The following is a 72,089-nucleotide window of genomic DNA, read 5'->3' on the forward strand; positions in this document are numbered from 1 at the left end:
TAAGTTGCCTCTTGAAACAACATGTTATTCCAAATTTTTTTTATGGAGCAAAGACCAGAGCTTCTCCTACTATCAAGTGATTTAACTGCCATTTTTTGGGTTTAAAAAAACAAAGCCAAAAAAACTGCCCTTTCCACCATGAAAACAACAAGTTCAGTTACTGCTACATCAAGAATGCTACTAACTGCCGTTTATTTTTTCTAATGCTGGTTTTTTCGCAGCTGCCATTTTTTTCCCCCCCAGCTGTCATTTTTCACAATGTTTTTCCGACTCGTTTTTTCCAACTGCTATTTTTTTTACATAGTTACATAGTAGGTGAGGTTGAATAAAGACAATAGTCCATCCAGTTCAACCTGTGTAGGTGTGTGTGGCTGTAATCATCTCACATACCCGTGAATGTTCTGATCCTTGAGATGTAAGTCTAAGAGTCTTTTGAAAGCCACCATACTACCCGCAGAAACCACCTCTTGTGGTAGAGAATTCCACAATCTTGTAGCCCTAACAGTAAAGAACCCCCCACGTTGCCTGAGGTTAAAACGCTTCTCCTCTAATCGCATTGTATGCCCTTGAGTCCTCATGCAATCCCTTCGAATGAACAGCTTTTTTTCTAAGCTGGGATCCCCATTAAGATATTTATAAATTGCTATCATGTCCCCCCTCAGACGTCTCTTCTCCAGGGAGAATAAATCGAGCGATTGTAGACGCTCTTCATAGTCAAGGTCCTCCAATCCCCTAATTAGTTTAGTTGCCCTTCTCTGGACTCTCTCCAGCTCCAACACATCCCTCCTGAGGACTGGCGACCAGAACTGGACAGAATACTCCAGATGCGGTCGGACCAGAGTTTTATAAAGTGGAAGGATTATAGTCTTATCTCTGGAATACATCCCTTTCTTTATGCATGCTAATATTCTGCTGGCTTTGGCAGCTGCCGCTTGACATTGCATGCTGTTGCCTAATCTATCATCAACCAAGACTCCCAGATCCTTCTCCATTTTTGATTCCCCCAAGGGTTCCCCTCCTAACGTGTATTGTGTTTTTATGTTTTTAGTCCCCAAGTGCAAAACCTTACACTTCTCCACGTTAAACCTCATTTGCCATGTCGTTGCCCACTCTGTAATTTTGTCCAGGTCATTCTGTAGGATATCTGCTTCATGCTGTGCAGTTATTGCCCTGGCCAATTTTGTGTCATCTGCAAAAACTGATATCGAACTACTGATCCTGTCTTCAATGCTGTTTATGAATAAATTGAACAAGGTTGGTCCCAGGACTGAGCCCTGGGGCACCCCGCTTACAACCTCAGACCAGTCTAAGTATGCGCTGTTTATTACCACCCTTTGGACACGCCCTTTAAGCCAATTCCGTATCCAAGAGCAAACCCTGCTGTCGATACCTGCAGACCTTATTTTATAAATTAAGCGCTTGCGGGGAACTGTATCAAACGCCTTAGCGAAAGCCAAGTACACCACATCCACTGGTCTCCCCCTATCTAGCTCACAGCTCACCTCCTCGTAGAATGTTAATAGATTGGTTAAACTGCCCTTTCCACCATGAAAACAACAAGTTCAGTTACTGCTACATCAAGAATGCTACTAACTGCCGTTTATTTTTTATAATGCTGGTTTTTTCGCAGCTGCCGTTTTTTTTTTTTTTCCCCCAGCTGTCGTTTTTCACAATGTTTTTCCGACTCGTTTTTTCCAACTGCTATTTTTCCAACTGCTATTTCCCCCCAGCTGCCTTTCTTTTCCGACTTTTTCCAAGTGCCGTTTTTCCCCCAACTGCCTTTTTTCGTCTGTTGTTTTTTTCCCTTACTCAGGGGATACCCCTGAGGAAGACAGGCAGTCAATGTGTCATTGCGTGTAGAGGAGGGGCCAAGTCTATGTCAGTAAACACTACACCCCGAGGTACGCTGACACAAGTGCGGCGGTGGGATTCCTTTATTGAACCAATTGTTTGTGTACCTACAGACTGCATTATCTGCTTGTAAAGACTGGTGCGCTAAAGCAACAGTTACATGTGAGTGTTGTTAAACAATTTTTTAATAAATTAGCTTTTTAAAAAAAAACTATTTGCTCTATGGGATGTTGTTTCTTCCCTATATGTGAGAAATGCTGAGCTCATAATCTCAGATTGGGAGCCCATTTCCTGGAAGAAAACCATCTTTCTCCTGTTGGGAGTACATGCTGTTTTTGACCAAGCTTAATTGCAAGGTCACACTCCATATGGTGAGCACCCACCTCATGGGGGGGTCACGAGTGGAGGTGATACACCAGACAAGCCGCTTCATGGTATTCTTTCAACTGATTGTCGAGTGATTTCCTCATTTGAGCACTGGTGATTGGGAATATTAATTTGTCATTACAGATTTGTTTACAATATTGCGATTATCTTGACTTTTAGAGTAACATTATATCACTTTTTACGGATGCACAGAATATTGTTCCCATTTGCATGTTTTTTATTTATTATACTTGTAAACCGCAAAATCGGATAACTTGGATTTTTTTAACATTGTTTTGATATTACACCATACTAGCATTTTAGACACGTTATCACACAGTTATAAACTAGATATTTGAACATCATCATCTATTTTGCATAGCACTTTTATATACATCAAAAGATAATAAAATATTTACAAAAATGTGAGGGGTGTACTCACTTTTGTGAGATACTGTACATTGGTCCAGCTTGGACCAATATAACTATGTATAATGACATACCAGTTTGATGCCAAGTGGAAGCCTCTGAAGTAGACACGGCTTCTGCAGTGATGTCCTCTTTCTTCCAGGACACATGCTGAGAGGCCAGTCTGATGCATTGTGAACACAGGAGGGTGACCGCTCAGCCTGGGTGCCATTTAAAGAATGCTTTGCATTTTCTGAATGAATGCAAAGCATTCTCTGATTGGATGAGGCGAAGAGCATGACATCCCTGCCCTGCCTTTCCACCTCATCCAATCGGAGAATGCTTTGCATACATTCAGAAAATGCAAAGCATTCTCTGAATGGCACCTATGCCTAGCAGCCAACCTCCTGTGTTCACAATGCAGAGGAGCAATGGCTCGGCATGTGACCCAAAAGCAAGAGTGTGTCTACTTAAAGTGTTACTAAACCCACAACAGTAAAATCAGTCTGTGTATGCAGTAAAGCATGCGTGTTCTAATCACTGTGGAACCTAAGGGGTTAATCTTCTGCATTGTGTATAAAGGCTGTTTGATCCTGTCTTCTCTGATCCTTTGTCGTCTTTCACTGTCTCCCAAAAAAACCTGATCTTTACAGAGCCAGGGGGCGGGCTGCACATGCTCAGGTTGGTGTGTATTGATAGAGTTTTTTTTTTTTTTTTCTTGGGAGAATGCATGTGATCAGCACTGTCCAGACTGAGGATCAGGGGAAAATGAAAACTCCTACAACCTTTACTAGGAACCGATACAAGTCACAAGGCTGCTTTATACTGCTGATAAAAAAAAAAGTATTTATCAGTTTATATTTACTAAAATGATTGGATTTCCATGTTCTGTGTACTGTGGGAGACCAGATATAGTGAATGCAGGCTCCTGGGTTTAGTAACACTTTGGCTAATGCCGGTGGAAGCTGGAAATCGCCTCGTTAGGACATATATGCATAGTTCTATTGGTCTAAGCAGGACCAATGTAACAATATCTATAACCTGCTGATGCCTGGAATTGTTCTTTAATATAGCTGACTGAAATTCAGATTTTGGTCCGCACATTCCATCTTTCTATATATAGGGGGTATGCGTGTCAGACCGCATCTGCCATGTCCTGGGGCTGATGCCAACTGGGTTTTCTTGTCTAGTATGTCTTCACTTCCTGAGGGATAACTTCCAGCAGTATTTGTAGTTTCAGTGTTAGTAAATCTAGGAGATAATTGGGGAAAAAAAAATAAATTAGTGAAAAAGATACTCCGGAGGTGAAAACTATTTCTAAGTTGCCTCTTGAAACTACACGTTATTCTTATCAAGTGATTTACTGCCATTCTTTGGGTTTAAAAGACATAAGCCAAAAAAAAATTGCCCTTTCCACCATGAAAATTATTTCAGTTACTGCTACATCAAGAACTCCACTAACTGCATCTAAACAGGGCATTTCTACAACTCCATTTCTGAAAAAGCTGGGTCTCGGTGTAAAATCTACATTAAGGCTAAAGCCCCGTACACAGGTACCGAATGACGGCCGAACGAACGGCCGTCTTTTGTCCTGTCCGCTGAAAACTGCAAAAGACTGCACACGAATTTTGTCGGCCAACAACAGCCGACTGCAGAAGTGATGTCATGTGATGGTTAACTTTCCGTGTGTTTTTTCTTTTCTGAGCATGCCCAGTCTTGCTAATCGGCTGTTTGTCGGCCGAATTCTGTACTGACGGAGGAACAATCGGCCGTTCTGGTGTTGGCCAACAAAAATTTTAATGCCTGCACACCAGATTCTGTTCGGCCGAAAAGTCAGTCGGTTGTTGGAAGCATCATACTAACAAGCCGACAATCGGCCGATCGTTCGGCGGCCGAATATTTACGGCCGACAATCGCTACGTGTGTACAGGGCTTTAGTTCACAACTATGCAGTTTGCTTTTAATCCATTTCTGCAGTGCTTTTTGCATCTTTTATTCTTTTTTTTTTTTTTTTTTTTCCTTAAGCCACGTTGTTGGATGGATTAAAAAATCGCAAATTGGGGGGGGGGGAAAAAAACACACTACATGCTTTTCTACAGCTTCTCCATTTATGTTTATTGAACCAAAAATGCACCGTTTTGCTTTTTAAAAAAAGTCCTGACCCTTTCCAAAAATCCAGAGGCTGAAAAAAGCATAAATGTGAACGCGTCCCGTAGGAAACCATGTTAAATTGACTGTAGTGCTTTACTGCAAAAAGTATTAAACACATACATGTGAACAGAGCCTAAAAACAATGCAATGATTTGCAAATCTCATATACACGTTATTCACAACAGAGAATAGAAAACGTATCAACCGAGAAGATGTACCATTTTAAGAAAAAAAAAATAAGGTGACATTGAAATTGATGGCAGCAACACATCCAAAAAGTTGGAACACTGCAACAAAAAGCTGCTAAAGTAAGTGAGACTAACAAGGAAGAGCTGGAAAAAGATTTTACAACTAATTAGGTTATTTGGCAACAGATCAGTAAAATGATTAGTTATAAAAAAGAGCATCTAAAGCTGGATACACACTATCCAACTTTTGTGGTTAGATTTCCTTCAGATTTACCTTTTCTATGTAGTGCAAGGGCCTGCCAGATTGCATACAAATTGAAAGTGTTTAGATTTACCAAAACCAGATAATATGAGGTCAAACCTAAAGGAAAAAGTCTTCAGAAAATCTTATAGTGTGTATGGCTCATTAGGCTGGGTTTACATTGTGCGGCTCGCGATTTCCAGCCTGGCGACTGGTGCGTTTCTGTTCACTGGTTCAGGTGCAATTCAGGTCTGAATTTGTGCCTGAATTTGATTCCTGAACTGGATCCAAAAATGCACAGGACCCTTTTGGAAACCGGACTGTGGCTGCCCCGCACATGTGACCTGGCTCCATTGACAGCGGGTCACACTCACATGTCATGCGAATTAAATGTAGAGATTGACCGATTATCGGCAAAGCTGATCTATCGAGGGCCGATATGTACTTTCCCCCGATATATCGGAATCGCCAACCAAGGTGACCTATATTGCTGATATTTCGGGAAAATGCTGTACCGGAGTGATGCCTGCAGCTAGAGGCATCACCCCGGTACCGGCGTCCATAGGTGATGTTCGGCTGTTTTGTAATGACAACCGATGCAGCTGAGAAGGAGGGGACGCAAAAATGCACAGGACCCCTTTATTTCTTAGACACTCTGACTCACAAAGATGCTCTAATATACCCAATCATGTTATTGAACCTGTTGCCAATTAACCTAATTAGTTGCAAAATGTTCTTCCAGCTTTTCCTTGTTAGTACCATTTACTTTGACAGCTTTTTGTTGCCCTGTCCCAACTTTTTAAGATGGGTTGCTGCCATCAATTTCAAAATTACCTTTTTTTTTTTTCCTAAAATTATAAATTTTCTCAGTTTAAATTGATGTTTTCTATTTTCTATTGTGAATAAAATATGGGTTTGTGAGATTTGCAAATCATTGCTTTCTATTTTATGGAGCTTTTAAACAGACAACCCCAATCCAAAAGAAGTTGGGACTAAGTCAATAAAGGGGATCCTATAGCTTCAACAGTTAGGGAGTTGGGCTTTAAAATGTACAATATCTATTTCAATAGCTACAGAACAGGAGCAGAAGAGAATCTGCAATGACGGTTTTGAAAATGCTTGAAAGGTGGGATAAACTTACTGAAGACATTTCTCCACCGTTGGGGAACTATTTGCTTTTTGACAGTTAAGTAATAAACCGGTAAACCACTTAGAGTAATAAGACAACCAATGCCTGTATTCAGTGGATCGGAGTACAGAGACATTGACACAATGAACAGGCTCATTGTAGTGAACACAACAGGAATGATCAAGGGAACCTGGAAAACAGAAGACACCGGGGTTACAGAAACAAGATCCTCTTTTCAGAAATCTAGTTTGTACTTTTATCATTCACAGTAGAAACACAAATGACAATGTGTTAATTATACTGTACAAGCAGTCAGCAAACATGGATTACCCTCAAGTACTTATGCTTATACAGAGTGTGTGTATGTATAATATATATATATATATATATAAATAAACACACACACACTGAATATTCAAGAGAAAATGGGTACTCAGGAAGTACATATAGTGTTGTGAGAAAGTATTTGCCCCCCTTCCTGTTTTTTGTTTTCATATTTGCCACGCTTAAATGATTCAGATCATCAAACAAGTTTAATATTATACAAAGATAATCGAAGTAAATCTGAAATGCAGTTTTTAAATCACTGCTGACAGAGACAATCTCCTACTGTGCTGCTTCTCCTTTCACCTTTCAACAACCCAGGAAAGCAAATAAACCAGGGGGAAAAAACAACCCCAACATCCAGGGACCCGCAAAACCAGGGTCCATTTAAGGCACTGCCGCACAGAGAACTTTGCGGCCAAAGGAGGCATCAGCTGATGCCAGAACATCAAGTTTGTAAAATTTGGAAAAGGTGTGCACTGACGACCAAGTCGCAGCCTTGCATACCTGGGCCACCGAAGCCTAATGCCGGAAGGCCCAGGACGCACTCACCACTCTGGTAGAGTGCGCCTTGACAGGGAAGGGCGGAGCCCGGTCCCTAATCGAATAGGCCTGTACAATCGTCTGTCTGATCCATTTTGAAATGGTTGCCACAGACGCAGCCATACCCTTCCGAGGTCCCTCAGGAAGGACAAAAAGAGAATCCGACTTCCTAAAGGATTGAGTGGATGACAGGTAGACCCTGATCGCCCGGACGACATCCAAGGAATGCAAAGCAAACTCCTTAGGATGCTTAGGGTTCACACAGAGCGAAGGCAAAACAATGTCCTCATTAAGGTGAAAATCAGAAACCACCTTAGGAAGGAAGAACTGGTTAGGTCGCAAGACCACCTTGTCCCTATGTACCTCCAGGTAAGGGGAGCGGCAGGACAAGGCCGCCAATTCCGACACCCTGTGTGAAGAGGTGATTGCCACTAGAAAGGCAACCTTTTGCGACAGCAGAGGCAAAGAAATCTCCCTGATGTTTTCAAAGGGAGGACGCTGCAAAACGGACAGAACCATGTTCAAGTCCCAAGGAGGTAAGGGCGCCCTCCGAGGAGGGGCCAGATGACGCACACCTTGAACAAAGGTGCGAATCAATGATTTTGACGCCAAGGGACGTTGGAAAAGGACAGCCAGTGCAGATATCTGGCCCTTAATCGTGGTCAGCGCCAGGCGCTGGTCCACACCAGTTTGCTGGAAGGCCAACACCCTCGCCACTGAGAAGGAGCGAGGAGAGACGTCCCTGGATTCACACCAGGCAAAATAAGCCTTCCAGGTATGGTAATAGATCTTACCAGACGAGGCCTTCCTAGCCTTGAGCAGAGTAGGGATGACCTCCGAAGAGAGACTCCTGTCTCTCAGGACCTGGCTTTCAACAGCCATGCCGTTAAAGCCAGCGACTTGTAAAGCAGGATGGAATATCGGTCCCTGAGACAGTAGATCATCTCGTACCGGTAGCCGCCATGGAGGCTCGATGGCCAGTTGAATGATGTCCGCGTACCAGGACCGGCGCGGCCAGTCCGGGGCCACCAGAATCACCAACTTTGGTTCCGAGACCAACTTGCGAAGGAACCTGGACAACAACTGAATCAGAGGAAAGGCATATATCAGACGATACTGGTGCCAAGGCACCACCAGCGCATCCGAGGCATCCGCCAGGGGATCGCGCGTTCTTGCCACGAACCTTCCCACCTTGTTGTTTAGCCGGGACGCGAACAGTTCCACATTGGGAGATCCCCATTTCGCACACAGCATTTGAAACACCTCCGGGTGCAAGAACCATTCCCCCTGGTCCAGGGTCTGGCGGCTCAGATAGTCGGCCTGCCAATTCTCCACATCTGGAATGTGAACTGCTGAAATCGCCAGGACATGCGTCTCGGCCCAAGACAAAATTCTTGTCACTTCCTGGGCCGCCCGGGCACTCCTGGTGCCCCATTGGTGATTGATGTAAGCCACCGCAGTGGCATTGTCCGTCTGCACCCGAACAGAGCGGCCCCGAAGACAATCCGACCAATGGAGCAGGCACAGCCTGATCGCTCTTAATTCCAAGATGTTTATCGGCAGGGAGGATTCCTCCACTGACCAAATGCCCTGGGCAGACAGGGTGCCCAGAACGCCACCCCAGCCCGACAGGCTAGCATCCGTGGTAATCACCATCCACAGCAACGGCCGGAAGGACTTCCCCTCCGCTACGGCCGGAGACTGGAGCCACCACAGAAGATCCACTCTGGTTTGGCGACTCAAAGACACCCTCAAGTCCAAGGCCTGAGGGAGCCTGTCCCATCTGGCCAGTATCTCCGCTTGGAGAGACCGCGTGTGAAACTGCGCAAACGGTATCGCCTCGAAGGCCGACACCATCAACCCCAGGGACCGCATACAGGTCCTGAGCGACGAGGACTGGTTGTCCCTGAGGGACCTGACCTCGTCCTGCAGGGTCCGGAGCTTTTCCTCCGTTATAAAAACCTTCGCTTGGGGCGGAGTCCAGGACCATCCCCAAATAGGGGAGCCGAACCGAAGGAGTCAAAGTCGACTTCTGAGCGTTGATGGTCCACCCGAACTTCTGGAACGTCTGAACCGTAGTGGACAGATCGCGCAGCAAGTTCTGACTGGCACTCGACCTTAACAGGAGATCGTCCAGATATCCCAGGTTTGCAATGCCCTGTGCCCGTAACAGGGCCAAAACAGGAGCCAACACTTTGGTAAACACCCTTGGAGCCTAAGCGAGACCGAAAGGTAACGCCACAAACTGATTGTTTGCGAATCGGAGGTACCTCTGATGATCCTTGAATATGGGGATGTGCAAATGCGCATCCTTGAGGTCGATAGAGGCCAGGAAATCTCCTGGGCTCAAGGAGGCCACCACCGAGCAGAGCGATTCCATGCAGAATTTTTGAACGCGCACAAAGCGGTTCAGAGCTTTCAAGTCCAGAATTAGACGCACCCTGCCCTCCTTTCTGGGCACAGTGAACAGATTTGAGTAGAACCCCCGAAATCTGTCCCGTTGTGGCACCGGGACGATCACCCCCTGGGCGAGAAGATCCTGAACCACCCGATGAAGATCTTGCAACTGATCTGGGGGTCAAATGAAGATTTGAGGGAAAGAATCTGTCCGCTGGTCGCGAAAAGGAATTCGATCTTGTATCCTGATTGAATGATTTCCTGAACCCACCTGTCTGGAATCCGGAAGCAAACGTTCCCCCACCCCTGGAATGGGTGAGGGTGCCCCTTCGGGCAGTGGCGGACTGGGCCGCCACTCCAGCCTGGGCGGTCTTCGGCTTGCCCGCACAGGGCTTCGTGTGGCCACCATGGCCCTTGAAGGGTCTTCCCTTTTCTTGCGTTTTGAAGGCACGAAAGGATCCCTGGTTCGGTTTAAAGGAAGGGCCCGCTTGCCGCGGAAGAATCTACCCTTAGGATTCTGGGGTAGCAGAGTGCTCTTGCACCCAGTGACTCCTTTAACCAATTCGTCCAGGGATTCCCCAAAAAGATGAATCCCCGCATAAGGTATGTCAGACACCATATAGGCATGGCGGGCAATGGATTCCAGCCTCCTATCCGTAGGGTCCTGAAAAACCGGAGAATCCTCTGTGGGTACCAGTGTGGCCTTGTTCAATCTGGAGACAGTGTGATCCACTTTAGGAGACACAGACCAGCGCGAATCCGTAGGAGACGCAAAGGGGTAACGGAGGTGAAACCGTTTTGGCACCACAAAATTGCACTTCAAATTGCGCCATTGTTCATTCACTGTCTCATGAAACTCAGCGGGGCAAGGAAACACCTGCACCGCCTTTCGGGATTTGCGGGTACCAAAAGAGGACTGCTTGCCCGGAGGATTGGGCTCATCCTCTAGAGGTAGTGTATCTTTTACCGCAGTAATCAGCGCAGACATAGCAGCGTGTTCCTCGGCCGCTCCAGGGGGAGAATCATCCCTTTCCTCGTCCTCCGCCTCCCCTTCAGACTGGGAGGAATGAGACCCTTCAAGGGGAACAATATCTACGGCAACCATATCAGACTCACAATCAGAAGAATAAGAAAACTTAGGCCTTTTCCTAGAATCCCGTTCAGCCATCAAAAGGTCCACTTTGGACGCTAAAATCGCAAGTGCAGAAGTCAGTGCAGAAGATTCAGAGGAGCCTGAATCATCCACCAAAGCTGGGGGATATTTGCTGTCCTGGGACTCCATAAAGAAAAAAGTTTTATGGTGCTGGCTTTAAATCGCACGGCGATCCCACCGCAGTACACCGCTATGAAGGACTATACTGATAGACCCCGCAGGCAGGAATAAAACTGATAGCCAGAGGTATTCCCCACAAAACAGCAAAGACAGACACCCACAGTGTTACCACGTTTGCCTGATGATCTTCTCTGCATAAAAAAGGAAGTGATGTCACCGCACTAGGCTGAACAGGACTAAGGCTAAGGGAAAATAGCTGCCCATAGAAAGTAATAGGAGGCTCCAGGAACATGGCCGCCGACATGTGCACAGCAGAACACATTGCCACACACAAGATGGCGCCCAAAGGCGCCAAAACACACTACATACATAGCTGCAGAAGTGTCCATAGTGAAGTCAAGCAGCCACCCGCACCTAAAATGGCGGACACGCGGTGTTTAACCCCGCAGCGGCCGCCGCACATGTCTGCATCCAAAACACCCCACAAACAGTGTCACACAGGGTAGGGACCCCCACAACCCCCCACATAGCGTCCTAGACGCGGTAGAGCCCCCGCAGGGATCGGGAGTGAAGGGAGCCCCAAACGCACAGACATGAGGGGATACCACAGACACGGCAGACTGCCATCCCCAGACAGAGGCCCCACACAGAATGTACTTACCGTACCCGATGGCGTGGGCGCCTCTCATCGACGGGAAGCCTCCCACACCAGGCGGTGCGGGTGCCGTCAGCCAAAAACGCAGGACACTAGCAACGCATGGAACCGCAGTTGAGACGTCCGAGCGAGGTGGCCACCTCGCGGGCTTTCATCCCTGAGGACAGGGATAGGTCGTTTGCGAGGCCAGGGCGTACGCATAGCCTGCTAAACGCTCGATGGCGGGCTGGGATTCCATAAGGCCCTCTGTCCTGGAGCACCAGGACGACCAGTGCGACTCCCAGCTCTGCAACGCCATCGTCATCCGAAAAGCCGACTAACTAAACGCTGACAAATAAACAGCTAGTAGTGCAAAGAAAAACACTTGCAGAAAAGAAAAATCATAAAACAGAAAAAAGGCTGAGACCGTAGCCCCAGCACAGGGAAGCCTATCTTACTCCTAACTAGGCAGAAGACAAACTGAGTTGGGATGGCTGATAGCAGGGGGGTATTGGACCAGTCGGACAGCCCCCATAGGTGTGTCTATGTAAATTACTTTGTTTTTAACAAGTCTTATGCCTAGCTTGCTCCTATGGATAAGAGGTCAATACCCATTGGTGAAGACTGAATGAGTGGGCGGCGACTGTCAGAGGACCTAAGAGAAATACCATCTATGGTTTGTTTTGTTTTTTTATGTACTGAAATGTGACATTTCCTTTATTTCTAAGCACTGGAGCTGGCAGTGAGGAAGCAAAGAAGCTTTCTTCTTTGGGCTGCGAAAGGGCGCTTACATTTGGTCCCAGTGGGAGGAGGGAGGTAGGAAAAATATACACTCGCAACATAGTGTAGATAGAATGTGTAGCCGCCACTATCTACAGTTTGCCCTTGGAGTGAGCATTTTGGTGGCTACACTACAAGCTCCATGGAGGCATGAAGCTTAAAGTGTAGTCACTAATGAGCAGCACCCTCCTAGATTGTAAGCTCGAATAAGCAGGGCCCTCTAATTCCTCCTGTATTGAATTGTAGTGTAACTGTACTGTCTGCCCTCCTGTTGTAGCAAGTGAGGATAATCCATTATATATATATATATATATATATATATTTTTTTTTTTTTTTCTTTTTTTTTTTTATATTGCGTACAGTGTAAGAGGAATCACTTAACCAATTACTTTCATGGTCAACTATAAAATGTAAAAAATTTATGTATTTTCAAGGTTTGGATACATTGTAGGTGCAGAGATTTCATCAGACTTAATCAAATACACAGCTCCCTCTAGTGGCTAATCTACAAATCTCTAGTTTAACCTCTTCAGCCCCGGAAGGTTTTACCCACCTTAAAGCGGTAGTATACTCCGCTTTTTAACTTTTACCTCAAATTAATATCTCGCCCTGCATGCAGCTGCTGACACCAGCGGCGCATGCACTCTGAAGGTCCAGCAGACCTTCAGAGCTCCTTGCCGGCTCAACGCCGGAAAGTAAACTCCCGCACGCATGTCCGGGAGTGACGTCATCACAGCTCTGGCCACTCACAGTTGCCTCAGCGGTGTCAGGGCTTCGTTATAAGGTAAATATTTCATAATGAGCTAGTATGCGATGCATACTAGCTCATTATGCCTTTGTCCTGCAGGCATGTTTTTTTTTTTGTTTTTTTTTGTTTTTTTGAGGATACAAGCGCTTTAATGACCAGGCCTTTTTTTTTTAGTGAAACAGCACTGCGTTATTTTAACTAACAATTGCGCAGTCATGCGACGCTGTACCCCAATAAAATGAATGTCTTTTTTTCCCCCCAGAAATAGAGCTTTCTTTTGTTGGTGGTATTTGATCACCTCTGTGGTTTTTATTTTTTGCACTATAAACAAAAAAAGCGACAGTTTTGGAAAAAAAAAAACTATATTTTTTACTTTCTGCTATAAAACAGAGGCCAACATTTATTCTGCTACATATTTTTGGTAAAAAAAAAAAATCTTAATAGGGGTATATTGATTGGTTTGTGCAAAAGTTATGGCGTCTAGAAATGATGGGAGATTTTTATGGAATTTTTATTTGTTTTACTAGTAATGGCAGCGATCGGTGACTTGTAACGGAACTGCGACATTGCGGCGTACAAATCAGACACCTCATTTTTGACACTTGTTTAGGGACCAGTGACACCAATAGTGATCAGTGCTAAAATAAAATGCACTGTTACTGTACTGGCAGGGAAGGGGGTACTGGCAGGGAAGGGGTTAACAGGGGCGATCAAACGGTTAAATGTGTTTCCTGGGAGTGCTTTCTAAGTGTGGGGGGTTGTTGTGAATGGGGGAAGACAGAGATCTGTGTTCTTGCTTAGCAGAAGCGCAAGACCTCCCATCTTCTCCCCATCAGAATGGCGATCTGCCTTGTTTACATAGGCAGACCCCCGTCCTTCTTCTCTCTTTGGGAACTATCGCAGGTGATCAGCAAACACAGGGTCCGCCAAATTCACTGATTGGTTCCCCCTCTGTCCATACGTCTCCAACGGCGTGCGTATAACCCCTAGGGGCTACTACACAAAATAATGTACAGGTATGTGATTTTGCCAAAAAGAGCCACTTTGCAGCAGTAATTTTTTTTTTTTTTTATATATATATTTTAACAGCACAATACCAAAACTTTGGAAGAGCAAGCTAAACCAACTGAGTACAGCAATAATTACACCAAAAATACAGCAATAATTACACCAAAAATATGCCTTATCTATGAGAGATGAGACCAAAAATCACCCTCTAAAATATTCATAACTTCAATTGTTTTTATCCAAGTTACAACTGCATTAGAAAGCTACATTTATAACATTCTCTAGACTACATCTTATCACCTTAAATGGTCGGGGTAGGTCAGGATGCTTTCGCCGATGGATAATTAGACCGAGAGTTACCAATCCCATGAAAAGCCATCGAGAAAAACTATAAAAGTTCAACAGTCCATAAAGGTCACCAATTCCAATCATTAGGAAGACCAAAGGTATCTAGAAGAGATAAACACATGGTCTAGTGAAGAATTAGAATTTGTCCCTTGCCTCTGTCAACCAAACAGATTTTACCTTTCACTCCACAATGTAGGCAGGTGCAGTCTAGATTCTCCAATGCAGGTGGCGCTTGACTGCAGCCGCATTGCAGAGGGAGAAGAAGTCAAGAGTAACCTAGTTTCTCTATGGTTTCCTGGGTCACAGGAGGCAGCCATCTGATCGGATCCTGATGCGCCATGTGACTTTGGCCATCTTGTGTAAGGTAGAGTTTACTTAAGACCCTGGCTTGGCATGCATTTTGTGGGTGGCTAGAGTAGGGACAGGTTTCCTGTCAGTCAGGGACAGTGCTTAGCATCAGAGAAATGTTTCAGGATAGTAGGGTATGTGCAGGGACACCTCATCCTACCTGGAAGCCTCCCTACTTGGATATGGACTGGCCAGGCCGTATTCTGCTCCTCAAGACAGATGCTGTCGACACACCTGAGACCTTCTTGCTACTGCCATATCACTGTTCTATGTCACATCCTGTGAATGCTCATGGTCAGGTTGCCTTCCCATCGGGCTTGTTGTATATTGCCGAACTTCAATTACAATATATTTGTGTTACTCTGCACCTGTAGACAAATATGTATACAGCGCTATATAAAATCAAATAAAGTGACAATGTGCATCATACACTTTATTTCACTTTATTTGATTTTATATAGCGCTGTATACATATTTGTCTATAGTTCATTTCTCCCATTAGTGAAGGAGGTTCTATATAGCTGCTGTATTTTCTTTATGCGTCCCAAATTATTGGGTCTTAACACTATACCACTTTATATTTAATTGCGCTGATTTACCTTTTTGCACAATTACTGAGTGTTTTCTGCCGCTGCATCTACCCACACACATACTGAACTAGAAATTATAAAGGAAGAAACATACTTGAAAGGAAGTACAAACAAAATTACCATTAATATCAAGGCAGGAAGTGGTGTGTGTCTTCTAATATGGATCATGGAGAACAGAGGGGGCCACTGACCTTCTCTGGAAGCAGCAAACAGCATCCTAGATAAGATGGACAGATCACATTGGTAAGCTGCATTCCATCTACACCAGACTAAAGTCTGTGAAGATAATTTACCTAGAAGCGGCAAAGATTCCCCCATTCAAAGCTCCAAAGCATGACATCGCCACCAGTATGGAGATCAACCAGGAGACTTGATTCAGGGTGTGGTCAGTAAAGGTCTTGCATAGAAAAGGTAACAGAGACAGAAGAGTTTAATGCTGAACTTTTTGCACAAAAACTTTCAATTAAATGTATTCCGTAATAACTACAAAGTATATAAATCCACTTTGTCTACACTAAATGACTGAAAACCCAGATACTACCTTGTAAGAATTGCGATGACATCACTAAGCTGTTCATAGTGTATGCAGAGAGCAGACCTAGCAAGCTCCACCCACTCCAGGCTGCCTACAGAAAACTACAGGAGAGGGCAGAAACAAGACCAGTCACCCTCCACAAGGAGAGAGAGCAGCAGTGACTGGTCTTTATTACAGGAAGCTCTGGCACAGTGGTAAAGTTTCACACTGGATTACTGAACAGATCTGGAAGAGATACACATAGCACACCAAAATTCATGTAAGAATACACAGGCCTCTTGAATTTAGACAATACAATCCCACTTCCCCAAAAAATCGGGATGTTGTGTAAAATCTACATAAAAAAGAATGCCATGATTTACAAATCTCATAAACCCATATTTTATATACAATAGAAAACATATCACCTGTTTTAACTGAGAAAACGTACCATTTAAAAAAAAAATTTACTTTTTAAATTGATGGCAGAACACATCTCAAAGTTGGGAAAGGGCCATGTTTACCATGTTGTAGCATCCCCTCTTCTTTTAACAACACTTTGTAAAGGTCTGGGAACTGAGAAGACCAGTTGCTGGAGTTGTGGAAGAGAAATGTTGTCCAATTCTTGCCGGATATAGGATTCTAACTGCTTAACAGTCCTGGGTCTTTTTTCGTATTTTTTATTTCAAGATACACCAAATATTTTCAGTTATGAAAGGTCTGGACTGCAGGCAGGCTAGTTAAGCACCTGGACTCTTCTACTACGAAGGCCATGCTTTTGTAATAGATGCAATATGTGGTTTAGCATTGTCCTGCTGAAATATGCAAGGCTTTACTTTAAAAATACTTTTTCTGGATGGGAGCATGTGCTCATCTAAAACCTGGATATATCTTTCAGCGTTTATGGTGCCTTTCCAGATGTGCAAGCTGCCCATTACATATACACTAATACACCCCCATACCATCAGAGATGCAGGCTTTTGAACTAAGCTCTGATAACAAGCTGAAAAGGTCCCTCTTCTCTTTGGTCCAGAGAAGCTGGGCCCATATTAGCCAAAAAGAATGTCAAATTTTGATTTGTCTGACCACAGATCAGTTTTCCACTTTGCAACAGACCATTTAAAATGAGAAGACAGCAGCATTTCTGGATCATGTTCAGATATGGTTTCTTTGCATGATAGAGCTTTACCTTGCATTTTTGGATGGCATGGCAAACTGCGCTGACAGACAATGACTTTTGGAAGTATTCCTGAGCCCATGCAGTGATGTCCATTGCAGAATCATGCCTGACTTTAATGAAGTGCCATCTGAGGGCTCGAAGATCACAGGCATCCAATATTATGTTTCTGCCTTGTCCCTTTTTCACAGAGATTTCTCCAGATTCTTTTGTGATATGTTTTGTAGATTAAGATATATTTAGTAGATTAAGATATATTTAAAGTCTTTGTAATTTTATGTTGAGGAACATTATTCTGAAATTGTTTACCAATTTTTAGATGCAGCTTTTCACAGATTGGTGGACCTCTGCCCATCTTTATTTCTTTGACTCTCTGAGATGCTCTTTTTATACCCAATCATGTTAACTGACTTGTTGCTAATTAAGCTAATTAGTTGCAAAATGTGTTTCAACTTTTCCTTGTTAGTACAACTTTGCCAGCTTTTTTTTTTTTGCCATGTCCTAACTTTTTTGAGTTGTGTTGCTGCCATCAATCTCAAATTAACCTTTTTTGTGTTAAATTGGTACATTTTCTCAGTTTAAACATTTGATAAGTTTTCTATTTTCAATTGTGAATAGAATATGAGTTTATGAGATTGGCAAATCATTGCCTTCTGTTTTAGATGTAGATTTTACTTGCCTTCTGTTTTTATGTAGATTTTACATAGCGTCCCAGAGTTCCGCATTATGTGGGCTTTTCAGCAGTAACTTTACAAATGTGTATGAATAAATCTGTGACAGGCCACAATAGACACATATGCGAAGAATTTGGAGCACTGTTTCAAGAACTACAAGCCTTCCCCTGCAGTCCAAAGCACAAAAGAGGTGCTGATGTTCAAAGAAGGTTATCCAGGCTCGCAGAAGCAAATCCAAAGACAGAAGGTGAAAATGCTGCAAACAGTAGCCCAGCCACTATACAAATAGGTAAAGATCTCTAGGATTTCTTTATGATTCTAGATATCTATGATTAAGCCCCATGGGTGGGGCGAAATGTGTCGGAGAAGTGTAGTCGGGAGAAGTTTAGGCTGAAGCTGTTTTTTTACCTGTCTGTTTAGTGGCTGGGCACAGGCGTGTGGCAATTCCACCTTCTGTATCTTAGGTCACAATAAACAGCAATCAGTATAATTTTTCCAAAATGTTTCACCTTTTGTTGTTACTAAGCAGCCCTGGATCTCTAGTCCAGTGTCTTTGCCAATGCTAAAATTATGTCATCAGTCTACTCCAGGTAGCAGAAATCATTCACTACAATCTCAAAAAATTACCTTTCATTTACAGCTAAAGACCATTAGAGATGGACTTTCTTTGCCTGACCACCCTGTATATGTTTTCCTGATGACCACTGATGATGATACTGGGCCAAAATTGCCAAATATACTCAGCCAAAGAAAGTCAGTGGAGGAAGTATACAGGTTTCAGGACCGGTAATTGACTGTTATCACTTCTGCAAAGGGTGCCAAGGCCTCCCAGAGAAGGAATGAGGAAAACAATTACATCATTAAGGCAAAAAACTGTATTAATAAAGTCACCATACCACTATAAGAAATGTGCCATTTTAGGTTTGCTAACCTACCTCTGCAAAGGTAAAGTCAGTACTCACCATGGCGACAGCTTCAGAAGCCAGCACTTCATTCGTCGTGAGGACAGTGTAGTACGCCACATTGGTGAGCAGGTAGCAGATGGTGACTATGATCAGTGACACAATCACAGTTATGGGGATATTCCTGGAAAAATCAAACTGGTGCCATTTAGGCATTAATGCCTTTTGTTACCAACCCAGATAAACTAATACTGCAATATGCAAGTCACCCTGGTGAATCATGATGTATATGATTCATATGAAGAGACAAATTTATATATATATATATATATATATATATATATATATATATATATATATATATATATGTAGAATCATTAAAAGCTCAATATGTATCTACAGGATTTTCATGTATTCACTTTTACCAAAGACAAAAGCTTGGTATAGTTCAGAACAGAGTATAATCCAATAGATACCACTGCACATACAGGTACATCTCAAAAAACTAAGAATGTCATCAAAAAATTGATTTATTTAACTAACTCAAAAAGTGAAACTCATATATTATATAGATTCATTACACACATAGTGATATAATTTAAGCATTTCTTTCTTTTAATTTTGATAATTATGGCTTACAGCTAGTGAAAACCCAAAATTCAGTATTTCAAAAAATTAGAATATTGTGAAAAAGTTCAATTTTGTAGACTCATGGTGTCACACTCTAATCAACTAATTAACTCAAAAACACCTGTAAAGGTTTCCTGAGCCTTAAAATGGTCTCTCAGTCTGGTTTATGTAAGAGCGAGAGCAACAATTCTAGCCAAAAACCTCCTCTGTAACTCTAAACAGCTAACCTGTAAAAACTTTTAAAGTGTTGCCTATGGGGATTTTTTAAGTACCGAAGTTTGGCGCCATTCCACAAGTGTGCGCCATTTTAAAGCGTGACATGTTGGGTATTTATTTACTTGGCATATCATCATCTTTCACATTATAAAAAAAGTTGGGCTAGCTTTAGTGTTTTGTTTTAAACACTATATAGGAATAGTGCATGACAGGTCCTCTTTATGGAGAGATCTGGGGTCAAAAAGACTTCAGATCTCTCCTACAGGCTGGAAAACCTGGGATCAAAAAAAAAAAACCCAGAGATCATGGCAGTATTTAGAACTGCCAGGGCCTCCGAGAGTCATAGACTGCCGTGGACTATCTGGTCCTTGGTATTTTCTATGGTGTACTTCCGCCGCCGGATGGATTCCTTCTCCAGCTCGCACGGACGAGCCGGTAGAAGCATGGGAGGGGGACGTCTCCTCCCACCACCTGTAAGAACAAACAAGAAATTGAACAGCTGCTATGATTGTTCTTATGGTGAAGGGAATCGCTGGCTAAAAAAAAAAAAAAATATCTGAAGGATGCCTGTAGCTGCAGGCATCATTCAGATATCCCCACTCAAAGTCCAGGACATCATATGACATACTGTGGTATGGAAGTGGTTAAGCCCCGTGAGTACGATTAAACAGCATGTTCTATACAGCATTTGTAGAACTGTCCTTCTCAGTCCCTATCATAGAGGAGCTGAAACTCCAATGACCACAGAGAAGATACATAGAAACACACACTAGGGCCAGTTTGGGTGGCAGCCAATTAATTAATTAGATGAACAAGAGTTAGTATGATGGTGTAAGGCAGTGCTGGCCAGACCACTGATGACGTCAGATGAAACGCGCTAGACAGGACTTCCGGGACACGCCACCTTCGCTGTCTGAAGGGCAGGTGGATAGCAAACCAGCACTTTCAGTTTCTATTTATTGCCTGTCTATGCCTGAACATTTTTTAACTTGATGTGTGTTTTTTTTTTTTTACTCTATTAGTCAAAAAATTTAACTTACTACACTGTTACAGGCCTCTTTATGTTCCCCCTAAGTACATGAGTTATACAGTGTCTGCTAAAGGTGAAGGCGCAGTCAAGTCCTTAGTCTTTGGTAGGATTTTTCCCAGTGCTGGCCCTTGTATGGAGAGACTCTCCCTGGCTGCTCTACTCATGTAGGGAACCTGGACCTAGTGTGATAGTGGCAGCAATGGCTGAGGAGCGCCATATCTGAAAGTTCCTAGAAACTTATGATCCTTCTAAAAAAAGTTTTTATTAGGAATTGTGTATACAAACATTTATCCATCACATTTCAAAGGTTAAATTCAGGGGTTCTAAGCTTGCAACTGTCACTCTGTGGTTTTTAGAGTCAGGTTGGGGTACCTTGGACAAAGCTGAGCTACCATTATTGGAGTGCCCAGATGCATTCCAAAACAAAGTTCCTTAATAAAGAATTTCATATAAGTCTGAAGTTTCAAAGTTATTTTTTATTTATGGCACTTCTACAACTTGGAACAAAGTCTAGAATTGCTGGGAGTTGTCCCAAGATAGTGGGAGACAACCAAGTTACCCAGAGGAAATACACAGAAAAATTCAGATAGTAGTGCTGGGAGGAAGTGAACGTAGGACGGCAGTACTGCAGGGCAAGTGAAAGGGGTATATGTGCTGTTGTCTATGGAATGCTCACACAGACACAACATCCTCTACCGTTCTCTAATAGCAACAAGAAAAATATAACAAAAGAGTCCATACAGGAAACATGGTAAATACTTACAAAAGGCTTGATTATACTGTGCTATGGACCTAGATTTGCCAGAAAGTTTTATTTTGCATCAAATAAAAAAGTTGACTTACCTTTCTGGGTTTACTATCTCTTCAGTAACAAAAGTAACATAAAACCTGGAATTTAAATAAAAAAGGAATAACTAGACACAGGATAATGAATGGATTCTGTTTCCGCAGACCATAATATTCATAACTTTAAAGATGAATTCCAGGCATGGTATATTTTTACATAGTGGCATTGGTTCAGCTTGGACCAATGTAACTATGCAATTACCATACCTGATCTGCCCCTGGAAGGTGAAAATCACTGAGGTAGACATCACTTGGACCAATGCAACTATGTATATATCATACCTGGTGGGTAGGAAAGTGCGCTGATTCAATATAGGGTGTGCTGCTACCTTAGAGTGTATGTTGTAGAATATGTAAAGAAATCAGGTGCGCTGCCCTAGTGCATATGTGCAACATACAAAATGATGCAAACAAATGAACCAAAAATGCAATATTAATGCAAAAAAATGAAAACGTATGCAATTCGTGTAAAACAAAAAATGTCCAGAATGTGACTAGTGATACACCAATGTGCAATAAACGTCCATGTTATAAGTCCATAAATAAAGTGCAAAAAATGGTGACATAAACTTCCAGCTTGGGGAAAGGTGAACTGTGATTGGAAGGTGCAAAGTCCCACCACCAGCTTGGCCTCTTACCAGAAGTTAAACGTTAAGGGCATATATGAATATGACCGCTCCAAAGGTCATGCAGCCAGGTAGAAAAGTTCCCAGAAATACAGAAGGCACTCTGACACACTCGTGCTCCCTAGACTCTTACCGGACAAAAGCCAAACAAGAAGCCTGGTTCTATGGTGATGAGTGGTCCTGCCGGGGGTTACGGGACTCTAGGATGGCTGATGTAGTTGCTTGTGTCCAAGAGGAACAGACCCAGTCAGAAAGCCTGACGAAAGAAGATCCTGCCAAAGGTGACTAGACTCTGATTGGCTGCTGTAACTCCTTAGTCTGGTTGACCTCAATAATAGGGGACACAACAGAGGGGACCGCAATAGTGCATTACCAACAGTGGATATTTATTAAAAACAAATGGTTGCACTTACAGTTGTGAAGACAATAATTGCGAGTTCCCTCACGGAGGAGCTGTATGGCGGGGTCCGCCTGCAGTGCGGACCGCTGCCTGGTCTAGATGTGATGACGCGGCGCCTCCTCTCTCAGAGAGGAGGCGCCGCGTCATCACATCTAGACCAGGCAGCGGTCCGCACTGCAGGCGGACCCCGCCATACAGCTCCTCCGTGAGGGAACTCGCTATTATTGTCTTCACAACTGTAAGTGCAACCATTTGTTTTTAATAAATATCCACTGTTGGTAATGCACTATTGCGGTCCCCTCTGTTGTGTCCCCTATTATTGAGGTCAACCAGACTAAGGAGTTACAGCAGCCAATCAGAGTCTAGTCACCTTTGGCAGGATCTTCTTTCGTCAGGCTTTCTGACTGGGTCTGTTCCTCTTGGACACAAGCAACTACATCAGCCATCCTAGAGTCCAGTAACCCCCGGCAGGACCACTCATCACCATAGAACCAGGCTTCTTGTTTGGCTTTTGTCCGGTAAGAGTCTAGGGAGCACGAGTGTGTCAGAGTGCCTTCTGTATTTCTGGGAACTTTTCTACCTGGCTGCATGACCTTTGGAGCGGTCATATTCATATATGCCCTTAACGTTTAACTTCTGGTAAGAGGCCAAGCTGGTGGTGGGACTTTGCACCTTCCAATCACAGTTCACCTTTCCCCAAGCTGGAAGTTTATGTCACCATTTTTTGCACTTTATTTATGGACTTATAACATGGACGTTTATTGCACATTGGTGTATCACTAGTCACATTCTGGACATTTTTTGTTTTACACGAATTGCATACGTTTTCATTTTTTTGCATTAATATTGCATTTTTGGTTAATTTGTTTGCATCATTTTGTATGTTGCACATATGCACTAGGGCAGCGCACCTGATTTCTTTACATATATCATACCTGACCTGCCTCTTGAAGGTGAAAATCACTGAGGTAGACATCACTTGGACCAATGCAACTATGTATATGTCATACCTGACCTGCCCCTGGAAACAGGAAATCTGTAAGTAGAGATAGATTCTTCAGTGATCTCCACTCGGCACCGGCGCCATTCAGAGGATGCTTTGCATTTTCTGAATTAATGCAAAGTGTTCTCTGATTGGATGAGGTGGAGAGCATGGCATCACTGCCCCACCTCTCCTCCTTGTTCAATCAGAGAATGCTTTGTAGTGTACCACAATTGCATGCTCACCAATATTGTGGTCCTGGATCCTGGGACACTTTTAACCCCGCACACTGTCTACATTTCTACTGCCCAGTTTCTAGGTGGGCACACTTTATGGTTTGGTCCTGCTGTACCCTGCATGTGCAGTAGCTCAAATGAGGTTGATTTTGTGATTCTGAGACATGGCCTGGCATACATCAGTTTGTTGCAGCAAATCCAGGACTTTTGGCATTAGTAGCAAGTAGGCTGTGCTCCTTTGCTTCCAAATGCTGGCCTGGACCGTATCTTAAATAGACCCAGTCATTATTTTTAAATCTCAAACCAAATCTATTTCAGAAAGGGTTTAATATTATTGCGGCACCTTGCGTGCTTCTTTGCTTCCATTTTATGCACTAATATAATAGGTTCAGATGTACATTCTATAGTGGTGACATAGGAAGCAGGAGTGCATTGGGTTTGTCTTGTTTTTCCTGGTCCACTGTTTAGCTAATATAAATGAAGAGGACCAGCAGTAAAAAAGCATGTCAGCCCACTAAATACAACATTTTACACCTCCCTCTGACTAACTAACTGTATATGAATGACAGAATCCAGCGGAAGCATCCATTGAGAGGGTGATAACACTGCTCCTCTTTACGAATGTGTTTAAAAAGTGATGTCACCTTAAGGGAAGTGGAAAGAAAAGCTGTACTTAGCAGGATCAACAGGTTGAAATAAAAGAAAGCGATAAAGCAATGCACAGCAAAACACATGCATGGTAGTGACACCCCAACACATTAACCCAGAGAACATCAAACACACCAGCTTTGCAAAGCATTATAATGCACAATAAGGCACTGCAACAGAACAGCCAAGGGTGAATGGGGCCTAAAGGGAAGATTTTTAAAAGGCAACATGGAACAAGTTCAAGGTAAGGAGCCCTCAAAAACCTATCCACACCAGTGGGTATGCTTTATGCCAGAGGTGTCAAACTCCATTTCATCGCGGGCCGCATCGCAATTATGGTTTCCCTCAGGGGCCGGTTGTATCTGTAAGACTATGTATGCAGAGTTCAGGAGTGTGCTACATACAAAGTTCAGGGTTCAGGAGTGCGCTACATGCACAGTGCAGAATTCAGGTATGTGCTACGTGCAGAGTTCAGGAGTGCGTTATGTACAGAGTGCAAAGTTAAGAAGTGTACTGTGTACAGAGTGCAGAGTTAAGGAGTGTACTGTGTACATGCAGGGAGATCCTTGGTCGTCATCTGTTCCCGCCATAAGTGTATGCAGGGCAGGCACATATATGTGAGAGCCGCGAGTAGCCAAGAGGAAAGCTGTCCTTGTAAACACAGAAGGCTTCTGTGTTTACAAGTGATAGTAGTGAGCAAGGAGCAGAGGATGAGAGCTAGAGGTGGCGGAATAAAGTTCCGCTATGCTCTGGCTGAAAAAAAGCCCTGGCTGCAAGGTCCAAATTAAATGGCCTGGAGGGCCGGATTCGCCCCCCGGACCTTGTGTTTGACACATGTGCTTTTTGCTATGTATAACGCATGCCCACTGGTGTGCACAGTGAAGTTGAGGAGCGATGAGTTGTTACAATGCATCACATTGTTCCCCCCTTTTTTTTTTATTTATTAACTTTTTTTAACTTTATAATTTTATCCATTTCTATCCACCACAGCGCATTGCAATTTAACACTCTGTGCTGCTTCAAAATACAGCATTTCCAACTTTTTCTAAGCACATACCAATGTGTGTAAACTGAATTAGTACTATATAAGGCAAATTGCATTGAGACTGTGTTGGGAAAAGCTGCTTTGGGGTATGGAGTGAATGGGCCCTTAATAGCGCTTTCACTTTTTTTTAACGAACAAGAAGTGCTTTATTGAAAATAAGTTAAAGCAAACAATGATTCATAACACTGTGAGAAATAAAACATGAGCAGGCAATGGCATATAAAAACGACAAGTTACATCCAGATCAGCAATGAGATGTCCCAGAAAGTAAAAACAATACAGAGGTCAAGCAACAGTAGTGCAAGGGGGGAGGAGGAGCAGAAAGGGAATAGAAGAAGGGAAGAAGGGAGGAAGGGGGGGTGGGGAGAACCACGAACCTCCGGGATCAATCAGCAGTCCAAGGTGTCCACACCTTGTCATATTTCCAAGGGCAGTCCCTACTCATATAAGTCAGTTTATACATGGGCAGATCTAAACCTATCAACTTCAGCCAGGACAATACTGTTGGAGGGGAAGTGGAGGACCATCTAAGCAGGATATCCTTTTTGGCATAATACAGCAAGTAGGAGATCAACAACTTAGAATGGTGCGCCCGCTGGTCGTCAGCTTTTTCACTTTTAATAGATTTTTATTGAAAATGTAAGTACAAAACATAGCGTAAAAGGACTTTTTGTAATTACCAAAAAAGATATTAGACAGCTAGAACGCAGCTGCCGAGAATGTAAAAAACTTTAATGACTTTTTAAAAAGAACTTACCAGCCTCCATATGCAAACATCCCTGAATAAAAGGCCAGGGGTATTTTATCCAGAGCTAGGTTGGTGGTATCAAACGCATCCAGGAAGTTTTCTGTGCGTCCTGGAAGCAGAAAAACACAGAGGTCTCAATCCATCATGAAAAATTGTCTAACTATCTTTTACCAAACATATAGAGATCTAAATGTCAGAGGTGACCCAGGCCATATACAGCCTAACTGCAGGCAAATATAGGAACCACAAAATATCATTTTTAATAACAATGTCAGCGTTCTACCATTTTGGGTCAAAAGTGGAAATATACATTAAGTGTGGCTGTAGCTCATAGCAACCAAAGACTGATTTAACTAATCCCTGAAATCACACTGACATTGTACATAACAGGGAACAACCCACAAAGACAGGTCAGCAAATCCTACCTACCAGCGGCTAATGCCATCATTCCAGGCACTATGATCAGTCCAATAGCCACAAATTTCAGTACGGTGAATGTGGTCTGAAGATTTGCTGACCAGCTCACGCTCCAGCAGTTCAGTGCGATGATGAACACTATATAAACACAAGGTTAAATAAAGAGTTACATAGTTTGTATAATGGCACCTGAACCTGCATCTTGCGATTGTAGTGTGCTATCAGATAGCAGGCAAAATCCCAGCGATTCTGCCGCAATCCCACAACGCCAAGTGTGAATGGAGCCTGAAAAAAAAAAAAAAAAAAAACAGGGCCATCCTGTTCAACCCAGGTGTGTGTGATTTCTTTTCTCTAACAATTTCCAATAATTCAAACTGGTTCTCATGTATTTTTAAATAGTCATTCTATAGTGTCCCCTTGTCCTCTGTTATGACCTGCAAGTGAATAACTCTGTACCAAGTTCACTATTTGACCACCTGTGTATTTTATATGATGACCATAGTCCACCTTAAAGTGTAACTTTAGTCAGAAAATTAAGTCCTGTTAAATCACTTCAGGCTGGCCCCTTTTGCAGGTACAGCTGTGTAAAACATTAAAAATAAGTATCTATACTGTTTAAACTCCAGTAATACAGTCTCACCCTGCTCTGCACATGCTCAGTTGCTCTCTAATTTTGGAATTTTTAGGCACTGGCGAATTTAGAGGCCGATCTGCTAACAGCCTTAAAGCCGAATGAAACCCTCCTAACCTTTACAGCCAGGAAGCTTCTTCTGTTTGATCTGCAACTTCCATGATGCTGCACGTGATCAGTTATGATGCAAGCCATTTGATAGTTTGGCAGTTTGGTTGAGGACACAAACAAATGTGGAAGTTTGCAAACCCGGCATTTAATGAATGTAACATTTTTTTAAACTGTTAAATCAATGGGTTTAGTACCACTTTATGATTTACTGCTGTTCAGGGGCTCTGGGCTTCAGCAAAATGGCAGCCTCCAGCAAGAAATAGGAGCAATGCTGGAGGCAATTTTACAGCACACACTCATTTTGGTGGCCTAATTATTAATGTGGAATTTATGTCCCTTGCTAAGACAGAGTATTTTTATCAAATTGTTATGGGTAACGTAAAGTTTCACTTTAATCACCTTTACTCAAGAAAGAATAATGGAATAGGTAATTAATTGTGCCAGCATCAGCAGAAAAACAATGGAGCCTTACTGACTGTTGTTCCAATCATCTCCTGCCATAGATCGGTTTGGCCAGGAGCTCTGTCTTTTGAGTCTACCAAACATTTTGATACATTGTGTTAAGCCCAGATGAAAAGAGATATGTGACCCCTCCAAATGCCTTGGCTGTCTTTTATTTTCTTGTTGCCAGTTGTGGAATTTTAAGACATTGGTGGTCATTTTTGTTCAGTACAACTGGAGCTGGTATTTTGTATCTTTTGTATTTTTCTTCATCTCTATTTTTTTTTTGTGTGTTTTATAATGTGAAAAAGGTTATTTTGCAGTTCTGTTGCAGTTTTGCAGTTCTGATATCTTCATATTGTTTTGCAATAAGATTGTGAAGATTTGTACCACGTCTATTTGTGATTTGAAGTTGTATGTACAGTTGCTATAAGCTTTGTAAAAAAAAAAAAAAATGTACAAAAAACACTACACACAGCTTACTAATGCCAATGGCGCTGATGAGTTTCACAACCATGGTTGGGGCATGACATGGGGCAAACAGCGGTTCTATTATGTACCGTCCAAACGCCAGAGAGACCACAGCGATATTTGCGGGCCTGGAAAACACACAGTAAAATAATTCATATATGGAATCATAAGACATTGATCTAATGGGCAGAAATTATTTAAGCATTTGAAAGAAGAACTTACCATAGTAACCCTTTTTCCAACTGTCATTTTTCCTTTGCAGGTTAAGAAGTGGAAAAATCTGATTGGCAGCAATGAGCAGGTATCAGCATCCTAGCACAGCCAGAACTTGTGATGGCGACAGAATCCTCCCTTTCAATCATCCGTGCTTTACTTTAGGGCCCATTCACACCACTGCTTTGCAGTAATGCAAAGAATTGGCTGCCTTTGCACAACTCATGTTATTGGGCCCTAAAAGAAAAGGAGCAGCGGATTCTGAATTTTAACACCTTAAAGAGGTATTAAACCCCAAAGCAATCATTTAATTTTATTGCAGCTTACCAATTCTTAGATGTGATGGCTGCATTCGTTTTCTTTTTTAGGCTTTCTTTCAATAGCCTTTTAATAGCCTCTAGTATTGGTGCCAGTTTATGCAGTAATAGCCCCTAGTATTGGTGCCAGTTTACGTAGTAATAGCCTCTAGTATTGGTGCCAGTTTACGCTGTAATACCCCCTAGTATTGGTGCTTGTTTATGCAGTAACAGCCCCTAGTATTGGTGCCAGTTTACACTGTAATAACTCCTAGTATTAGTGCTAGTTTATGCAGTAAAACCCCCAAGTATTGGTGCCAGTTTATGCAGTAATAGCCCCTATTATTGGTGCTAGTTTATGCAGTAATAGCCCCTAGTATTGGTACCAGTTTACGCAGTAATAAAGCCTAGCATTGGTGCCAGTTTATGCTGTAATAACCCCTAGTATTGGTGCCCAGTTTACGGAGTAAAAAAGCGTAGTATTAGTGCTAGTTTACGCAGTAATAGCCCCTAGTAATGGGTCCAGTTTACGCAGTAATAAATCCTAGTATTAGTGCCAGTTTATGCAGTAATAAAGCCTAGCATTGGCGCCTGTTTACGCAGTAATAAAGCCTAGTATTGGTTTCAGTTTACACAGTAATAAAGCCTAGTATTGGTGCCAGTTTACGCAGTAATAAAGCCTAGTATTGGTTTCAGTTTACACAGTAATAAAGCCTAGTATTGGTGCCAGTTTACGCAGTAATAAAGTCTAGTATTGGTGCCAGCTTACGCAGTAATAAAGCCTAGTATTGCTGCCAGTTTACGCAGTAATAGCCCCTAGTATTGGTGCCAGTTTACGCAGTAATAAAGCCTAGTATTAGTGAAAGTTTATGCAGTAATAGCCCCTAGTAATGGGTCCAGTTTACGCAGTAATAAATCCTAGTATTAGTGCTAGTTTATGCAGTAATAAAGCCTAGCATTGGCGCCTGTTTACGTAGTAATAAAGCCTAGTATTGGTTTCAGTTTACACAGTAATAAAGCCTAGTATTGGTGCCAGTTTACGCAGTAATAAAGTCTAGTATTGGTGCCAGCTTACTCAGTAATAAAGCCTAGTATTGATGCCAGTTTATGCTGTAATAACCCCTAGTATTGGTGCCCAGTTTACGCAGTAAAAAAACCTAGTATTAGTGCTAGTTTACGCAGTAATAGCCCCTAGTATTGGTGCCAGTTTACGCAGTAATAAAGCCTAGTATTAGTGAAAGTTTATGCAGTAATAGCCCCTAGTAATAGGTCCAGATTACGCAGTAATAAATCCTAGTATTAGTGCCAGTTTATGCAGTAATAAAGCCTAGCATTGGTGCCTGTTTACGCAGTAATAAAGCCTAGTATTGGTGCCAGTTTACGCAGTAATAAAGCCTAGTATTGGTTTCAGTTTACGCAGTAATAAAGCCTAGTATTGGTGCCAGTTTACTCCGTAATAGCACCTAGTATTGGTGTCAGTTTACACAGTAATAAAGCCTAGTATTAGTGCTAGTTTACGCAATAATAAAGCCTAGTATTGGTGCCAGTTTAGACAGTAATAAAGCCTAGTATTAGTGCTAGTTTATGCAGTAATAAAGCCTAGTATTGGCGCCTGTTTACGCAGTAATAAAGCCTAGTATTGGTGCCACTTTACACAGTAAAAAAGCCTAGTATTAATGTCATGCTCCCAGCGTGGAGGAGGTAGGGAAGAATAGGGAGACCTGCCAACCACAGTGATGAAAGTGTTAAGGCCAGCCACGACAGTGGCGGCAGTGTTAACACTATTATCAATTTCATGGGAGGTCTCCTGTACATGTGCTACAGTACAGCGCACCTCTCCATCCGGGACTCCTTTCCCTCCGCCACACGCTGTGGCGAAAATAAGAGGGAAGGATGCTACAACGCACCTCTCCTGAGACTCATGCACCTACAGCAGGGGTGCCCAACCTTTTGAGGAGCGAGGGCCACTTTAGTGACTTGGTAACCGGTCACGGGCCACAATGAGCAGAGCCGGCAGATGACAGGTCCGTGTCCACTCAGCATATGCAGAGCAGACACGGACACAGCCAGCTCTACTCTATGGGCCTTCCGATTCGATCCGCCTAGACAGAAGGGGACGGATCCCCCCTTTTTTTTTTAAGTTGATCGAATTGGAGATAGGTGGGTGTAAATGGACACAGGTCCGTTTATTTCTGCTGCTCTACAGAGGTGAATGGAGGGTCCGATTGGGTCCACCTGAAAAACAGACATGTTTACGCAGAGCGGACCCGATCGGAGTAATAGTGTGAAAGGGGGCCCTAAGGCTGCTTTCACACGGATGCACTGCGGTTTACCTGCACCTCAACTGACCTCAATCTTCACTTCTTCCTCAGGATTCCTGCAGGTACTGCTGGCTGGTACTGCTGACTGGTACTGCTGGAGGGTACTAAGACACCAACGTAGAGTGTCAGGACCGTCGCTGGAGGAAGCATGCAGCTGCAGTAGAGAGCAGAGGCGATGCTTCCTGTATCGCTACTCTCACAGACGGAGGCGAAGTGCATTTGCTATTACTCCACCTGTGACAGAAGCCTGAACTTAACAGGAAGCATCGGCTCCACTTCCTCTAGTGCGGGCTCCATTTGCCACACTATTGCTCGGTGATGGCGAGTCAGGAACCTGCAATCTGGGCTTGTCGACCCACCATCCCAGATCAGGAGGTATATGTCGGTCGCGCGCCTGCAGCTAGGGGGCGAGCGGGCACTGCCGGCGGGGCAATACCGCCCCCACTCGGCAGCAGGCACTCGGGCCGTAGGGCACCCACGATCGTTCCCCGCTGAGAGAGAAGGAGGGGCAGCTGTTGTAAACACAGCTGAACGTTCATCTCTCTGGAATGATCACAGAGCGCCTGTGATCCTTCTATATAGGAACACAGGTCTCTATGGTCATTTCACAAGCCCACCCCCCATACAGTTAGAATCACTCCCCTAGGCTCACATTTAACCCCTTGATCACCCACAGTGTTAACCCCTTCCCTGTCAGTGTCATTATTACAGTAACAGTGCATATTTTTAGCACTGATTACTGTAGTAATGTCACTGGTCCCCCCAAAAGTGTTAAAAATGTCAGTTAGGGGTCCAATCTGTCCGCTGCAATGTCGCAGTCCCGCTAAAAATCGCAGATCGCCGCCATTAATAGTGAAAAAACAATAAAAATTACAAATCTTTCCCTTAGGTTGTAAACACAATAACGTTTGCGCAAACCAATCAAAATACGCTTATTGCAATTTTTTTTTATCAAAAATTTGTAGCAGAAAACAAATTGGTGTAAAATGTTATATAGCAGAAAGTGAAAAAAGTGAAAAGTGAAAAATATTGTTTTTTTTTTTCAGAATTGTTGCACTTTTTTGGTTAAAGCGCAAAAATAAAAAATTGCACAGGTGATCAAAAACCACTAAAAGAAAGCTCTATCTATGGGGGGAAAAAAGACATCAATTTTATTTGGGTACAGCGTCGCACAACCGCACAATTGTCCGTTAAAGTAACGCCGTGCTGAATCGCAAAAAATGGCCTGGTCATAAAGGGGGGCAAATCCTTCGGGTCCAGAAGTGGTTAATTACACAGGTTCTGTGGCTGATTAAGGTGGTAATTAAACTCAATTAGTGTCTTATGTGCATTATATTAGCCTCAGAACCTGTGTGATTCATATGTGTCCTGGATTAAAGGGATGAGGTGGCAACCCTAGTCACGCGCTCTGACGATCGATGGGTCCTGGCCATAATTCATTGACCGGGAACTGCTGATCGGCATGTGCTGTAGCCATTCACAGCACAGGCAAGCGGGCGGCTGCACATGTGCACCCCCTAACTGAAAATGCAGAATCACGTTTATATATATATATATATATATATATATATATATATATACACACACACACACACACACACACACACACACACACATATTTACATATATATATATATATACACACACACACACATACACACACACATTATATATATATATATATATATATATATATATATATATATACACACATACATATACACACATACACACACACACATACATGATTCTGTGCAGCAGGCCTGCGCTGTAGCAGTAAAACGACAGTGTTACAACCTCTGTCAGGTATTTGCTGTGTCCCTTCTGGGGTAATTCCCCCTCTCTATCAGCCCTGGAGACATGACGGGAGAGGAAGGCTCCCCCACAGAACAGGTAACCCTACCTCAGACATTGCCCTTTGGAACATTCCCCCTTCCTTCTTTCTTTGGTGACAAATGGTATAACCCTAACTTTTTAGCACAGAAGGATCCAGTTATTTACAGTCAGACATTCTTGCTTTACAAATGCATGTTGCCTGGTTGTCATGCTGATCCTCACTCTTCCACAAGCCCAATGCCAGCATGTAAAGGATTTGCATACTGACTTTACTCAGAATATCCTAACCCACATACTTCTTTCAGGTCAGGGACTCAAGGATGAGGAGTGGCATGACAGTCAGGCATCCAACATTTTCACATTTAGAGGTGTGACAGTGACAGGTTACCTTATCATAACAAATTCAGCCCACAGCCTCAGGAAGGCAGGGATGGGTCCCAGCGTCTCCAGCAAGTAGATGTAGTGCCCACCGGATTTCTTTATAGATGTGCCAAGGTCAGCATAAGACAGGGCGCCTGGATCACACAAGAGACATTCCCGTTATACATTGGAGGAGATTTACAAAGATTTCACACATCAGCAGTTTACAAGTTCATTACACTCACTGGCCACTTTATTAGGTACACCTTGCTAGTACTGGGTTGGACCCCCTTTTGCCTTCAGAAATGCCTTCATTCTTTGTGGCATCGATTCAACAAGGTGTTGGAAACATTCCTCAGAGATTTTGGTCCATATCGATATGATCGCATCACGCAGTTGCTGCAGATTTGTCAACTGCACATCCATGATGCAAATCTCCCATTCCACCGCATCCCAAAGGTGCTCCATAGGATTGAGATCTGGTGACTGTGGAGGCCATTGGGGTACAGTGACCTCATTGTCATGTTCAAGACACCAGTGGTGAGATGATTTGGCTTTGTGACATGGTGCATTATCCTGCTGGAAGAAGCCATCTGAAGATGGGAACACTGTGGTCATAAAGCAGGCATGTCCAACCTGCGGCCCGGAACCGCAGGCAATGCGGCCCACTGCACCCTGACAATTTTTTTTTTTTGCTGGGGAGGAAGGAAGTCGGGTCGGGGGCACGGCCACAGCGGCTTCCAACTAACTGTAGGCAGAGGCTGCCTCGGAAAGGGATAATCCTCTAGTTGTGTTAAATTTGTGCTGAGGGGGGGGGGGGGGGGGGGAGGAGGAGGCGCAGCAGTGCTGGAAGGGTGCGGCGGCGTTTTATTACTTATATACCTTAACTATAGTATATATTTTATATGCGGCCCGAGAAATTTCTCTACACTCAATGTGGCCCAGAGAAGCCAAAAGGTTGGACACCCATGTCATAAAGGGATGGACATGATCAGCAGCGATACTCAGATAGGGAGTAGTGTTTTGTTTGATTGGCACTAAGGGGCCCAAAGTGTACCAAGAATATATCCATCACACCATTACACCACCACCAGCCAGAACCATTGATACAAGGCAGGATGGATCCATGCTTTCATGTTGTTTATGCCAAATTCTGACCCTACCATCTGAATGTTGCAGCTGAAATCGAGACTCAGACCAGACAACATTTTTCCAATTATGGTGAGCCTGTGCCAATTGTATCCTCAGTTTCCCATACTTAGCTGACAGGAGTGGCACCCGGTGTGGTCTTCTGCTACTGTAGCTCATCTGCTTCAAGGTTGGATGTGTTGTGCATTCAGAGATGGTATTCTGCGTACCATGGTTGTAACGAGTGGTTATTTGAGTTACTGTTGCCTTTCTATCATCTCAAAGCAGTCTGCCCATTCTCCTCTGACCATAGACATTAACAAGGCATTTTCCTCCACACAACTGCCACTCACGGTATATTTTCTCTTTTTCGGACCATTCTCTTAATACCCTAGAGATGGTTGTGTGTAAAAAACTCCCAGTAGATGAGGAGTTTTTTAAACACTCAGACCAGCCTGTCTGGCACCCACAACCATGCTGCGTTCAAAGTCAATTAAATCCCCTTTCTTCCCCATTCGGAGGCTCGGTTGAACAGCAAGTCATCTTCACCACCTCTAGATGCCTAAATGCATTGAGTTGCTGCCATGTGATTGGCTGATTAGTATTTTGTGTTACCTAGCAATTGAACAGGTGTACCTAATAAAAGTGTGCGGTGAGTGTATACACACAGCTGTGACTGACTCTCTGTGGAATAGTCTAAGGGCTCTTTCAGACAGTCCGCCCCGGAAGATTTTACCCCCTTCCTGACCAGGGCCTATTTTGCGATTCGGCACTGTGTTGCTTTAATGGACAATTGCGAGGTCGTGCGACGCTGTACCTAAACGAATTTGACGTCCTTTTTTTCCCACAAACAGAGCTTCCTTTTGGTGGTATTTGATCACCTGTGCGATTTTTTGATCATGCGCTATAAACAAAAAAATAGCGGCAATTTTGCAAAAATAACAATATTTTTCAAATTTTTTTATATGAAATTCCCAAAAAAATTTAAAAATCTAATTTTTTTAACATTTTAGGCCAATTTGTTTTATGCTACATTTTTGGTTAAAAAAAAAAAAAAAAAATTGGAAAAAGCGTATTTTGATTGGTTTGGGCAAAAATTATTGCGTTTACTAACTAAGGGAAAGATTTTTGTCATTTTTGTCGTTTTTTTTTAACGAGTAATGGCGGCGATCTGCGTTTTTTTTTTTTTGCGGGACTGCGACATTGCGGCGGACAGATCAGACCCTTGACGGACATTTTTGGGGTTACCAGTGACATTACTACAGTAATCAGTGCTATACATATGCACTGTTACTGTAAAAATGACACTGGGAGCGAAGGGGTTAACTTTATTGGAGAGGGAGGGGTTAAGTGTGTCCCTAGAGGCGTGTTTCTAACTGTGATTGGATGTGGCTACTTGTGTAAGAACAGTGATCAACGGTCCTACATAGTAGAACCGTGTGATCTTCATTCTTACACGGGAGAATGACAGGCGGCTGTGTTTACAGGCGGCTGAATTTCCCTTCCGAATTTCTTATCGTGTGTACGGGCCTTTACTTACCAGTAGGAATTTTCCTCAAATAATGAGTATGCCGGGGTTTGTAAAAATGTAATGGATCAAAGGGTTATGTTCTCAAATGTACGTGACTTACATGTAGAGAAATCAGATGAAATAAATATTGAATAAAATGCTAAGTCTGATTTATTGATGATGTTGCTTTCAGTTATGAGATCATTCACTGAATACAGGTCAGACAACCTGATAGGAAACCAGTCAATATCATAACATTGGCATTGCATGAAGATCAGGGGGTTCAAATTTAAAACATTTTTTTTTTTCAGCTAGGTCATAGATTTAGATGTAATTTGATTTAGTTATGGTGGCTGGCTGAGCTCACAGCTGCAGCTTTACACCCAATAATTTTTGATATGGTGTAATTAACGATAACAATTACGATGGGTTGTAGTTATAAAAAAAAAAAATACAGAGCTATTAATCGTACAACTGTATATTTGTTGTGTGAATGCTGGAAAAATCTAATTTTACTGGGCTATTTTTTTCCAGAGTGGATGTTCTTTATTCATAAGAATAGTGTGAGTCAAGAAAATACTTCATTATGGCCACTAGATGGAGCTGATGAATAACTTACTTACTATGATTGTTATCTCCATCTATTGGTCATAATGCAGTCACAACAAAAAGGAAAACCCCTTCCAAAAAAGGGACATTAACCACTTGGGAAGATTTTTCTCTTTAACCTCCCTGGCGGTATGATTGTTTCCGATTTTAGGTGCTGAAAGCGGTACCATTATTTTGCATGTAATTCTTAACCACGTAAGCCCCAGGCCTATTTCGGACACTTTTTGTTTACAAGTCAAAATCAGTATATTTTCCTAGAAAACTACTTAGAACCCCCAAACATTACATATATATATATATATATATATATATATATATATATATATATATATATATAATTTTTTTTAGCAAAGACTCTGGAGAATAAAATGGCGGTCATTGCAATATTATTTGTTACGCGGTATTGCGCAGCGGTCTTTAAAACGCCATTTTTTTGGAAAAATTATGAAACATCACATTTCACTGCATTTAAAAAAACAAAACAGTGAAGTTAGCCAATTTTTTTTGTATATTGTGAAAGATGATGTCACGGCGAGTAAATAGATACCCAACATGTTACAGTTTAAAATTGCACACACCCGTGGGATGGCGACAAACTACGGTCAATAGAAAATCTCAATAGGTGACGCTTTAAACATTTTTAACGGTTACCAGTTTAGAGTTAGAGTGTAGCTCTTTTTTTTTTTAATTATTGCTCTCTGGCGATTGCGGCGATACCTCACATGTGTGGTTTGAACAGCGATTTCATTCGCGGCTCGACTTCCATATGCGTTTTCCTTTCTTTCGCTAACGGCGACGGGGGCAGCTAAAATTTATTTTTTTCCTATTTATTTTATTTTTTTTAACTTTATCACAGGTTTTTTAAAAAAAAAAAATCTGATCACTTTTATTGCTGTCACAAGCAATGTAAGCATCCCTTGTGACAGTAATATGCAGTGACAGGTACTCTTTATGGAGGGATCGGGGGTCTAAAAGACCATAGACCCCTCCTCTACACTTCCATGTATTCAAAACACCAAAAACAGCATTTTTGAATACACTCATTTTTTAAATCTGCCGCCTTTAGCAGCAGAGTAACCCGGACGTGACGTCATGGACGCCACTTCCGGGTTACGTCATCGGAGACCCGATCTAAGCCGCTTCCGGCTTTGATCGGGACTCCATCCAGCCGGCGGACGTGCCGGCTGGGTGCTCGGGTCTCCCGGTGGGACGGGAGACCTGCGCAAAGCCGCGGAAGGCGGCGGGAGGGGGGGGGAGACGTCCCCTCCCGCTCGCCGGGGGAACGACCGAGCGGCTCCTGAGCCGCATCGGTCGTTACCGCCGGAAAGCCGACCGCAGGCTCTAAACAACGGTACCGGGGTGATGCCTCCAGCTGTATAAAACCGCGAAGTCAGCCGACGTAGCCCTACGTCACTTTGCAGTAAGTGGTTAAGGACGAGCAGCCCAAACTAACTATTTACATATGATTTTTTTTTTCTGTGCGTTCTTCTTTATAACCTCTCGGGTATGATAAAGTTTGAAACACAAAATCATAAATTAGAATATAATAAATAACTATAAAAAAGTTAAAGTATATATATCTCTATATATACACACACACACACACACACACACACACACATACACACACACACACACACGTGCGTGTATATATAGTACAGTAAAACTGCAGGAAAGGGCACCGGGGGGGCAAACTAATGTCAATTTATTTTATTTAGTAATGTAATCCAATAGGATTACGATATATCAGTGTGTTTTAGTTTTCAAATTTGCCGCCGGTTCCACCCCCCTGCGACGTGACGCTCACAGGAGACGGAAGCCAGGGCACAGAGCATCAGGCGGAAGATCCGGCTGACGCATGCTGCAGTGACACATCACAGGATCCTGGGGACAAGGTAAGTAACCTCTTCCAGGATCCAGCGATGCTCCCTGGTGGTACCCCGAGTGTGGCTTTGGGTTACCGCTTATGGCACTGAAATTCCACCCCGAGCCACACTCTGGAATACCACTAAGGAGGTTAATATCCAGGCCATTTTGTGCGAGTCGGCACTGCGTTACTTTAACGAAAAATTGCGCGGTCGTGCAACGCTGTACCCAAATACAGATGATGTCCTTTTTTTCCCCACAAAGAGAGCTTTCTTTTGGTGGTTATTGATCACCTCTGTGGTTTTCAGATTTTGCGCTATAAAACAAAAAAAGAGCGCCATTTTTGAAAAAAAAAAAAAAAAAAAAACGCCATATTTTTTACATTCTGCTATAAAATATTCCCAAAAAAATCAAAATTTTTTTATCAGTCTAGGCCAATTTGTATTCTGCTACATATTTTTGGTAAAAAAAATCCAAAAAGCGTATTTTAATTGGTTTGGGCAAAAGTTATAGCGTTTACAAACTACGGTATAGATTTTTTACATTTTTGTTTATTTTTTTGTTTTTATTAGTAATGGCAATGATCAGCAATTTTTAGTGGGACTGCGACATTGCGGAAGGCAGATCGAATCCCCTAACTGACATTTTTGACACTTTTTGGGGACCAGTGACAATACAGTGATCAGTGCTAAAAATATGCACTTTTACTGTATAAATGACACTGGCAGGAAAGGGGTTAACACTGGGGGTGATCAAAGGGGTTAATGTGTACTTAAGTATGCTTACTGTGTGGGGGGGGGGGGGGGGGTTCTGTGACAGGCACAGAGAGATCGGGGTTGCAGCTTAGCTGAAACTTCTGATCTCTCCCTGCCTTTGTTTACATAAGCAGGCGGGTCTTCTGTCAGTTTCTCCTCCCGCGGCCCGTCTCCCGCTGTGTTTAAACACAGTGGGAGCGCGGCTCTGGCGGGTCGCACGTGCCCCTGAGGCATCGTGCGCATAATCACGTAATACTACGTGATTTTGCCCAGCTGAGCTGCCATGCTGCAGTAATACTACGGTGGCAAGAGGTTAAGGGCTCGGTTCACACCACAATTTCTGCATTCTGGATGCATTTCTTATGTATTTTTAATGCATTTTTAATAGCCATATTCCACATGTGTTCCATGTACATACAGAAAAAAAATCAACATGTTCTACTTTCACAACATCCGGGTAATTGGAATTCCAATTATCCAGTGAATAGCCAATGGACCACGGTACCCCAAAGAGGTAGACCCACTAGAGGGTCTGGTAATGGGAGAAGGGGGAGAGGTAGAACAGGTGGATCTACCTATCCGCCAGGTAGCGGATACCCCAACCCCAACTTTGTACATAACAATTATTACCAACCTCTGGTGGATTATGGAACATCTACTGGCCAATACCCAAGAGGAGGTCCTTTTTTAGGGAGAGGAAGGGGGCGGGGGAAACGTCGCCCCCACCAAAATACCCATCAAGAGAGAATGGGAAGGCCAGAAGAGGAGTACGTACGAGAAGAGGTGTCAGAGCAGGACGAAGGGTCCAATACAAAAAAAAGGAGAAGGGAACGGTGAATCAAGGGATTTTTAATTTGAGCCAGGTAGAACTGACCCAGAAAGAACTACATATTTTGGACCAAGGGCTAAAGTGTGCACCTAAACGTGCCCTAAATAAATTCGATGTTTATATCGATACCCATAAGTTTATTAGGAAATTAAACCTTAAAAAGCATTTCCTGAATAACCCAATTACCTCGATTAGTAACATAAATGGAGGGGGCATGTTGAATAGTGGTCTAAAAAACAAATCAACTATGAACCCCAAACCAAATAATAACCATTACGTTGAGGTGTTCAAGAATGCGGTATTGGAGGATTTACAAGAGCTGACTCCAAATAGAAAGGCTCAAAATAATTGTAGGCATATTATCGAAGGGTTAGACTCCTTGGAGAAAAGGAAAGAAATTATAATCAGGCCAGCCGATAAAGGGGGTGGAGTAGTTATAATGGATAAGAGTTTTTATCATCAACAACTTTCCAGTATGCTAAATGACACAAACACGTATATGAAGCTACCATCGGACCCAACGTCGAAGTTCGACCAAGAACTTAGAAGTCTGGTGGATCAGGGCTATCATACTTATGCCCTGACTAAGAAAGAAAAAAGGTATCTGACTCCAAGTGCTTGTAGAATCCCTACAATATACACGCTTCCTAAGATACATAAGGATGAGAATTGCCCCCCAGCACGTCCTATAGTGAATGGGATTGGTTCTGTAACTGCAAGGTTAGGCCAATACCTGGATAAATTTTTACAGCCGAGTGTCATTACCACTAAAGCTTTTTTGAAGGATACCAAAGATCTGTTGGTATTGTTGGGTGATGTGTCGTTGAGTGAGGACTCGTCGGCCTTCTTGGTGACGGCTGACGTGTCCTCACTTTACACCATCATCCAACATGATGATGCACTTTTAGCCCTGAATTGGGCACTGAGTAAGAGAGAAGAAATTCCTTTTGCCCAGAAAAGATTTATTCAACAGTCTCTCGATTTTTGTCTATCTCACAACTACTTTTGGTTTAATAGTTGTTTTTATAGCCAAAAGACCGGCGTCGCCATGGGGGCCAAATTTGCCCCCAGTTTGGCGAATATTTTTATGGCCGAGTGGGAAGACAAATTTGTTTTTAATCAGTCTAGACCTGAGTTACGTTTTTATAAAAGGTTTATAGACGATATTTTATTTATTTGGGACGGGACAGAAGAATCCCTCCTTTCATTTATGAGCCATTTGAATAGGAACCCCAATAATATTAAGCTTGAATTTCATTGGGATACTACTAGCATCCAGTTTTTGGATGTCACCATTTTCAGACATTCAAATGGGTTTGCCACGAAAGTGTATTTTAAAAAGACTGATCGCAACAGTTACCTGTCCATCATGAGTGGCCACCATCCTACATGGTTAAAAAATATACCTAGAGGCCAATTCATGAGGGTCAGACGTAATTGTACGTTTGACCATGACTTTATGTCACAATCTAAAATAATTAAGGACCGTTTTCTTCAGAAAGGCTACAAAGAGGAGTTTTTGGACCAGGAGATAAAGAAAATTGGAGATATACCTAGGGCAGACTGTTTACAAAATAAAAGTAAAATCACGGACAATACGAAGGAGTGGAGCTTCCTATCGGATTTCTCCAATGACTACAAAAATGTAGAAGCTATTTTTAAAAAACATTGGCCTTTACTGTTGAAGGATAGAGTTCTGGGCCCTGTAATACCGGCCAACCCATCTTTTATATATCGAAAGGCTCCCAATTTTGGGGACAGGGTTGTTAAGAAAGTTCAAAACCCCCCAAAAGTAACTTTCTTTCCTGAAAGAAAGGGTTTCCATACCTGTGGTCGCTGTCGGGCCTGTTTCTTTGCAAGAACTAATTTAAGAAAGAGAATTGAATTCTCTGTTCCAGCAATAGGCAAGCAATTTAAGGTCCAAAATTTGATCACCTGCGACACGACCCATGTGGTCTACGCCCTTATGTGTCCATGTAACAAGATCTACATCGGTCGAACAAAACGGACTGTAAAGAAAAGGGTGGGAGAACATATTTCAAACATTTTGACCGGTTTTAAGGACCATAGTGTCTCGGAACATTTTAGGAGACACCATAATTGTGATCCCCGTGGTCTGCATTTTTGGGGAATAGAAAGGGTTACCCCCCCTTGGAGGGGGGCAAACTGGGTGAGAGAATTATCCAAATGCGAGACTAAATGGATTTTCCTCACCCAGGCCCTTGACCCCAAAGGTTTAAACATTGAGCTGGATCTCAATTGTTTTATCAGTGATTTTTGATCATTTTAATCGTTTTATATGAATTAACTTAAACTTAAATTTGATTCAATTTTTGATTGATTTTAAATTTACTTTTTCTGAATATCGTCTGAGGTATTTTAATCTAAACCCATTCAAATTTACTCTATGTTATTTATGTTATTTATGAATTATATCCTTGATTTTATCTTTTTCTCTAGTGAACTCAGTGTTTACTGAGTCTATATATATAACATTAGGATATGAGCTTTGAATCTTTAATTTTTAAATTTAAAATGCTCTGATATATTTAGATATACCACATGCAACCTTTTAAAACTCTTTACATTAACTGGGAGGGTTTATCCCGCTTGGCAGCTTTCTTTTAGCATTGTATAGTTATGACTTTTAAGCATTGTATTGCCATGATTTACATGTATGTATTTATCACTCGCTGGGATTGCTTGTAATTGAGGAATGTTGACATAGAAAAGAGTATTAGCCATAAAGGGTGTTTCTCCTTTTCTGTATACATACAAGAGATTAAGTCACCGATTGGCTGTACATCGTGAATACGATGTGTGGGCGGAAGTATCGTGAACCGCGGAGTGATAGAGTAAGGGCGGAAGTGTTCCCGCCTATCGGTAAGCCGGGATATTTGCATAGATGGGCGCGCCTACTATGTGACGTCAGAATTGTCAGCATTCCTCTGTGTATATCTTGACGCCGCGCCGTGAGGTCCACGCCCTTCGAAGAAGTCGGAAATGACGAAACGCGTCAGGGCGTGAACCTCGCGGCGACCGGAAGTTCTCGGGTGACACATTCGGAGGCACTGGAGGCTAGGAACATCAGCGTGGAGAGGGTGAGCCGGCCAACACCGCCTACCGATGCATCCCTGTGACTTCCCTATATGATTTATTAGAAGGCTTACTATTTGATTGCGTTTGTGAGTGCATTTATTGGGGGATTGGTTAATAAACTATGGAGTGATGTTTTACAATATCACACTAGTGCGGTCCTTTCTTTTATGTTTTCCTCAACCGGTTGGTGAGTGACTCGTGAGCAAAGGGAACGCAGTTTTCTGTGGAGAGAGGTGTGTTTCTAACAGCTGCAGCCGATCGAGTAAAGACCACAGAGTTCATGCTTGTTTGCCTTCTCTATGAGAATAGGAAGGCCTGTTTGTCTGGTGAGTTGCCATCTTGTACCTTATCACAACGGTGGAGGATTGAATGTCGGGTGACCCCATAAAAACTCACTGGTGACCCCAAATTGGTGAAAAAGACTGATATAAAGATGGACATTTAATGAGAAAGGACTAGTGTACTGTAGCAATTCCTTGCATGCTTTGATTGATACTTAATATCAGCGCTGCTATTGCTTTGTGTATGACTCCATTTATGGACTTTTATTCAGAGTGATTGTTTACAATGTTCTACTTTAGCCAGCTACACTGGAATGCACTGCACTGGTGTGAACTGGGGCTATTGAAATCCATATTAAACTCTGCATGTGTTTTTAATGCAGAATGAATACCCACTGGACTCATCTGCTGTGTACCAGCCCGAATTCTACTTTAATCTCTTGGCCCTTTAAGAGGTTTAGGGTGCCGGGAGGTGGTATTCAGTGATATTCACTGTAACAGAAAAGTGTGTAAGAAATAAATCCCTGATCACCCCTAAGCACTCAATGGCTTAGTGTGAACTCAGGCTTATGATGGCTGCAGTGACACACAATCAGTGCTCCATAAAACTGGTAGTTTATTGAATTAACCACTTGCCCGACCACCAGCGGTCCATATTGCAGCAGCTCGGCTCTGTCCCACGAAATGACGTAACTGGGCGTGCGCCCATTCGCCACAGGGGAAGATGATCTGCGGGTCCATCAGCCGCGATTGGCGCCGGCACCCGGGATCGCTCCACATGGAGACAGGGCGGTCTGCTGATGTAAACACGGCAGACCACTGTTCTGTCAGCAATTAACACAGGGATCCTCTGTTCCTCCTATTTAGGAACACAGGTCTCTGTGATCATTCCTTAAGTACATCCCCCACACACAGTTAGAAAGCACCCCCTAGGGACACATTTAACCCTTTGATCGTCCATGGTGTTAACCCCCTTGCCATTGTCATTCAGTAACAGTGCATATTTTTAGCACTGATTACTGTAAGAATGTCACTGGTCCCCCCAAATATAGTAAAAAATGTCAGTTAGGTGTCCGATCTGTCTGCTGCAATGTCGCAGTCCCGCTAAAAATGTCAGTTAGGTGTCCGATCTGTCTGCTGCAATGTCGCAGTCCCGCTAAAAATTGCTAATCGCTGCCATTACTAGTAAAAAAATAAATAAATAAAAATGACATAAAATTTTTCCCCTAGTTTGTAGACGCGATAACTTTTGCACAAACCAATAAATATACTCTTATTGGGATTTTTTTTTACCAAAAATATGTAGCAGAATACAAATTGGCCTAAAATGATGAAATAATTAGATTTTTAATTTTTTTTGGGGAATGTTATATAGCAGAAAGTGAAAAAAAGAAAAAAAAATTTTTTTATATCACAAAAAATAAAAATATCGCAGAGGTGATCAAATAACACCAAAAGAAAGCTCTATTTGTGGAGAAAAAAGGACATTAATTTTGGGTACAGCATTGCACGGCCACGCAATTGTCAGTTTGTAAAAATCAGTGATTATCAGAGGCGGATAAAAAGTCAACCCAGAATGACAAATTAAGTGTAAAGCAGGCAAATTGCTTGTTATGTGTAAGATCAGTGCTTCCATATTGTGTTTATACTGTATAAATATCAGTTGTCTTCTTTATTATCTTTTTTTTTTAATGTAATTTATATTATTTTCCAAGACAGTAATGTAGCGCCCCCCCCCCAACCTCCAGAGGCCTGGTGGTGACCCCCAGAGATAGGGAGGGCCGACATTCCTCCTCGGGGTGCAGGTTACTAGGCATGGTGGGTGGTGTACAAGGTAGAAAGATGGGCGCCAATCACTTTTATACTTAAACAGAGAGAAGTTTATTTCTCACAACAGGAATAAACATGGGAGAGAGGGGTAGGGCACAGGACACCCTTAGTGAAAATCTGTCTGACTCCTTAGACAAAATGAAGAATAGGCAGACAGTAGTACAGAAAAAGGACCTTTAAACTTGGACTGACCTGGGAGGCAACTCCTCTCCCCTGGGTCCAGTCTCCTGTAGCAATCTGTACTCTGTAGCATCAGCTGTCTCCTATAGCAACAGCAGGTAAGTCACTGAAGGTGCAGGAACTCTGAGGGTGATTCTCTCTGGATGATTTTCCAAGGCTCTCCATGGTTCCCCGCTCCATGGCAGAGTCACCTCTGGTACTCCATCTCAGGTCTTCCTCCCTTCCTTTACTCTTCCAAGCAGTGTGCAGGCTCTCCCTCCCAGAGCCCTGAGCACATAGTTAGCCTCAGACTTCAGACCTACCCAGACAGCAGCTATTCCTCACAGGGTGGCCAGAGCCAGATCACCTGACTTCCTCCAAATAAACAGCCTCTCCCAGCATGCTCCACTACCAGTGTGATTGGCTGAACCATATCATAACCTGACTCACTGTAATTCATCACACTAATGCCAAAGGTAACGGTGCCACCTACTGACAGAAGGGAGAAATACAGCCAAACCAGGATTAGGAGGGAAATCCAATGACCACAAGACTATAAATCAGCCAGGCTAGCTACTACCTAGCACAACTGAAATGACTAGCAACCCTGCTTAGGACAAGGATGCTACAGTAATATAAGCAAACAGAAAATATAATAAAATTACAAAATAACTTAAAACAAGCAATCTGATTGTACACGTACCAATATATGTTCCTTTTACAGTTTCAAAAGGTTTGGGTACCAAAATAATATCTGATTTTGGACATTGTCTTCGTTTAATAGGAGTTCTGTCATTTTTCAGGTTGTCAGTAAAAAAATGTGCTCAGTCAGTAAAAGTTAAAAGTTTTGTCAGTAAAAATTGCTGCAGGAGGCTGGCAACACTGATGCTAGACTCATTTTATGAGGTACCCACTGGAGGAAGTAGGGTTCCAGTGTAGTCGACTGCGTGCAAACCTGGTAGGGCTAGGCTAAGGGATGGCTGGGAAAGGGGAAGGGAGAGCCTCTACTGGAACCACATTCAGGTCATCAAGCCTAAGGCAATGAGTGTCCCCCAGTTAGAGGAATTATGTGACAGAAGTGACCAGGTGGTGAGTGTGTGCAAAGAGCGCCCCTGGTTCTGACACACTGTACGCACAAGTGTGAAGGTGGAGAAGAGTACTTGGAGGACTGTGAGTACAGGCAGAGTGTGGGCTCAGTACATGTGGGCGATTCAGTCATCTTCTGGGACCCACCTACATTGATCTGTTTTTGTACACCTTCCTTCCTTCCTTGGTTTCATCTATTCATACAACTTTGTTATCTTTTTTTTTTAACTAATACTAAAACGTATTAAGTGCCGGTTCACACTGATGCGGCTGCGGCGATCGCATGTAATGTCGGAGCGCACTGCTCCTTCATTACATGCGATCGGCTGTGCGGTGCGAGTTTAGCCATACACTTTGTATGGCTAAATTCGCACCGCACCCGCAGCAAAGACGCACAGGACCCTTTTTTGCAGCCGCATTAGGATCGGATCGCACAGCGGTTCACATTTGTGCGATCCGATCCTGTGCGAACTGCAAGATCGCACTGCGATATGCGATCAAACTGGGGGTGTCGTTAAGATTACATTGACAACCCCAGCGTATCGCATATGGCAGTGTGAACTGCCAGGGGTGCGTTTGCGATGCGAACAGGCTGCAAATTCGCAGCCTTCCCGCATCGCATAAGTGTGAACCAGGGCTAATAGTTTTGTTCAGAATCGTGTGACATTTTACATATACTAATAAATAAGCCCAACAGCTGCTATAATGTGCAGCTTCCAAGTCTGAGGGAAACGTTTTGGCTGGAGAAAAAAATCTTGGAAGCAAATGTCTCGACCTGCTAGAGAAAAACAAGAATTCCTAAGAGGGGTTACTAAGAATACTCTCACAATTTATCCAGGTTTCCTGCAGCTGGGTTTGCTTTACAAACTCTACTATATGTGGGGACCCTTACGAATGTGTACAAACTGTTCACTGGGAAAAAAAATAAATCTATCACGGTTTACAAACGTACACACCTACAGTTTCTTTTTAGATGGAGTGAAAGTGGTTTGTGGTGGGAGCTACTGGACTTAGGCAGCTGTTTATGTGTGGAACCCATCAAAAGAAGTGCCCTCTCAGGTAAGTAACTACTAACACCGGTGATCTGATTATCTGTTTGACTCCACTGACCAAAAACTTAAGGGGCACTTGACTCCAACCTCCAATGTATGGGAATACATTACCACTGACCACCAATGTAAGGGGCACTTCAACCTAACCAGCAATGTACGCAGGCACTTCACCAATGTATGGAAACACTATATCACCACTGACCAACAATGTAAGGGGCACTTCAACCTAACTACCAATGTGCGAAGACATTTCACCAATGTATGGAGACACTTCCACCAATGTAACGGGGCACATTACCACTGACCACCAGCCAATGTATGGAGACACTTCACTACTGACCACCAATGTAAGGGGGCACATTACCACTGACCACCAATGTGCAGGGGCATTTTACCCTGACCATCAATGTACGGGGCACTTCACTGACTACCAATGTAAAGGGTGCTTTAACCTTCACCACCAATGTAAGGGGACTTCACCCTGACCACCAATGTAAGGAGGCACTTCACCTCTGACCACCAATGTATCGGGGTAGTCTACCCTGACCACCAATGTAAGGGGCACTTCACCACTAATCACTAATATAAAGAGTCACTTCACTGACTACCAATGTAAAAGGGACTTTACCCTGACCACCGATGTAAGAGGGCATTTCTCCCACGCCACCAATGTAAGGGGGCACTATACCTCTGACCACCAATATATATATGTAAGGGGACACTTCACCCCTGACCACCAATGTAAGGGGCACTTTACCACTGATCACCAATGTAAAGAGGCACTTCACTGACTACCAATGTAAAGGGTGCTTCAACCTTCACCACAAATGTAAAGGGACTTCCCCCTGACCACCAATGTAAGGAGGCACTTCACCTCTGACCATCAATGTACAGGGGCATTCTACCCTGACCACCAATGTAAGGGGCACTTCACCACTAATTACTAATGTAAAGAGGCACTTCACTGACTACCAATGTAAAGGGACTTTACCCTGACCACCGATGTAAGAGGGCATTTCTCCCATGCCACCAATGTAAGGGGGTACTATACCTCTGACCACCAATATATGCAAGGGGACACTTCACCCCTGACCACCAATGTATTGGGCTTGTCACCGTAACAATTAATGTTTGGGAGAACTTCACCCTAGCCCCTAATGTAGGGGGGCACTTCACCCCAACCACTAATAAATGTGGGCATTACACCACTGACCACCAATGTAAGTTGCACATCACTACTGACTACCAATCTAAGGGGGCACTTCATCACTTATCACCATTGCATGGGGACACTTCACACTGGCCACCAATATATGGAGGAACTTCAATAAACCAGTGCAGCTAGACCACTTTGTAATGGTTGCAGCAATTGGGTGGAGTTGGGATCTCAGGTACAGAGAACTCATGTATGAAAGTCCATCTGAGCCATTTTGGATGAAGCAACAATTTGAAGCACAGCACTCACCACACATGGAGAGAATCCCACAAGCCAACCAGATGATCAGCGACAGCCCAACATTGCCAGAGTTCTTCAGGACCCCTTTAGGAGATATAAAAATACCACTTCCAATAATGGTACCAATAGTTAAGGTAATGGCTCGCATCAGAGTTATCTTCTTCCTCAAGTAGACTTTTCCAGAATCCCCTGGCATGTCTTGGGAAGCCCCCATGTCTGTATAGCTGCAGCTTGCGATTCCTCACCCCTTGCAGAAGAAAAATTCACAGAGATTGTGGAATGGTCAGGAACAAGGCTGTCTCTCTCTCTTCGGCTGCTGATCACAGCCCCTGTGCTGTGGGAGGTCCAGGAGCTTGTTTGTCACTGCTTCATGGGGCTCTCATAAACACACTGAAAGCACTTTACATCTGGGGGGACACAGGGGGTACCCAAATATGCCCTGCAGCGCATCAGCAAAATTCCTGCCACTGCATGCTGTTTTCTGTCTAAAACACACAAGAGCTGCAAAACTCAATCAAAAGTTCAGATCGTTTTTGAAAACTGAAGCCTGGAACAACCAATCAGGTTCCACCTTTGATTCAATGGATCATAAAATGCAGATTGCTAAGTTTTACCAGTGGAGCTATATGGGCGTTTTTTTTAGTAGCAAAATCACTTGCAATCACTAAGGGCAAGAGCATACTAGGGTTCCTTGCCAACAACAGAATCACTATACAAGGCAGAGGAATACTCCTCTGTTTTTACCCGTTGCTGCTTCACTGGTTAGATAAGTGAGATGATGCTCTGTCATAGGCAAGTGATATTCCGAAATGTTCCTATCAGCGAGGAAGTGACATGCAGAAACAGATATATTCTCTGCACTAGTTACCTTTCAGCTAGCAAGTTGTCACCAGAGACAGAATTGCTAGTGTGCTATGGCGCTATCAGTAACTATTAATCATTATGGTGGGGAGCAAGAGGAGCTGTGCTAATGAGTCACTGCTGGAATGGGGAGCTGCACTGCTGAGTCACTGCTGGAAGGGGGAGTTGAGCTGCTGAGTCACTGCTGAAAGGTGGAGTTGAGATGCTGAGTCATTGCTGGAAGGGGGAGCAGATAGCAATACCGCAACAGCTAAACTCTAAGTGGGGGGGGGAGAATGGTGAGCTGAGCTGCTAAGTCACTGCTAAGAGAGGGCAGCGGGGGGGGGGGGGAGTGGTGTTGAACCACTGCCGAGAAGCAGAAGGGTGAACTGAGCTGGTAAATCACTGCTTGGGGGGGGGGGGCAAGGTGAGATAAACTGCTGAGTGAGGGGAGCAGAGTGAGGTGAGCTGCTGAGTTACTACTGGGAGCTGGAACAGTGTGAGCTGAGCTGCTCAGAGAATTTTAGAGCTTCTGCTGGGAATTTGTGAATTAATTTCTGCACAGTTTCTGAAGCTGCAAAGGTCAGTAAGAGCTTGTTCTAACCTGCTTAGCGGTATCCCCGAGCGTGACTCGGGGTGGCTTTTCCATGCTATTATCGGTATCCCCGAGTCATGCTCGGGGTAGATGAGCAGAGCCTGCAGCGCTGTCTCTTACCTTCTCCTGGTGATCCAGCGATGATCTCCCATTGCTGTGATCGCCAGCCGAGATCCCCGCCGCTCCCCCGTCGGTCTGATGACTTCCTGGTTCCGTTCCCTGCAGCAGCATGGGAGCGGAACTAGGGAGGGAAATTCAAACGTTGCACAAAACACAAACACATAACATTTATATTATATTATATGTGTATATATATATATATATATATATATATATATATATATGTATATATGTGTGTATATATATTGTGAGGGATTAGCTCGGTGGCGGGTGTGGATGACCCCTTGGGGGGGGGAGGGGGTTCGTTACACAGGGAGCTAGCCGAGAAGTGGTTGCAAACAACAGTGTATGGTTTTATTCTTGCAATTTTCTTCACACAAGTGCAAGCATCAAAACATCAAACATAAAATAAAACAAAATAAATCCTTGCCACTGTGGGCGGCTACCTTCTCACGCCCAGGAACCTACCAAAGGAGTCTGTCCCCAACCTACTACGACCTATCAATAGTCCATTTATTTTCTCTTCACACAGAAAATGTCCCTTTTCTCTTCACATAGAAAACATCTGTTTGTTTTTCTCTTCACATAGAAAACAATCCAAGACCTCACCTTGAGTAGTCTTCAGTCTTTTTACCCTCCTTAGCGCACATCGCTTCAGGAGGCATTCCTCTCCTATGCTCACACAGCTTCAGGAGGCATACATCTGACTGTCCTCCTCTACTCACACAGCGTCAGGAGGCAGCCATCAATAGACTTCCTCTGGACAAATTATAGAGGCCTTAATTTCCTCATTCTGAATAGCTGAAGGTTTTTCAACTTCCTTAACCTCCCTGGCGGTAGGATTCTTTTGGATTTTAGGTGCTGAAAGCGGTACCATTATTTTGCATGTAATTCTTGTGAATGAGCAGCCCAAACCAATTGTATACATTTATTATATATATGTGTATGTATACATATATTATGTATACATATATAATATGTATACAGTTGGTTTGGGCTGCTCATTCACAAGAATTATGTATATATATATATATATATATATACACACACACACACACACACACACACACACACACACACACGTGTGTATATATACAGTGGGTATGGAAAGTATTCAGACCCCCTTAAATTTTTCACTCTTTGTTATATTGCAGCCATTTGCTAAAATCATTTAAGTTCATTCTTCTTCCTCATGAATGTACACATAGCACCCCATACTGACAGAAAAACACAGAATTGTTGACATTGTTGCAGATTTATTAAAAAAGAAAAACTGAAATATCACATGGTCCTAAGTATTCAGACCCTTTGCTGTGACACTCATATTTAACTCAGGTGCTTTCCAAAATTTAAGGGGGTCTGAATACTTTCCGTACCCACTGTATATATATATATATATATATATATATATATATATATATATATAAATATATAAATATATATATATATATATATATATATACACATATATTTACATAAAAAGTACAGTAAAACTGCAGGAAAGGGCACTGGGGGGCAATGTAATGTGATTTTTTTTTATTTTGAACGGTATCAGTGTGTTTGGTGTGTTTTACATTCGAATTTACGGCGGTTCCGACCCCCGGCGGACGTCACGTCGCCGGAGATGGAAGCCGGGGCTCGCAGACGATCGGGAGAGAGCTCCGCCGCCGCATACCGCTCGCAGTCTTCGCTGGATCCCAGAGAAAAGGTAAGTAAAACCTCTTCCAGCATCCAGCGATCTTCCTAGCGCTACCCCGAGTGTGACTCGGGGTTACCGCTTTTGGCTCTAAAATCTTACCCCGAGTCACACTCGGGAATACCGCTAGGAAGGTTAAACACTCACAGATTTACCTGACTTCCTGTCACAATATATACACACACACACACACACACACACACATATATACATACATATAATAACATAATCATACTGCCAGGGAGGTTAAACCCTGATTACTGCATGTTTATGAATGTATAAACAATTCAATGTTCAAAGCCTGTCCATAGGTTGTTATTGATGTCTATAGCCAACTCCCACCATAACCTTTTTTTTTTATACAGTAGTGTTGGCGTAAATCCATTCGGGTTTGCTGCAGTATACTTGGTAGCCTAAGTTCTATGGTTCTAGTGGTAAAACACAGGTAATGAAAATAAATATATAAGTGAGCAATGCATCATCCTCCATGGTCTATGAGCATAATCATGCAGAGCAATCCAGCAGCTGCTGATGTCACAATGTATTAAACACTGCACTTGATCTCAAGAAGATTTACCCACCTTCATGACCAGGCCATTGTTTTTGCAATACTGCACTGTTACATTACCTGACAATTGTGTGGTCGTGCGACACTTTACTCATAAAAATTTGATGCCATTTTTTTCCCACAAATAGAGGTTTCTTTTGGTGGTATTTGATCACCTCTGCATTTTTTTTATCTTTTGTGTTATAAACAAAAAAGGCAGACAATTAAAAAAACATTTTTTACTTTCTGCTAAAAAACGTATCCAATAAAAAGATTTAAAAAATCAAATTACTTCATCAATTCTGCTACATATTTTTGGTAAAAAAAAAATCCCAGTAAGCGTAAATTGATTGGTTTGCACAAAAGATATAGCGTCTATAAACTATGGGAAATTTTTATGTATTTTAATTTATTTTTTTACTAGTAATGGTGGCGATCAGCGACTTATAGAGGGACTGTGATATTGCGGCAGACATTCTGACACTGACAGACACTTTTGACACTTTTTGGGGACCAGGGACACTAATACAATGTGCTAAAAAAATATGCACTGTTACTGTACTAAGGATACTGGCTCGGAAGGGGTTAACTTTAGTGTCAAAGGGTTAACTGTGTGTCTAGCCTGGTTTTCTGTGTACTGTGGGCGGTGCTTTTACTTGGGGAAGGCATGGATCCTAGTCCCTGCTTTTCAGAGACTCAGGATCCATGCCTTCGCTTCTGACAGAATGGCAATCTGCCTTGTTTACATAGGCAAATCGCCGTTCTGCCTCTGTACGGAACAATCGGAGGGTGCTGGCGGACAAAGAGCTAATCAGCTCCCACTCTGTATAAATCACGCATTCGCGCCCGCTATGTGGAAGACTGGAGGGGACCTTAAGTGGTAAACCAAAGCACAGATGAACTGTGGGATGTCAGTGGGCAAGCTGGATCTCTGATTTGGACCCCAGAATCTGGGTGAGTCATGTTATAAGTACATTTTGTTTAGACATGCGTGGTTCATTTCAGACAATTTTTCATTATTCGGATATATCCAAATCCCCGAATTGCAGTATAAACGACGTTTACCAAATGCTCCGAACAACTAAACTAAATTTGTCCAAACTTCAGAAATTCTAATTAAAATTTGAATCTAATTTTACATCGAATTCCAGTCTAATTTGAACTGTAAACATATTTCTGAATTCCAAGACTGTGCGTGTTATTAGAGTACCATTTTGAAAAATGCTGTTTTTGTTAAGCCAAAGATGATTTAAAGAGTCATTGTAATCATTTGATGAAGATTTTTTCTTTTGTTTGTTCACTTTGCCACATTCAAATGGAAAAAAAAAATCTAAAGTTTTCCATTCGACCGACTTAAAATTTATTGATTCAAATGTTTCGTATCGAAAAAAAAAAAAAGTAAATTCCAAGAAAATTAAAAAAAAAACGACATAAAACGAATCCCAAATACGAATTCCGAATTTGAATTGAACAAAATCAACCAAATTTAACTTAACAGATTAATTAGAATAACGAATCTAAACGAAACATAACTAATTTTTCCGTCATGCTCAGGTCTAATTTTGTTAGGTTTGATTTGTTTCAGAAGGAACAAGTTCCCTTTAATTCATGATTGTTTAGTAAAGTTTGGCAAATACAGTATGTTTGCCTTATGTACATATAAATATGAACAGCACACAGTGTTCTTTCAGTGCAGGCAATCAGGCCATCCCAAAGGCCATATATAGAAAAACGAATCCAAGGATTGCTGCACTTAAAAATGTATTGAAGAAAATTCCCATACAAAGTTGATTATCGTTCCATGAACTACAGTTTCAGGCTATAAAGCTTGCACCCTTTTTCAGGTAGGAACAAACATGAAATGACAATATCATTACATCCTTTCTTTTATAAAAAACATTTCTTTTTCAAGTCCATCCTAAATCACAGAAAAACAAATAAAACGAGATGTAGTCACCCTCCAACATCCCATAGAAACTATTCCGGTGACAACCTATTACCAAAAGATAGACATATAGTTAATGTGCAATAATACCAAAGGTACCGTATATACTCGAGTATAAGCCGACCCAAATATAAGCCGAGGCACCTAATTTTACCACAAAAAAGTGGGAAAACTTATTCACCTGAGTATAAGCCTAGGGTGGGAAATGCAGCAGCCACTGGACCCAACTGGACCACCACAAGACCCAAAACAGGGGCTGTGGGCATGGTGCAGGGGCTGCAGACATGGTACAGGAGATGGCAAAGGAGATAGTACAGGCATGGCACAGGAGATGGTATAGGCATGGCACAGGATATGCAGTGCTGTGGGCATGGTAAAGGAGAATGCCCGTAGCACTGCATGAGGAAATACAGGGGCTACGGAAGAGTCTCACTTACCTGTCGGTGAGGCGCCTTATATTTAAAAATGGCGCCAACACGTCACCGCGCATGCCCTGCCAATGCTCGGGAAAACCCGTACTTGTTCAGCTATTCCCGGGCAGATGTCGCATGCGCGGTGACGTGTCGGCACCATTTTGAAAAGGTAAGTGAGACCGTGACTCGAGTATAAGCCAAGGGGGGCTTTTTCAGCATAAAAAAACATGCTAAAAAAGTTGGCTTATACTCCAGTATATACGGTATATATTTATATATAATACCCCTAAAAAAAATATAGAGGGAGGGAAGAAAGAAAAAAAGATTTTCACCCTATTTATACATATTTCCAATCAAACTGTATGTCCATCAATACCAAAATATATATATATATATATATATATATATATATATATATATATATCTCTCAATCACATATGATGACTGACATGTATAATATCCTTTAATTTCTATATTATTCCCTCAGTGTGGGTGTGTAAAAGATTTGCCTTTTATCATTCAACTGCTTTTTTTTTAGTATGTAAAAATGTTTTTTAATATTATGCACTCGAAATGAGGGTACATGATATTGTGATACAAATAGTAACCTTTTATCCATTTTTATATTAATATATAAGTGTATATATATATATATATATATATATATATATATATATATATATATATATATATATATATATATATATATATATATATATATATATATATATATATATATATATATATATATATATATAAAAACTGCTTCCTCTTTATAGGATCTGATCTATTGAAAGTTTTGTATAGAGACAGTAGAGAAAAGTTTGTTATTCTCGGGATGGAAGAGCTGGTTGAAGTCTTGGCATTGTTACTCCTTCATATCCAGTTAGTGTATCTTGCTGCAATCATCCATGTAGAGGGGCCCAACACTGTACTCTCGCTTTGGGGTCAGCACTCTGCCAATTACTGACATCCCAGAGGCACGACCGCCCTGCAGGACATACAGTAACAACAGGGTACTTGTCCCGGCCAACCCCAAAATCTGCAGCCAACCGGACTGAAATTAGAGGTAGAGAAACAACATTCAAATCTCAACATATGTTCACATATATGCAGGTGTGGAAATGTAATTTGCACACATCCCCACACAAATCGCAGTGCTACACAGAAAACTCATAAAGCGGAGTTCCACCTATATTTGCAAGTTGCTTTTACCAACATGCCCACCTGCAGTGCAGCCCTAAATGGATATTCATTTTTTTTAAATTATGTCTGAATACCTTTATTTTAAATGTGTCAGAGGCACTTCCGGTCCCGGCCGCCTAGGTGATGTCGTCATCAAGCGATTCCCTTGGACTCTTGGGATTTCAGCGTCATTGATCCCAGAAGTCCAAGGAAATCACCTGATTCTCTTTTGGATTGACGGTTGCCATAACAGCAGGGCGGGAACTTCAGCTGCCTCCATCGCTATGGCAACCTGCAATCAGAAAACTGCGCCACGCAGTGTCGTCACCGCGCAAGCGCGAGATCAGGAGGTGCATGCTGGGGAGCCAGCTGCACCTAATCCCAGAAATAGACACGAGCGGCTTCAGATGTCCAGAACTGCGATGGCCCCTGCCTGCTCCCAAGGTCAGGTCCTTTTTTACAGATTAAAAAAAACACACATAGTTACATTTGCAACAGTATCCAGACAGTAAAGTATAATCTGTGCCAATCATTGGGGTGCTTTTAGAAAAAAAATGATTATGGTGACTGGAGCTCCGCTTTAAGGTCTCATTCACACCATACATGCATAAAAACTGATGGGAAAAGCGCAGAGTTGTATAAAGTACTCGAAACCCATACTTGAGTAAAAGTACAAGTGCTCGATCAAAAAGTGACTTGAGTAGAAGTGGAAGTGCTCGATCAAAAAGTGACTTGAGTAGAAGTACTAAAGTATTCAACATTTTTTGTACTTAAGTATTGAAAGTAGTTTTTTTTTTAATTTTGCTACTCAAGTACTGAAAGTAAAAGTACCAGTAGTTTTGAAAAAAAAATTGCTACTCAAGTACTGAAAGTAAAAGTACAAGTACTGTATTATGTAGTTATTCAAGAAAGAAGTCAAAAGTTTGAACATATTGTTTTTTATTATTTCAAATGCAGCTTTTATTTATACATACAGTAGCATTTATTTTCGTATGCGCTGATAATACACATGTTTTGAGCTTCATGAAACCTGCCATCTACTGTTCTGGCAGTGGTAATTTTTATAATTGTAACGAGTAACTATGCAGCACAAAAAAAAAATATTGGAGTAGAAGTATTGAAATCATTGAAAAAATGTAGTGAAGTAAAAGTGGAAGTAGGAGAAAAAAATTCTACTCTAGGAAAGTACAGATACCGCCTTTCGGTACTTAAGTACAGTAGTGAAGTAGTTCTACTTAGGTACTATACATCTCTGGAAAAGCGCACAGATTTCACTTGCAGAGACACGAGTTTACATCAGTTTCATGCGCGTTTCAGTAAGTTTTTATGCAAGTTGACATCAGTTTTCATGCAGGTCAATTATGTGCCCTGTTCACACCAATGTTGATTTCATGTCAGTTTTATTTCCCCATGCAGAAAACTGCATACACGTTGCGGATTCTTGCACAGAAAAATTCCACACATAGTGGTGTGAACAGGGCACATAGAGAACAATCTTTTTTTTTTTTTTTTTTTTTTTGTGCCCTTGCAGAAAGCGTCTGCATTTAAAAAAAAAAAAAAAAAAAAGGTGCAGAAATCTCAGGCACAGCAACCAATTCAAATGAATGGGCCGGTGCAGGAACAAGGTCATCTAGAGGAGCCCAGGGAGAACATACCAAATTCTGCCCCCCCCCCCCCCCCAAGATGTATGGGCTATATGTGTCAGCAAAAATCCCCTCTACCTCATATAAATGAGCACTAATCTGCATGCTAACCCCCTAAACATAAATCCCCCCTCCTCCCAGTACAAATCTGCCCCGTGCTGAAATCCTTTTTCCCAACACAAATCTCTACCCCCACCCCCTACCCCTTTGCTGCGGAGACCAGTATATAAGAAACTATCCAGTGTCCGATTTTGGGACGTGCCTTTCATGAACATTGAAGCTTTCTGAGGTAGGAGAGGGAGAGAGCTTGAGCCAGTCGTCACCTTTTAAATGGTGATTAACCACTTAAGCCCCGGAGGATTTGGCTGCTCAAAGACCAGGGCATATTTTGCGATTCGGCACTGCGTGAATTTAACGGACAAATTGTGCGGTCATGCGACACTGTACCCAAATGAAATGGACGTCCTTTTTTTCCCACAAACAGAGCTTTCTTTTGGTGATATTTGATCACCCGTGCGATTTTTACTTTTTGCGCTATAAACAAAAAAAAGAGCGTCAATTTTGAAAAAAGAACAATATTTTCACATTTATTTATATGAAATTCCCCCCCAAAAAAATGTAAAAATCAAAATTTTTTAACATATTAGGCCAATTTGTTTTCCGCTACATATTTTTGGTGAAAAAAAAAAATCGCAATAAGCATATTTTGATTGGTTTGCGCAAAAGTTATTGCGTTTACTAACTACGGGAAAGATTTAGGTCATTTTTATTGTTTTTTTAACTAGTAATGGCGGCGATCTGCAATTTTTTTTGGGGGGGGACTGCGACTTTGCGGCGGACAGATCGGACCCTTGACTGACATTTTTGACACTTTTGGGGGGACCAGTGACATTACTACAGTAATCAGTGCTATACATTGTTACTGTAAAAATTACACTGGCAGGGAAGGGGTTAACTTTATTAGAGAGCAAGGGGTTAAGTGTGTCCCTAGGGGCGTGCTTCTAACTGTAAAGGGGTGTGGCTTTTGATGTAACCACAGAGACATACGATCCTACATAGCAAGATCGTATGATCTCTGCTGTTACATCAGGGAGAATGACAGGCGGTTTTGTTTACATCAGCCGCCTGCCTTTCTCCCTCTCCAGTGGGAGATCGCGAGTGGCCGACGGACATCGGAACTGCCGGTCACTTGAGTGGGGATGCCCGTGAACGAGCGGGGGCGGGAGCGCGCCTCTGACCGCCACAGTATATGTACTTGCGGCGGTCGACAAGTGGATAAAAATGGATTTTTGTAAGATCTTACCGTAAAATCCTTTTCTCTTAAGCTCATTGACAGACGTAGTCCTCGTTGATTCAACACACTCGGGTTATGCTGCCCTCTACAGGAGTAGGACTAGACAGGAAAGCAAACGTTCTGGCCACACCCTAGGGGCAGTCCCAGAGGGTATATCCTCTCACTTCCTGCTCTAGCAAATCAGTTATGTCACAAAGCAGTGTTTAGAGAATTTAACCCAACCCAACTCAAAAACAGAGGGGCGGGTACTACGTCTGTCAATGAGCTTAAGAGAAAAGGATTTTACGGTAAGATCTTACAAAAATCAATTTTTCTCTGTCGCTCATTGACAGACGTAGTCCTCGTTGATTCAACACACTCGGGACGTCCCAAAGCAGTACCACAAATGAGGGGTGGGAAAATGGAAAACAAATCCAATCTAGAAGGCCCAACCGGTGCCAACTAGAAGTTTCCAATGCTCATCAATTAAAGATGAGATTCAACAGAAAATTCCAACAGAAAACAACCCTCGAGGTAGACCACCGGTCCCCTCAAATTGCGGCCTGCAAACCTTGCGGCCAAATGAGGCATCCACCGATGCCATCACATAAATCTTATAAAATTTTGTAAAGGTATGTACCGACGACCAGGTGGCCGCCTTACATACCTGGACCACTGATGCCTGATGGCGGAAAGCCCAGGAGTACTGAGCGCTCGAGTGAAGTGCTCCCTAACAGGGAACGGAGGATTCCGACCCTTACTAGAATAAGCCTGTACCACCGTCTGTCTAATCCATTTGGAGATAATCGCGGCAGATGCAGGCAACCCCTTTCTGGGGCCATCCGTGATCACAAAAAGTGAATCCGTCTTACGGAATGATTCCGTAGCCTTCAGGTATACCCTGATTGCCCGAACCACATCCAAGGAATGCAACGCATGTTCCTAATGATGATTGGGCTGAGGACACAAGGAAGGTAGTACAATATCTTCATTCAGATGAAGCCTGAAACCACCTTTGGAAGAAAGGATGGCTTAGGATGAAGAACTACCTTATCCCTCTGAATCACTAAATATGGGGACTGGTCTGACAATGCAGCCAGTTCTGACACCCTGCGTGCAGAAGTAATAGCCACCAAGAAGGCCACCTTCTGGAATAAAGTAAACAAGGGAATCTCCCTGATGCTTTCAAAAGGAGGTTTCTTCAGAACCGACAACCAAATTAAAATCCCAGGGCGATAAGGGCGCGCGGACTGGTGGAGCCAGGTGACGCATCCCCTGGATGAAATTCCGCACCAAGGACTTAATAGCCAAAGGCTTCTGAAAGAAGATTGCTAATGCTGAAACCTGACCCTTGATGGTGCTCAAGGCTAGTTTCTGCTCAACCCCCTTTCGCAGAAAGGCCAATATTGGGGTCACCGAATAGGTACGTGGAGGAATTTCTAAAGATTCGCACCACGCGATATACGTCTTCCATGTGCGATAATAGACCTTGCTGGAAGTCGCTTTCCCTGCTTTAATTAGCGTAGGAATAACTGAAGCTGACAACCCTCTGTCCTTCAGTACCTGGGCCTCAATGGCCAGGCCATTAAACCCAGCGATTGTAAAGCACAATGGAAGATCGGTCCTTGAGACCGCAGACACTCCCTGAGAAGAAGTTCCCAAGGAACGTTCGCGACTAGCATGTCCAAGTCGGCCGGACCGGCTTGACGAGGCTAGCCTAGAATTTCCAGGACAACTGGAGTTCCCTCCATCTCCATCCTGCGGAGAAATCTCAGCAGCAATCTGAGATGAGGGAATCCCTTTAATAGCTGACACTGCCTTTACAGGCCGTTCAGCGCGTCTGCTGCGTCCACTGGAGCATCGTGGGCGCGCGTTACCAATCTCTGAGCCTTCGGGATGCTGTGAAGAAGGCACAGATGGTGAAATCCTTGGCGAATGACTTACGTCATCACCCTGATATTGCCTGACTGGATCCGAACCAGGCTGCCATAGAGCTATCTGGCCCTGGCAATCCGACAAAGTCTGATCGTTCTCTGTTCCCACACATTATTTAAACACCTGATTCCTATCACAAGTGGTGATTTCTCCTGGTTAAACATTAGAGACCGAAGTCACCCGGCTAGAGGCTCCTTGGTCTGTCCGTTCAACCGGATCCGATTCTTGTGGGGAACTGATGCTAATCTTTGGAAAAGGTAAAGAAAATGATCTGTTCAGGGAACGGTAACTACCGCTCCCTGTAGTACTTACGCTGACCCAGCATTTTAACCACAGCACACGTCTGAGGATTACCGCTGACATAGATGCATGCCCTAATAGGGGGGTAGCATCCAAGGCTGCGTCACAGACAACCTGTAGTCCTTATATAATCTGTTCCATCAAAACAGATGTTGCCTGGGGGATACCTTTCCCCTTCAGGTCCTGGCGCACCTTCTCGCCCATTCCGTAAATGTCTGAGAACTAGATCAAATGACAATAACTGGTCTAAAGGCTGATCCTATCAGGGAAAGATAGTGCGGGACTCCGCTTCTACCTTCCAATCCACCGAATTCTTAAAGGACGAAGCGTCCTCCACTGAAAAAAAACGTGGCTTTATTCAGTCTGGAAATAGGTGGATCCACCACTGGTGATACCGTCCATTTCTTAATGAGGGATTCCTCAAACGGATAGCATCTAGTAATGCTCTTGGAACTAGTAAAGGTACGCTTAGAATGATCCCATACCTCTTTAATCTTTTTACCCAAACACTTGGGTAAAGAAAAAACCTTCACCGTCCTGGTGGGTCTGCTAGTACCAAAGGGAAATTCCTTTTTATTTGCCTCTGCCGGAAAAACCTCAAGTCTTAAGGTTTCCCGAACCGCACAACTAGTGCGTCCACCAATGCTTCTTCCTGATTTATGGCGGAAGCATGAACGTTCTCCTCACTGTCTGAGGAAACCTTACCTGAGATAACAGCCCCTGCAGAGGGGCCTGCAGCTGCAATAACCATCTCAGCATCTGAATCTGAAGTCTCAGACGATATAGGGGTAGGCGGGGGTCGCTTTCTTGACCCCCGTTCCTGACAGGCCGTCTCCACCCGAGCCACCAAAGACTTCAAAACTGCTGTGAATGCATCCATACTCTGTGCACTGGCGGGTCCCGCGGCCCCCCCGAGGGAAACTGGTGGGGGTACCTGTGTGGCAGGGTCCATGATAATTCCAGATACTGCCCGGAAAAATCAATTTGCCAAAAAGAAATAAAACTTTTTTTTTTTTTTTCCAGACCCCCAGCGCCACAAAGCCCCTCAGTGTTGCCTGCTTAGGGACCCCTATAGAGCGAGAGAGAGAGAGATAGACCCCAAAGCTCACCACTTACTGCTCAGAGTTTCAAAATGCAACTTGTTTCAGCATTGTCTAGGACAGGAAGTCTTTTGGCTGGCTTCCTGGGAAGAAAGGAGGCGGCTCCGCCCCTCTGCACGCCTTACGGCGCCTCCCCTAGCTCCACGAGGTGTTTGAGTCACCTCAAACATGGCCGCCCCCATGCTGGAGACACGAGGCTACGCCAAAATGGCGGCCTCGTGCGAACTACCAGACAATGTCGGCGGCCTGCACAGAATAGCGGCATGTCCGCAGAAGGATCTCGGCCTCACAACCCTTCACCCTCATGGTGGTCAGCATGGTCGGCGGTACCGGACCCTGGCGGGCCGTATGCGGTCCGTGGCCGTCGGGAGGCATCTGCTTAGCTGAAGGAATGATCTGGAATGCAGTATACATGTATAGACATCGCCCTGTGGCTTCTGACAGGTAGGATACCTTACACTATCACAGTAAAGTTCTAGTACTGCCCCTGACTTCAATCATTTTAACATCTTTGCAATTAGATTGTCAGCTACCAAACCAAGCCTCCTGGCTTCTTGTTCACAAAAATCACACTCAAACAGGGGGATCTGTGACATGTTATAGGATAGAGGGAAGACCCATCCTTACCATTACAGAGAGGGGCCCGCGTTCACCACAAGACCCGTCAGGGGGAAAGGGGGAACATACTACTCACCATACCGGAACCAGGCGGGCGCCAACTCCTGACAGTACCCCTCTCCACCGAGGTGGGAGGGCTGTCGACCAATCCGGACGCCGTGACTCATGGTCTTTGGCGTTTCAGCGAGACGTTTAACTTGCATGGTCAGTCCCCGTCCAGTGGGACTATGTCGCGGCCGACCCAGCGCGGAGCTATGGCCTACACGCGCTCGTAGGCTGAACTGGGGTGACCACTGGATCTCAACATCCAGCCCGTCGCCCAGTTCAGCTTTCTTGCTTGAAGATCTCACAGGAACACTGGAGAAAAAAGCTGTCTAAAAAAATTTTCTAAGAAAAAAATCCTGCCAGGACCGAAGATCCCAGCAAGGTATCTAGGTCCTTACTCCTAACTAGACAGAAAAAAACTGATTTGCTAGAGCAGGAAGGGAGAGGATATACCCTCTGGGACTGCCCCTAGGGTGTGGCCAGAACGTTTTCTTTCCTGTCTAGTCCTACTCCTGTAGAGGGCAGCATAACCCGAGTGTGTTGAATCAACGAGGACTACGTCGGTCAATGAGCGACAGAGAAAGCTGGTTTCACACAGGCGGTCTCCATAATACCCATCCGTCTGTTCAGCAGGGGATCTCTCCGCTGGCGGATGACAGGCCCCACTGTTCTCTATGGGGCTGTCAGATGGAAATGGACAAGCAGTCCATTTCCATTTGTCATTGGATCGGATCGGATACCGACTGGTGTCAGCTAACATCTCCCTCTCCATAGAGAGCAATGGCTGGACCGATTAGGTCTGTCTGAAAGCTGACATGCGGACCTGATCGGACCGCCTGTGTAAAACCAGCGTTAGACCTCTTGAGCTGTGTGGTCTAAGGATTTGGTAAACGGAATTATAATCACGTGGTGGTTGGTGCACAGACGCTGCCTGAAGGTTTTGCACACTTTCGGTGGACTTGGATATTTTGTTTGTAGGACTATATTATGTAGCACCCTCCTAGTCAGGTGCTAGGTAAAGCATCAAATTGCTTTCCTGCTTATCAGGGAGCAGGGTTTCTAGTTAGTCCTGTTACATGTGTCCAGGTGTGATTCACTTGGTCTGCGGGAGTGTCCCCACTGTATCCAATAGGGGAGCCTGTTGGACAGTGGAGGAAACCCAGCCAGTGACACACAGGTTTTTGTGGCAGTCCCAGTGGGAGGGCACAACAGTGGTGCATCCTGGGATTGACCATAAAAGCCAAGGGCACATGTGACAGGATGTCTTTGGGCGGGAAGCCGGGTCCCAGGAGGAGGGTGACGGCTGTCTCTCCTCCTGTCAGGATGGAAAGTGGTCACAGGCAGTCGGCCTAGTGGACCAGAGTGTGGAGCTGAGCTGTGAGGTCCAGGAGAAACTGAGACGGTGGAGCAGTGGCAGAAGTCCCTGTGAAAAAGTGTCAGTGAGTACCAGGGAGCTTGCCAGGGGTCTGCCCAGGAAGGGGACCACTCCAGGGAAAGTCAGTGAACAAGAATAAGCACACACAGTGGGTCAGAAAGGGGGTGCAAAGTTAGACCCTGAAGAGAAGCTAAAGTACAGTTCATCAGTTAAATCTTCACCTCAGTGGCAAAGTGAAGCAGTGGCCTTGCTGCATCTTCTGCAGATAGTTGTCCTCAAGTTGTGCATAGTTACTAGAAGGAGTATCCCACTCATCCCTTCTCCCATCCCACTATAAAATAAAAACCCCAAAAAAAAAAAAAAAAAATCCCCTGGACTGTTCATTGACTGAGCCAAGTGTAAAGTGAGAAATATTTTACAGACTGTTGCTTTGGGTAACCCAGGGGAATCCTACGAGGGCAGTGCTACAATTATATTATTTTTTATTTATTTTTTTGTGTGTTATACACTATATATTGAATTAGAAGTTTTCCTGACAGCGCAACATTATTTTTTCAGTATGTAGAAAAAGTTGGAAATATTCAGTTAGTTTAGTTAAAGGCATTTTATTAAAGGAGAGTATGTGTTGTATCTAGCTATGAGCCAGACAGAGGCAGCACAGTGGCTCAGTTGTTAGCGCTCTTGTCTTGCAGCACTGGAGTTTTGTGCCCCATTCCCATAAAGGTCATTGTTCTTGTAGGTTTTCCCCAGGTTTTACATTCTTAGCTTTCTTTTTGCACAATCTTGATAAGTTAATCAGCTTCCATCCAAGACTGGTCCAGTTATGCCTGACATTAGCCTGTAAGCTCCTTCCAGGGACAGTGACTAATCCGCATGATCTTTGTACAGCATTGTGGGAAAAATATCAGCACTATATGAAAAAAATAAATATAAATGTAGAATCATTTTAGCTGTAATTTCCCAATGCAGAATAGGAAATTTAAAAGTATTGTCTATTGCTCATTGCTACTGATGTCACCTTTGACACTCTCAGACTGATAAAAGTGGACCTATCGCACCCGGTCAGCCTCACTCCCCCTCCCTACCCTCTTCCCCATAAACAATAGGAAAAGCCACAAGATACTTGGCTACAGAATTCATAGTTCAGGAATCCAAGTGTGGCAAGTCTCATGAACCAGTGCCTAGGCATATGGATGGTCATGTGATCCCTGCTTAACCACTTGCCGACCGCAGCACGACGCAGTACGTCGGCGGTCAGCCCCTCACAGGCAAAGTGACATAGGGATACGTCGCTAGCCTGTGAGGGTCTAGTGAGCGAGCGTGGGCCGCCGGAGGCGCGCTCCTGCTCCCGCATGGTCACGGACCCCCCCCCCCCGCGCGTGTGACCGGCGGACCCGATGTCCGCTGGTCACTCGCGATCGTCGGGTGGAGAGGGAGATAGGCAGGCGGCTGATGTAAACAAGCCGCCTGTCATTCTCCCCTGTGTAGAAACAGTGATCATACGGTTCTACTATGTAGGACTGTTGATCAGTGTTCCTACAGCTCAAGCCACAGCCAATCACAGTTAGAATCACGCCCCTAGGGATACACATAACCCCTCCCTCTCAAAAAAAAGTTAACCCCTTCGCTGCCAGTGTAATTTTACAGTAACAGTGCATATGTATAGCACTAATTACTGTAGAAATGTCACTGGTAACCCCAGAAGTGTCAAAAATGTCAGTCAAGGGTCCGATCTGTCCGCCGTAATGTCGCAGTCCCACAAAGAAGAAAAAAAAAAAAAAAAAAAAGACAAAAATCTTTCCCTTTGTTAGTAAACGCAATAACTTTTGCGCACACCAATCAAAATATGCTTTTTGCGATTTTTTTTTACCAAACATATGGTAAAAAAGAAATTGGCCCAAAATGTTAAAAAAAAATTTAGATTTTTACTTTTTTGGGGGGGGGGGGGGGGATTTCATATAAAAAAAAAATGTGAAAAATAGTTATTTTTGCAAAATTTACGCTGTTTTTTGTTTATAGCGCAAAAAAAAAAAATAAATAAATAAATCGTCCAGGTCATCAAATACCACCAAAAGAAAGCTCTGTTTGGGGGGAAAAAAAAAGGACGTCAAATTAGTTTAGGTACAGCATCGCACGACCACGCAATTGTCCGTTAAAGTCACGCAGTGCAGAATCGCAAAATAGGCCCTGGTCAGGAAGGGGGTAAAATCTTCCAGGGCTTAAGTGGTTAAAGGAGTTGTAAAATCAGAAGGTTTTTTATCTTAATGCATTCTCTACAATAAGATTAAAAGCCTTCTGTGTGTAGCAGCCACCCCAACACCCCCTAATACTAACCTGAGACCCATCAGCCAAGAACCCTACTGCCTGAAACAAAAGGGGGAAGGATTTAGCAATCTGTTCCCTAGGTGTCCCAGCTAATAAGTGGGATTGAATCTGTGAAAGCCATAACTCCAAATATCTGGCTATACAGGTAGATGCTAAAGCTGGTTTTAGACTCATTGCCGAGGCTTCCCAAGCTCTGCGCAACATAACATCAGTCGTTTTGTCCATTGGGTCTTTAAGTGAACCCATGTCTTCAAATGCCAGATCTACACCTTTTGAAATTTTGGCAAGAGGGGCATCTAGCTTTGGAATTTTATTACATCGCTGTTCTTTGCTGTCATCAAAGGGAAACCTCCTTTTTAAATGATTAGAAAAAAAAAAAAAAAAAAAGTTTCCTTTCAGGATTTTCCCATTCCTGCTTGATTGTATCTAGCAAGGAGCTGTGTACAGAAAAACTCTAGCATTTTTCTTATGAGTTACATAAGATCATGCTTGGATAATTGCACCTTTTCCTCCTCAATCTCCAGTGTGGTATACACTGCTTTAAGTAGTTCATCTACATCATCTAAGGATAACTTAAACCTGGAACCTCTATAGGATTATTTTTCCCTGGGTTCCTCCCCAGATCCAGACTCCTCAAATGAGGAATGGGGGGACTCCGATTGCTCCCTAGTGTCCTCATACACATTTCGTGTTGGATTAGACACAGATGTAGGGACCTGGGATTGTACAGGGAATTGTACTGGAGTTTGTAACCTATCCATAAGGGTCCTAAATGAACTGAAAGTTGAGGTTAGCTCATCCCTTACTGAGGTCAACATCCTTTGTGAGGATACAGTAGGGTCATCTTTAGCAAGATTATCTATACATGTGCGGCACACCGTTTTGCTCCATGTGGAACTTAGCTTGGTCCCGCAAACTGCACATTTTTTTGTGGGGCTGCACCTGGACCTTGTCCTGAGCCTTGGTCTATAACAATAGAAAACACATAATTAGTTATGACTTCCCAATTCACCCACCCACACATTGTGTACAGGGTAAAGAAATAGTGCCTTCTTCTACCAACCCGATATAACTAAAAGGGGGAGGGAAGGGTAAAAAGACCACCACAGGTATATGCTGGAAGGGAAAATTCCCCATTGCTTACCTGGGAGGTGCCGGTGACAGAGCCTGACTCTACCGCCTGAGCGGCTGCTGTTGTGGAATCCATCCTGCTCTGTTTGGTTGTTCGCAGCCTGTGCTGGGTTTTACCTTACACCAGCGGCCCAGACATCTCCTGTTTGTGCCTTTGGAAATCGGAACTACTGTTTCCGGCGCCCGAGGATGTGCGTCACTGCGCCGGAAGTGACCTGTGCTGCTTCCTAGGGCCAGAGTGCAACGCTGGAGTTCCGCCCTCTCCGCTCATGGCACCAAATTCAAATTTTCCCGGTTTCCCTGCTGAATCGGCGGCGTCACGGGTACACAGCCTGTGCTGCTCCAAGGACACTGCCACGAACGGAAGAAGACTCCTCCTGCGATCCACTGACGACATCCCCGATCCTGCCCCTGTGGACCACGAGATACAGGAGAGAAGCGGTCAGCCCCTATTGCAACAAGTAAGGGTACCGCACTTGGGCTAGGAGAAGATGCATTCTTTCGATCCCAATCTTTTTAGGACAGTTCCATGAGACCAGGAGCTTCAGTTCCAGGAACATGTTACCCCCTGCCCGGAGGAAACACTAATGGGCCATACACACTATAAGATTTTCTGAAGACTTTTTCCTTTAGATTTACCAAAACCATATAATATGAGGTCAAACCTAAACACTTTCAATTTGTATGCAATCTGGCAGGCCCTTGCACTACATAGAAAAGGTAAATCTGAAGGAAAGTCTTGAGAAAATCTTATAGTGTGTATGGCCATTAATACTGAAGGTGAGGACTAGGGCGACGCCTTTTGATTGGAATGTGTTTCCTGTCCTGGTAGGAGGAGCCCTAGGTCTTATGGGCTGTCCTGGAAGACGACTTGATAAATTACTTATTTTCAAAATTTACTGACAGAAAATAAAACTTTTTTTTTTTCCAAAATGTTGTCTTTTTTTAGTAAGAAATAAAAAACCCAGCTGTGATTAACCACCACCAAAAGAAAGCTCTATTTGTGTGAAAACAAAATGATAAAAATATGTCATTTGGGTACAGCATTGCATGACCGTGCAATTGTCATTCAAAGTGTGACAGCGCTAAAAATTGGCCTGGGCAGTAAGGGGGTGAAAGGGCCCTGTATTGAAGTGGTTAAAGGGATGAAGTGGCAACTCTAGGGTGCGTGTGGCTACTGGAGACTCTGCCAACACAGCTGCCCAATTCACATGGACCCAGCAGACCCCAGACAAGCCCGTTTGCCGTGATAAAAGTCACCCGAGGACCAGCAGCAGGGGTCCCTGAATTATGGGTCATTTAGTCCAGATACCAGGGACTGCATCCTACCTAAACCCACACGCTTAGATGGCCGGCCAGCCAGCCCTTCAGACCAGCCATATAGAGAAGCACACCTAGGCCCTGCACATAGTAGGAAAAAGAGGAATGCCGAGGCTGCAGGTGGGCTCAAATCTATGAGTTAAGGTCCTGAAGTATGGGGGGGTGCTATACCCAGCTTTGCTGAGATTGAGCCGTCAGGAAATATAATTTTTGTGGACTGACCATTTAAAAATGGGGATCAGATTACATTATTTACATTGTGGATATGCGTGCATGCATTTCAATGCAATCGATTTTGAAACACACCCCAAAGCTCTAAGGCAATGCCCAGTACATTGCGATATAAATTTTGTGACATCGTAGTTGTGGGATGTTTTGGAGTGTTGACAGCCCATTATTTGCAATGGACAGCCTTAACACAGTGCACATAAAGGCACTGCAAAATTGTAAATGATTCCTCAAAAAAAAAAAAAAAAAGATTTTTATGGTTAAAAGTAGCACTTGTCTTCCTCCACATTTTGCAGATCACTTCTCTCAGAAGACTTTTTTACTCTGTTTATTGTAAGTTATATTGTGTGGAGTGGACTTGAGTATTAAAGTGCCATCTGCGTGACCCTCTGAGAACCTCTGTATGCCGAATACTTGTGCCTGCTGGGTTGAGGAGGCTGCAGGCCGCGGAATGTTTGACCAGGTGCAGAGAAGACGGCATTCCAAGCATAAAAGCTGCAGCAGCGGGAACACTTATTACTACAGCTGGGAGAGGGCAACCAATGACATAAGCATCGCGTTCCCACTGCAAGAGAAATAACAGCAAATTGTTTCAGTGGTTTGAATAGCTACTAATTAATCCTGCAAAGATGACCAAAAAAACATTGACAAATACAGAAAACATTGTTCGCAAATTTACCACTTGTGGATCAGAATGTTACACTACTCTCTTGCCCAGACCATTTTTCAGCGCTGTGATAGTTTGACTCACAATTACTTGGTCATGCAACACTGTGCCCTAATGAATTTTATAACTTATTTTAAACAGATCATTTCTTTTGGTGGTATTTAATAACCACAGATTTTTATTTTTTACTATGTGAAGAAAAAAAAAAAAAAAAAAAAAAATGTAGAAAAATAAGTTTCCCTTACTTTGTTGTAGATCCTAACATTTAAAAACTGCCAGGATAATAGTAACATCCCAAAATTACCCCCTTTTGGAAGGTAGACACCCCAAGGTGACCACAATTTTTTAGAAACGAAGAAACGTGCTGGTACGGAGGGGCAAAAAGGAGAACTATGGGTTTATGAAAAAAAATAAAAATCCATACTCATCCCTATGCTGCCGCATTGTTGGGAGTCTGCAGCTGTCCTACATCAGCGCAACAGCGAACTTAGCGATCATATAACTGCTGTCTGTCTAGAGCGGCGAACAATGAGTCAGGCACCAGTCTCTGTTCTGCTTCACTCACTGGAGCACCAAGCTGTGGAAAGGGTGGGCACAGTTGGTGCTGCCACATGCTGAGAAGTGGAGCCAGCTGTCAGACAGCTTGGTGATCCCAACAATATTGTCAGAATCCTTCCAGAGCCCGGAGAGGCTCTGGGACATCAACAGAAAGCAGGCAATAGCCAGCCATCAGCTGATTCTTGGTCACAGGAGTGCAAAAGTAAAATGCACTTAACTTTCATATAAGCTCTAACATGTAAACGTAATTTCCAAAGTAGTTTTTTATACTTTTAACCCCTTCCTACAACTGTACACATGCAGTAAATATAACAGCATGGAAGTGGGCACTATTCCATGCTGTCACATATATGTGTTCCTTTTTTGCTCTCATTCACACGCTCCCAGCACTGTGATCCCGCAGTCATCCTTTGCTCCTAGGCACAGTGATCACATGATTGGGAAGCCTAATGGGCAATACACAGTATAAGATTTTCTGAAGACTTTTTCCTTTAGACTTACCAAAACCATATAATATGAGGTCAAACCTAATAACTTTCAATTTGTATGCAATCTGGCAGACCCTTGCACTACATAGAAAAGGTAAATCTGAAGGAAATCAAACCACAAAAGTTTGGTAGTGTGTACCCAGCTTTAGAAATACTCTCCTTCACTCTAGTGTCAAGTTGACTTTATCGATTGACAAATACGGGGTACATTGTACTTTCATAAAAAGATACCTGGTATACTTGCCATGAAGCTCCTTGTTCATGTTACAGGGTGACAACACTCTGACTCCCAGTGGGGCTCCTGTAGTCTCCATTGGAAATCCATCTGACAATACAAGTAGCCACCTCAACGCACATTCTACAGGCATGGTCCACTTATCTTCACCAGGGAACCCACCCTGAGAAATGCCATACAACCATTAGATAGGAAGAGGCCGCAGGAGAGCAGACGCACTAAGATGCAACAAAGGGGGGGTCTAATTTTCATTACACATGTAAATATTTGTTTTATTGGATTGGCAGGTAGTTATACCTTTGGTCAGGTTTTTCTAGCTTTGATTCTTCAATTTATGAGGAGCACAGGATCACTCAACTTGTACTCAGAACGCTATAAATTTTTATTGTCATATAGTGTAGTGTAAGTATTAGAAAACGTGCATTCGCATGTAACGCATTGGGGCAGGGGCTACACGCTGATGTCTCGCCACCTCTTCCATACTTGGAACTGGCAGCTCTCTTAGTAAGTGCATTGTTTCTTTTGTCATGACAATCGTGTTACTGGTATTTGGATACAGCCTTTTACCTTTTTATGTGATAGAGAGGTTTTTTGTTTTTTTTTACACTACATGTGGTCCCCTGCTTGTGACTCCATTCAGGAAGCGTTTTTCCTCCCCAGACCGTATCAAGTAAACCTTCTGACTGTCCGCAGTGGTGAGAAGCAGTACCACCAGTTGTCTCCATTGGGACCATGTAGCCGATTGACCA

The 72,089-nt window shown here is 43.2% G+C and overlaps 1 protein-coding gene across 1 annotated transcript; it reads right to left on the reverse strand.

The window, feature by feature from the left end:
- Positions 1 to 3,776: 3,776 nt before the first annotated feature.
- Positions 3,777 to 49,009, reverse strand: LOC309554914 (cystine/glutamate transporter-like). The gene is made up of 12 exons (XM_082256650.1): positions 48,768 to 49,009; positions 33,127 to 33,253; positions 28,085 to 28,200; positions 26,431 to 26,556; positions 26,011 to 26,110; positions 21,314 to 21,358; positions 18,655 to 18,778; positions 15,621 to 15,724; positions 15,448 to 15,544; positions 14,342 to 14,491; positions 6,347 to 6,524; positions 3,777 to 3,876 (listed from the first exon to the last, which is right to left on the reverse strand). The coding sequence occupies exons 1-12, from the start codon at positions 48,970 to 48,972 to the stop codon at positions 3,812 to 3,814; spliced, it is 1,437 nt and encodes a 478-aa protein (XP_082112776.1). The 5' UTR covers positions 48,973 to 49,009; the 3' UTR covers positions 3,777 to 3,811.
- Between the last annotated feature and the right edge of the window lie 23,080 nt (positions 49,010 to 72,089).

This window comes from Pelophylax lessonae (assembly GCF_965119305.1).
Source record: "Pelophylax lessonae genome assembly, chromosome: 4".
In the NCBI taxonomy this organism is placed as follows: domain Eukaryota; kingdom Metazoa; phylum Chordata; class Amphibia; order Anura; family Ranidae; genus Pelophylax; species Pelophylax lessonae.

What these genes read in the sequence shown, in the direction of transcription:
- LOC309554914 (XM_082256650.1), bottom strand. Translation starts at nt 48,972, where the DNA reads ATGGGGGCTTCCCAAGACATGCCAGGGGATTCTGGAAAAGTCTACTTG. An exon ending in GCTGAATTTGTTATGATAAG is followed by an intron (nt 28,201 to 33,126) that starts GTAACCTGTCAC and finishes TGTGTTTTCCAG; the next exon opens with GCCCGCAAATATCGCTGTGG. An exon ending in GAGATAGTAAACCCAGAAAG is followed by an intron (nt 18,779 to 21,313) that starts GTAAGTCAACTT and finishes TGATTTTTCCAG; the next exon opens with GAATATCCCCATAACTGTGA.